This window comes from Scyliorhinus canicula, chromosome 10 (assembly GCF_902713615.1).
Source record: "Scyliorhinus canicula chromosome 10, sScyCan1.1, whole genome shotgun sequence".
In the NCBI taxonomy this organism is placed as follows: Eukaryota; Metazoa; Chordata; class Chondrichthyes; order Carcharhiniformes; family Scyliorhinidae; genus Scyliorhinus; species Scyliorhinus canicula.
Genome location: NC_052155.1, coordinates 40,513,285 through 40,574,232, shown reverse-complemented (window position 1 = coordinate 40,574,232; position 60,948 = coordinate 40,513,285). Strand labels below are relative to the sequence as shown.

The following is a 60,948-nucleotide window of genomic DNA, read 5'->3' as shown; positions in this document are numbered from 1 at the left end:
GGCATGCTGGAGAGAGAGGGACAGTCAGTATGGATGGTGTTCCTCCCTCAGCTTGTTTCCCAGCAAGACTGCCTTCAAAACCAACAGGCTCACCGCTTAAGTTTCTTTTCTTCTTTCTCCCATTTGATTTCCAGCAAGTTACCAACTTTTGCCTTTTCAGACTTTGCCCATCAATTAGAGATTGCAGTTCAAATCAAACAACCAGATCTTCCTCGAATACCATAAAGGTCATGTGATTTCTTGGAAGCAGCCCGCTTGTTGACAGTTCCAAGGTAAACTTATGACCCTCTTTAAAAATAAATCCCAGGTTAACATTCAAGTGTACATATCCTGGTATGTCCTTTCATTTTGCAAAGAAAAGTTCAGTCTTATGAGATATGATTCTAACAGCGTGTTAGGAGAAGTCTGCTGAGGAGTCAGGAACATTCTGACAGGTAAATGTTAATTGTTTTGACAACTTCAATTGTCACAATTAGATGCTATATTGTAATGTAAATATATTTTAACTGCAGTAACTCATTGTAGGGTTCTGTCTTGAAAAGGTGAGTTGACCATTACATTTAGATTTATTGTCACATCTACCGAGGTACAGTGAAAGGCATTGTTCTGCATACAGTCATTCCAGGCAGATTGTTCTGTACGTGAGAAACATAGGACAGAAGGTAAATATACAATATAAATACATAGTCATCTGGTGAAACGTACAGAGTATAGTGCTACAACAGGAGAGAAGATGCAGAGAGAGATCAGTTTAGTCCATACGAGGATCATTCAGGAGTCTGGTAACAGCTGGGAAGGAGCTGTTTTTGAATCTGTCAGTGCATGTTCTCAGACTTTTGCATTGCGTGCCCGATGGAAGAGATTGAAAGGGAGAATATAGATTGTGCTGCCCGCTTTCCCAAGGCAGAGAGAGGTGTAGACAGTGTCAATGGATAGGAGGCAGGTTTGTGTGATGGACTCGGCTGTGTTCACTACTCTCTGAAGTTTCTTGCTGCCTTGGGTCAAGCAGTAGCTGTACCAGGCTATGATACAGCCAGATAGGATGCTTTCTATGGTGCATCTGTAAAAACTGGTAAGAGTCAATGTGGACATGCCAAATTTCCTTAGTTTCCTGAGGAAGTATAGGCGCTGTTGTGCTTTCTTGGTCATACCGTTGACGTGGATGGACGAGGACAGATTGTTGGTGATGTGTACACCTAGGAATTTGAAGTTCGTGAATCTGTGTCCGAGAGTGGCAGTCTTCGGGGAGTCAGAACAGCCAGATCTCTTTTTGGGAAGGAGGGCCAATGCCCTTGCTTTTGCATCTCTAATCACCGCCGGAGAATCCTGCTCAGCTGGCGGTCAGCAGCACCACCCAAAGCTGCACACTAGTTGGCCGACCTATCGGAATTTCTCAAGATGGGAAAAATTAAATTCACCATCCAAGGGTCAGAAGAGGGCTTCCACAGAACATGGGAGCCATTCACCCAGTTGTTCCAAGACCTGTTTGTAGCCAACAGCCAGTAAGCCAGACGAAGGGAGAGGGAAGCCACGGTACAACAACAAATGCAAACAAAAGGGTTGGAGAGGGGGAGGAATAAAGAGTCTTGGAGCCCAACCATGCCCAGCAAGCAACATAATACACGGCATCATGCCAACCAAACAGAAACGGGACATAAGAACTGATGAGGGAAGAGGGCAAGCCAGAAGATCAGAAGGGAGGAGGGTCAGGAAGAAAAGGGGGAGAGGGAAGCAGGGAACCCAATCAAAATGAACGGCTACTGGAGAAAGCAAAACAAGAAAAAAGATGGCACCAGAGAGAGGCGACTTCTTGCAAGCTGTGCCCAGCATACCCTCTAATTCTATCTTTTACTCTCATTCTATGCTTCTAAAACTTCATCCTAACTCTTTTAAACTCTCTAACAATGTTCTAATTGAATTACTTCCAGATTTAGTGATCTTTAGGACCCTGGAGACACCTGAAACTGACGACCTGAAATCGACCTAGACCAGCCGACCACGTGTGAGCAGCTGCCGGAGCTGCAGTCCCAGGCCTGGGGATTCCCCTACAGCGGCTGCCAGAGACCAGGAAAACGCCCGAGAAGCCAGAGCCTTCACTCTACAAGCTCCCAGAGACCTGAAAAACACCACAGAAGCCAGGCCCTCCTCTCTACTTACCAGACCAGCCTTACAGCAGCTGCAGCCCTTCCCCACCCCGCCTCCAGCTTCCAACCCCATTGACCCAGAGAGCTGCGACCCCCCTGCAGGCCCCAAGCTCTTCCTGCACTCCCCCCACTACAGTTGCCCCACACTCCTAAAAATCAACTCCCCCAGTCGAACAAGCACTAATACTGCTCGTCTAAGTTTACTTGCAGGTCTCGAGATCCTCTGTCCACTGACGGAAGACCGCGATCTGGAAAGGGCCCTGTGGACCCCAACACACAGATCACATCGCTTCATCCGCAATCACGATCCCAGAGACGTCATCCACTCACCGGCCTTCACCCCATCCACACCAGAGCATGGTCTGGACATCCACCAACCTGTGATGACAAACGCAGCCCGACAGCGACACAGAATGCTCGACCACGCAAACCCACCTATCGACGCAGGAACTGCAAGCAAGACAACAAATCCTCTATCCGCACACTGACCAGAGTGAATAACCTCATTGGACACAACTATACCCTTAACACCGCATACTCTCACTGTCTCCCACGCTCCAAAAGAAGCCGTCACTCCAGGAAGCGTGGAAAACGTGCAGGCCTGCAGGTGAGAGTGAAACAATGTGGCCCCAAAGCTCCTCTGCCTAACTTACTCCGAGCTAAGGTCCAATCTCTAGAAAACAAGCTAGACAAACTTAAAGCCAGACTCACTTTTCAAAGAGAACTGAGGGACTGCTGTGTGCTCTGCTTTACGGAGACATGGCTCACTCCTGCTTCACCGGACTGTGCCCTACAACCAGAGGGCTTCTCAATCCACCGAATAGACCATACGGCGGCCTCAGGCAAGGCAAGGGGAGGTGGGATGTGCCTCCTAATCACCACCTCCTGGTGCCTAGATACAGCAACACGGGCGAGTTTCTGCTCCCCGGACCTAGAATACCTGACGCTAAAATGCCGCTCCTACTACCTTCCGCGTGAGTTCAGCTCCGTTATCCTGACGGCAGTTTACATCCCACCCCATGCGAATGTGAAAATTGCACTGGACGAAATATTCACCCCCACAAATAGTCTTGAAACGAAACTCCCCGGGGCCTTGTTCTCTGTAGTTGGGGACTTCAATCAGGCCAAGCTCAAGAGGGTACAACCAAGTTACCACCAACACATCACCTGTTCCACCAGAGGCCCAAACATCCTGGACCACTGCTACACAAATATCAAACATGCCTCCTGCTCTATCACCCACCCACACTTTGGCAAATCTGACCACAAGGCTCTGCTCCTGCTCCCGGCCTATAAGCAAAAACTGAAGTGGGAGAATCCGTCAAAGAAAGTCATGCATTATTGGTCTGAGGAATCGGTGATCTCCTACGGGACTGCTTAGAGTCAGTGGACTGGTCAGTATTCAAAAACTCTGCGACCAGCCTGAACGAGCACGCCACTACAGTAACTGACTTCATCAGTAAGTGTGTAGAAGACTGTGTGTCAAGGAAGCAAATCCGTGTGTTTCCCAACCGGAAACCCTGGATGAACAGGGATATCCACTGTTTGCTGAAGTCTAGGTCTGAGGCGTTCAAGTCAGGCGACCCTGACCTCTAGAAGAAAGCCAGATATGATCTAAAGAAATCCATCAAAGATGCCAAAAGACAGTACTGGACCAAGCTCGAGTCCCAGGCTAGCCACACGGATCCCTGCCATCTATGGCAAAGTCTGCAAGACATAACGGGCTACAGATGAAGGCATGTAAAATCATTGGCTCCAACGCACCCCTCCCTGATGAGCTCAACACATTCTATGCCCGCTTTGAGCAAGTAGTCTGGGAGAGCGAGCCCTCCACCCCAGAAGCCGCCGAAGAACTTGTATCTGAGATCACCACTGCAGAAGCCAGAGCAGCCTTCCCGAAGGTCAACCCACGGAAAGCCACTGGCCCGGATGGGCTCTCAGGTCTTGCGCGGATCAGCTGGTGGGGGTATTCGCAGGCATCTTCAACCTCTCTTTACGACAATCTGAGGTCTCTGTCTGCTTCAAGAAGACGACCATCATCCCTGTACCAAAAAACGTCAAGCAGCGTGCCTTAATGAGTATCGTCCAGTGGCTCTGACATCCATCATCATGAAGTGCTTCGAAAGGTTAGTCATGGCATGGATCAACTCCAGCCTCCCGGATTGCCTTGATTCACTACAGTTCGCCTACCGCTGGAACAGGTCCACAGCAGACGCCACCTCCATGGCCCTGCACTCTACCCTGGAACACCTAGATAACAAAGACACCTATGCTTGACTCCTATATATCGAGTACAGCTCAGCCTTCAATACCATCATTCCTACGAAACTCATCTCCAAACTCCATGGCCTTGGCCGCGGCTCCTCCCTCTGCGACTGGATCCTGAACTTTCTAACCCACAGGCCACAATCAGTAAAGATAGGCAACAACACCTCCTCCATGATTATCCTCAACACCGGTGCCCCACAAGGCTGTGTCCTCAGCCCCCTACTATACTCCTTATACACCTATGACTGTGTGGCCAAATTCCCCTCCAACTCGATTTTCAAATTTGCTGATGACACTACCACAGTGGGTTGGATTTCAAACAATGACGAGACAGAGTTCAGGAATGGGATAGAGAATCTGGTGAACTGGTGCGACTACAATAATCTCTCCCTCAATGTCAACAAAACGAAGGAGATTGTCATTGACTTCAGGAAGCATAGTGGAGAACATGTCCCTGTCTACATCAATGGGAAGGAAGTAGAAAGGGTCGAGAGCTTCAAGTTTTTAGGTGTACAGATCACCAACAGCCTGTCCTGGTCCCCCCATGCCGACACTATAGTTAAGAAAGCCCACTCTACTTTCTCAGAAGACTAAGGAAATTTGGCATGTCAGCTACGACCCTTATCAACCTCTACAAATGCCCCATAGAAAGTATTCTTTCTGGTTGTATCACAGCTTGGTATGGAGCCTGCTCTGCCCAATACCGCAGGAAACTACAAAAGGTCGTGAATGTAGCCCAGTCCATCACGCAAACCAGCCTCCCATCCATTGACTCTATCTATAATTCCCGCTGCCTCAGAAAGGCAGTCAGCATAATTAAGGACCCCACGCACCCCAGACATACTCTCTTCCACCTTCTTCCATCAGGAAAAAGATACCAAAGTTTGAGATCACGTACCAACCAACTCAGAGAACAGCTTCTTCCCTACTGCCATCAGAGTTTTGAATAGACCTATCTCGTATTAAGTTGATCTTTTCTCTACACCTTGCTATAACTGTAACATTATATTATGCAGTCTCTCCTTCCTTCCATATGTATGGTATTCATTGTTTGTACAGCATACAAGAAACAATACTTTTCACTGTATACTAATACATGTGACAATAAATCAAATCAAAGAAGATATAACTGTTGTAAATAGTGAAAAATAACTCATGTAAATAATGAAAAATGACCGATGTATATATTTATTTTTTGTTTACGCTTAATGGAAAACCCTTGATAAAAACATTTTAAAATAAAGTAATTTGAAGCTGTCAACCATCTCCATCTCGGCACCATTGATTCAGACATTGACGAATATTTAAATATTGAGATGTGCTAGACCACATTTTCTGTTGGATCAAGTGCTAAATACATTAAAGATTACAGGAAATGTGTTGGGAAACTTTCATGTCATGTTACAGACAGGGATTTAAATGTACAGACGACGTTGTTAACTTTGGAAACAAAACTGTCCTGCTGAAAAAATTTTTAAAACATCGAACCACCCTGTACTGCTCCATTGATTGACATGCAGCTTACTTTGAAATGGTAAATAAACCATCAGTAGCTGAGAGAAATACGATCATCTGTTATTTTATCTTCACTGGTCGCAATTGTTTATATTTCCAATAGTTTATTTTGATAGATGTCGCTGTTACTAATGTTTATCTGAGTTTCAAAATGTCCAGAGCCATTTATGTCAACAGGAGCTTGTATTCACAGTTTGGTTTAAAAGGATTATCTGTCTTTGATGTGTCATCCGCTAAGTTTGAAATTGTCCCCTGCACACCTGTGGAAGTGGATTTCATTTATTTGTTTTAACCTTGCTGTCTGTATGTAATATTACGGGTCTGAAATATATCTGTGATCCTCAAGTAAAAATATGTTAAAGGGTTGAGGGAATAAAATGAGAGCAGAACTCTGTATCTGTTAGTGCAGAGACAGCAAAGATGAGTGTGTAAAACCTTGTCGACTGAGACAAGAGACATTGGAATGTGAAAGAGCTGACTCAGGAGCATGAGAGGGAAGGAGATAAGGAAGTTGGACCTGATGGACAGATAGGATTAAAAAAACCGTTAACAGCAGCAAGTTATGTCATAGTCACCAGCCTACCTCCAGGATAATAATTCCATATAAGTACATGTTCTGGATCCCTGCCAAATCATTGGTGTATCTAGGAATTTAAGGGGACCACCTCTAAGCTGTGATTGTATAAAGAGACAGTCCATACTTTGGGACTTTGGCACTTCTCGGTGGTTCCCCGACTACTTAGAGATTTGTCCCGGCCGTGAATAAACGAATATTCGTTACTGACGTGTTCGAGTGTTTTACTTCTGGACTGACGGACGGCTATGTGAAAACGCAATTCACATTTGGTGGCAGCGGTCGGATCTCCAGAGGTGTCTGCGCTACCCAACCGGCGTAATCGACTGAGCTCGTTCAAAGTAGAGGACGAATTTGGCCCCCAACGTGAGTAAAAAAAAATTTTCCACCTTGGTATTCGCCTACTACTAGTTTGATCGTTGCTCAGCCTTGCCATTGGTTTGTCGAGAAGCCTCTGCGAGATCCAGGTCAGTCCAGCGAACTCGTTTTAAGGAGGGTAAGTGACCCTGCAGTTATCGTCACTAGGGGCGATCTGGGACTGCCGCCATGATTCCGGGCTGTGTGCTCCAGACTATTAGGTAATTCTCGGGCTGTGTTCTCTAGAAATTACAGGCGGGGTTCTCGGGACTGCTAGGAGACGATTCTGGGCTGTGTGCTCCAGACTATTAGGTAATTCTCGGGCAGTGTTCTCTAGACTACTAGGAAACGAGAGTGGAATTAGAATTCCAGCATGGGTAATACCGTAGATACTTGTGATGACCCGGGCAGTGCGCTCTGGACTCTCTGTGAACAATACCCCAAACACTCAAAGCAACTCCGACAATTGTCGGGGGCCCTCCATAAAAACCTAGGCAAGGATAAATGGCCTCTGGGGGGACCTAAAGACTTGGGTCCTGTCCTAGAGGCCCAACAGGTGATCTGGAAAAACAATCGCGGTTCCACCGCAAAGAAATTAATTGCTTTATGGAGGGAATACTGTCAGTCATTGAAAGATGCATCTACACTGGCTAGCTGGCAGGCTAATGCCTCGAAATTGGGCATTGGCCTCACCGAAGGGAATTGTTAAAACAGTAGAGGTCTTAAGAAAGGAATGTAAAGAACGAAAGCATGCTACTCCTACCCCGGCGCCGGTCAGCAATGCGAAGCAAGGTTGGGAGGACGGGGACGATGGGGATGAGGAACATCTGTTCAATTGCGGGAGACGTCGGAAGCCTCCACAGCCACCACAGCCACCGCCTCTACCACCCCTCCCTAATGCACCGATCCAATTTATTATACCCCTCCCAAGTCAGAATCCACCACCTTATGCACCACCGCCGCCCCAACCAGCATATAAACCCCCGGCCATGAATACAAGGTCGAGAACAAGGGGAGGAGGGGGACCATTCATGCAATTGGTCCAGTTAAAGGAACAAGTGGGAGAACAATTAGACAGTCTTTTCCAAAATCTGGATGAGGACGAGGATTTCCCTCCTCCTCTTCCACCAGCCCTCGACCATCCCTTACCCCCACCACGACAGATGCCAATAGAATAGAATAGAATAGAACAGTACAGCACAGAACAGGCCCTTCGGCCCTCGATGTTGTGCCGAGCAATGATCACCCTACTTAAACCCACGTAACCCGTACACCCGTAACCCAACAATCCCCCCATTAACCTTACACTACGGGCAATTTAGCATGGCCAATCCACCTAACCCGCACATCTTTGGACTGTGGGAGGAAACCGGAGCACCCGGAGGAAACCCACACACACACAGGGAGGACGTGCAGACTCCACACAGACAGTGACCCAGCCGGGAATCGAACCTGGGACCCTGGAGCTGTGAAGCATTGATGCTAACCACCATGCTACCGTGAGGCCCCCTCACCGAATGCGCCAGGTGCCAAATCCTACCTATGACCCTGTTGCTCCCGTGGGCAACCCTAATGCTGATCATACCATGAATATTTATGTCCCGTGGAAACCCAATGAGATTATGTCCATACTAGCTGGAATACCAAATCGAAAAGAGTCCCCTGCTGCCTTTGTTGACCAACTCCAATGTACAATTCGTGTATATGAGGCTGAAGCACGGGACTTATGGGCCTTGGTCCAGCAGGTCTTGCGCCCAGAAGAACACGTTCGCTTCTGCAATGTCTTACAACAGCAGAATCCTACTATTACCCTCCCTGTGTCTTTAGCGTCCCTTAACGTGCTCCACCAGGCGGACCGGCAACGCCAAGATGCAATTTTTGCTGCATTAAACACTACCATTCAAAAGCCTGTGGATATTACCAAAATACTTGAGACCAAACCCCGCAAGGATGAGGAAGCCGACACCTTTTTAGAGCGTTTTAATGAGTCCTACCGTAACCAGGCCGGAGACACTAACTACCGTGCTGGCAATAACAGCCCACAGTATTGTGCCATGCTCTTGAGCTGCTTGCCCACCTCCTTATCGGATGTCATCAAGACTAACAATATGGATTGGTCCGATAATAGTCCCACCCAAATGGCACGAGCTGTGAGGTACTACTGGAAAAACGGCTCACCTGAGGGTCCGTCTAAAGCAACCCCTAAAATTAAGACTGAGTATGTCCTTAGAAAAGACGTCCAGGAGGTACCAATACCCTCTTGGGCGCCTGATAACACAGGCCACCAGACGGAACCCCAATTCTGCGCCCCTGGTTGGGTGACCCCACAAGGTAAAGGATACACCTCCCATCCAAACGGGCCCCATGCACCGCCCTATGGCCCTCCGTATGCCCCTCCGGGAGCAGCGTCGGCCTATGCACCGCCCCCACCATATTCTTATGCCACACCCTACCAACACCCCTCTCATCCCCCACCACCCTATTGTCCACCGATGCCGCCCCAAGCAGCACCTACCCCCACACAACCACCACAACATGCAAGGCTCTGTTATAGTTGTGGTCAGCCAGGACATTACGCTCGTAACTGTTACTCAAACCCTAATCGCGGCAGAGGGGGTCGTGGAGGTGGAGGACGGGGCAGAGGAGCGCCCGCAGTGGCTGCTCCAGTCACTACTCCGTTCACTCAAAATAACCCCTTCCAACAATACTGATTGTCGATGTTGCCTTCTCGTTTAACCTCCCCTGACTCTGAGCCTGTTCTCTCTTTAACCATTTGTGGTCACTCCTATCCGTTTCTCATAGACACGGGGGCTACCATGTCTTCCGTACAGTCTCACCTCAACCTTCCCCTCTCATCAGAAACTCAACAACTATCTGGTTTCCAGGGACAGGTAGCTAGTTACCCCATTTCTTTCCCTGTGCCCGTTTCCTTCCACGGCTACACCCTCCAGCACCGATTTATTGTTACAACCGGACTAGATTGTAATCTACTGGCCCGAGACCTTCTCTGTGCCTTTGGAATACATCTTGAATGTGGGGATAACGGGATCACAGTCCATTCACCCAGCATACCATGCCAGTTAATCACTCATGTGCACCCGCAATGGTGGGCACTTCATTTGATGCCTGAGCGGTTGTTCCACGTCACGCTGGCCTACGATTCGACCGGAGCCGACGAGGGCCTGGTCGACTCTTACAGCCCTCATCTTGAACAAGAATTCTCAGTCACCCTTTTTGCTTCTGTGAGCGGGCCCCAAGGGACTGCGGAGGTGGCACAAGTGCCTACCTGGCTATGGCGCCAAGACGGGTACACCGCCCCGCACGTCACCCGCCATGTCCATTACCCCCACCATGCTAAGGATCTAGGGCCAATGGTCCGACAGGCATTGGACCAGTCTGACCCCTCTCTTCTGGAACCCCAACTCCTCCCTGGCGGTCTTACCATTACATACATGTCACAACCAGCTACATCCCAGTCCATTCTTTTACACCATCGCGCCCAGACCAATGCGACTGTATCTCCCCACGTATGGGCTGCGGATAAGTTTGATGTTGGTCTCGTCCCTACCCAGCCTATCACTATTCCTCTCCTCCCCGATGTTCAACTCCCCTCGATCCGACAATATCCCATTAAGGCTCAAGCTCGCCACTCCATCAATGCACTCATAGCTAAACTTCTCGACCAGGGCATCCTGGTTCCTTGTCAGTCTCCGTGCAATACCCCCATCCTAGCGGTGCCCAAACCTGGGAAACCGGATCAGTACCGCCTCGTCCAGGATTTACGTGCTATCAATTCTATTGTTCAGCCTCTCCACGCCCTTGTTCCTAACCCTGCGCATATTCTAGCCCAGGTTCCTGCAGATGCACTATTCTTCTCCCTTGTAGACCTCCAACATGCCTTTTTCGCTCTGCCACTCGATCAATCATGCCAATATCTTTTTGCATTCACTTATAATGGCCAACAGTATACTTGGACACGTTTGCCTCAAGGTTTTATTCACTCTCCCACTCTTTTCTCCCGCTGTCTCCAACACCAACTACAATCCCTCTCCTTCTCCCAAGGCTCCACTCTTGTTCAGTACGTCGACGATCTCTTGATCGTTAACCCTACTGAGGAGGGATGACGGGCCGATACTCAACTTTTACTCAATTTTCTGGCCTCCCTTGGTTACATTGTCTCTCCCTCGAAAGTTATGATTGCTCAACCTACTGTTAAGTTCCTTGGTGTTAGGATATCTGCCACCTCTCGTTCCTTAGATCCAGACCGGATCCGCCCTATCTGCGATTTCCCACCCCCAACGACTGCCAAGCAGCTCCGTCAGTGGCTGGGCATAGTCAATTATTGCCGTCAGTGGATCCCGAATATTACATTGGCTTCCCGCCTCCTTACCCCTTACACCAATGAACCCGATACTTTTTCCCTTTCCCCGGAAGCCGCACTGGCCTTTAATGTCTCAAGACGGCCCTCCTCCAGGCCCCTGCCCTTGGTCGACCCTTATACGATCGCCCTTTTCAGCTCTATTGCACAGTCCTTGCCGACTGCGCCACCGCTGTCCTGACCCAACGCCACGGCGACCGCTGTCGCCCGGTCGCATACTCCTCCTCTAAACTCGATCCGGTAGCCCTTGGCTATCCTATCTGTACCCAAATTCTTGCAGCTATCTACAACAGCCTGCAATCGGCTGCTAATATTACCCTCCAACAAGATATCACTGTCTATAGTTCCCATTCTGTTACAGCTCTTTTGGGGCAGCTACAAACCCAACATCTCACGATGGCTCGTCAGAATAAATATGAGATTGCTCTCCTTAATAACCCGAAAGTCCAGTTTGCCCACTGCACCACTATCAACCCTGCTAACTTTTTGACGTATCCTCCCACGGTCATGCTCGACCCAACTCATGACTGCCTACAACTGTTGCGAGAGGTCTCCTCGGTCCGAGATGACCTCTCCGACATACCCACCCCGGGTTCAGATTGTTCCTTTTTCACCGATGGTAGTTCTTCCATCGGCGAAAGGGGGGATAGACAATCTGGCTATGCAATCATCGATCAAAACGGTGACGTAGTGGAAGCAGCAGCATTTGAAGTTCCCTTTTCTGCCCAACAAGCAGAATTGTTTGCATTAATACGAGCATGCATATTGGCGAAGGGAAGGAAGGTTAATATTTATACAGATTCCCGATACGCCTTCGGGGTAGTACATGATTTCGGGCAATTATGGAAAAACAGAGGATTTCTAACCTCTGCTGGTACACCCATCTCACACCAGCAGTTAGTAACCCAGTTATTGCAGGCCCTTATGCTCCCAGACAAGATAGCGGTGATAAAATGCGCAGCCCACACAAAAGGCACGGGACTGGTGGAAACGGGCAACAGGCAAGCGGACGAGAAGGCAAAAGAAATTTCTAAATCTGGCAAAATAATGGTGCCTAGAATGATGAGGCAGACTAAAACCCCCTCGGGAAAGTCCCCCTCGGAAAAACCAATGCCAACCATTGCTGACATAATCCAAATGCAGGAAGACGCTCCTGCAACTGCTGTAAATATGTGGAAGAACTTAGGATGTATATATGATAACGAAAATAAGCTGTGGGTCACCCCGGTAGGACAAACATGTATGCCCGATGCATTGGCAGCCTGGGTGACCGAATGTGTACACTTTGCAACTCACTGTGGCGCTTGTGCCACAGGGGACATATTGTTAAAAAGCTGGTGGCACCCACGACTGCAAGAGATGGCCCAACAAATTAGCAGTCGGTGCCTAATCTGTCAACAGCACAACCCCGGTAAGGCCGTCCCCTGTGATCCTGGCACAACCCCCTTACCTGAGGGTCCATTTGAGACCCTACAAATGGATTACATTGAGTTGGAAAGATGTCAATGCTATAAATATGTGTTAGTCATTGTGGACACTTTTAGCAAATGGATCGAGGCCTACCCGACTACGGATAACAAGGCCTCGACAGTAGTTAAGGTGTTGATGCGAGAAATTGTTCCGCGATTTGGAATCCCAGCCCGGCTGAGCTCTGACAATGGTCCCCACTTCATAGGTCAAATCAATAAGGAATTCTGTGCTCTGCTAGGAATAAAGCAACAGTTTCATTGTGCCTACAGACCACAAGCCGCTGGAGTGGTGGAAAGGGCTAATCAGATTCTAAAGACTAAACTTGCTAAACTACAAGCAGACACTGGGGCCACTTGGCTCAAACTGGGGCTGGTTTAGCTCACAAGGCTAAATCGCTGGCTTATAAAGCAGACCAAGCAGGCCAGCAGCACGGTTCGATTCCCGTACCAGCCTCCCCGGACAGGCGCCGGAATGTGGCGACTAGGGGCTTTTCACAGTAACTTCATTGAAGCCTACTCGTGACAATAAGCGATTTTCATTCATTTTCATTCATTTCAAACTCCTGCCTTTAGCACTCTTCCAACTACGTGCCACTCCCGCAGGAAAAACTCGCCTAAGCCCAGCGGAAATACTATATGGAAGACCCTTTCGAACGCCCTGGGACAGCAGTGTTCCACGGAATGTTCAATTTCATTACATGACTACCGAGATGGCTAATTATATATTAGCACTAACTAGAATTTTGAAAGGATTACATTCCCGGGTCCGTGCCACCCAGGAAGAGATCCTGCCCATTACCCATGACATCTCTATCAACCCTGGGGATTATGTCCTAATCCGAAATTGGACACGTAAAGGTTTGGAACCTCGATGGGATGGTCCTCTACAGGTTCTACTCACTACCCCCACTGCAGTAAAAGTGGAGGGGCGAAACGCATGGGTACATATGCACCATTGTAAGTTAATTAAGTATCCATGATGTTTTAAACTTTTCCTTTAAGTCTTAGGGACACGGACACCAGGATGAAGTTCCTCCTCGTCGCCACAATACTCGCCACTCTACTCTCCTTCACTGCATTCAGAGGGGGGAGATATCTACCTGGGGGCCGACGTCTACCTCTGTGCTGAGAAGAGACCTCACGATATGGAACGACGCCAGATCTCCGATGGATCACCACTCCTGGCCGCACCTGCACGACCATCGACGACCAGCAGCCTCGATTCCTGACTATGCAAATGTCTCTGATCTACGATCGCCACGTTTGCCGGTGGAACTACCGGTGCACCAAGAAAATCAGGCTGCAAGGCCCTGACCGAAGGACTATTCTCACCCACCCGCCTTCCAGGAGGAAGCGGGCAACGCACCATGTAACTGCAAATTCATTTCTGTTTATGTCTTATGTTTATGCTAAGAAAGTGAATGTCTCCTCTTGTTGGGTATGTACACATGTCCCCACCCATGCCCATGGAGGCGTTCCCTTGGTGCCTGTTCCTTTTTCATTAGAGCAGACGGCTGAATGGGTTATAATCCAGAACAGGACAGTATCTAATCACCTTGCCTTACCAACCAGGTTCTCCCAGTCCTCCTCTGTTAACCACAGGAAAGCAGCCCAGGACTGGCGAAGCGCCGGTTACCAGTTACGTGATTTTACTGGTTGGCGACAGCCACCCTACTCATCAGATCACACACCCCCGTTCTTTCATATTCAGAACCCCCAGACCGGATCAGTCTGCTTACTCCGGGAAGTAAAAACCCCCGGAACTCACGTGTTAGGATCTAGTTCATGTAACTACACTCTTGGTTTTTCCAATTGGAAAGGCTTCGCCCTCATTAATAACATTGCTAACCATACGGGGGTCCTGATTGGACTCAAATATGGACCTCCTCGATGGTAACTAGCCTCACACCCTATAATGGCACCTACTTTATTTGTGGCCGTAAGGCCTACCCCTGGCTCCCCACTAATTGGGCAGGGTCTAGCTACCTGGGTTTCGTTGTTCCGGGCATTACGCACTATCCACAACTCGGACATCATCCCCTCCATCGGGCCCAGAGATCAATACCACCATGGGAGGTGGTGACTTCCCTCTTCTGGCCCCAGATAGGCGCCATCTGGTCCCTCAAGAAGTACGAGCTCCTCCGCGACATAGTGGAACAGGTTGCAAACGACACCGCGGAGGGACTTAGTGAACTCAGTGCAGAGTTAGTAGCCATACGAACGGTAGCCCTACAGAATCGCATGGCCTTGGATTACTTACTGGCCAAGGAAGGGGGCACCTGTGCTGTCATAGGGACCGAATTCTGCACTTACATTCCTGACAGTTCAGAGAATATCACGCAGTTGGTGACCCATATCAGAGATGGAGTGCAGCGCCTGCGACCCACCAGTAATGATGACTGGTGGAACTGGATGTGGTCCAGTTCTTGGGCCACTTACCTGTTCCACGGGCTTATTATCTTCGTTGCCCTCTGTTTGTTGCTCTGTATCATAGCTACCGGTGTGAAATGCCTGTGCAACCGCTTAGGTGCTGTTGCATTACCACAAATGCTTCAGAAATCCGCCCCAGACGAAAAGGAAAAATTGGTTCAACCTGCCCCCGACCTACATGAGGAGATGGCGTCCCGCCAGAACCCAGTAGAGAAGGAATTCCTCCGCCTCGCTCACATTTCCACCTAACATATCTTGAGTGTTATATGATCATGGAATGATCAGAGGGGGGGAATGTGGAAGTGGATTTCATTTATTTGTTTTAACCTTGCTGTCTGTATGTAATATTAAGGGTCTGAAATATATCTGTGATCCTCAAGTAAAAATATGTTAAAGGGTTGAGGGAATGAAATGAGAGCAGAACTCTGTATCTGTTAATACAGAGACAGCAAAGATGAGTGTGTAAAACCTTGTCGACTGAGACAAGAGACATTGGAATGTGAAAGAGCTGACTCAGGAGCATGAGAGGGAAGGAGATAAGGAAGTTGGACCTGATGGACAGATAGGATAAAAAAAACCGTTAACAGCAGCAAGTTATGTCATAGTCACCAGCCTACCTCCAGGATAATAATTCCATATAAGTACATGTTCTGGATCCCTGCCAAATCATTGGTGTATCTAGGAATTTAAGGGGACCACCTCTAAGCTGTGATTGTATAAAGAGACAGTCCTTACTCTGGGACTTTGGCACTTCTCGAAGGTGGTTCCCTGACTACTTAGAGATTTGTCCCGGCCGTGAATAAACGAATATTCGTTACTGACCTGCTCGAGTGTTTTACTTCTGGACTGACGGACGGCTATGTGAAAGCGCAATTCACACACCCAGATATAAATCACCCCAATACCGACCCCTGGGGAACACAACTACAAACATTTCTCTGGCCTGAAATATATCCATTGTAATATTCAGCCAATTTTGCACCCATGTTGCTCCTGTCCCTTTTATTCCATGAGTTATACTTTTTCTCTTAAGTTTGTTGTGTGGCACTGTGTCAAATGTCTTCTGCAAGTCCATGTACACCATATCAACAGCATTGCCCATTATGATCCTTTCTGGTGTCTCCTGAAAAAAAGTTAGTTAAACATGATTTCCCTTTTAGAATCCATGCTGACTCTTCCTAATCAACCCACATTTTTCCATGTGACTACTAATTTTATCCCGAATAATTGTTTCTGGAAGCTTGCCCACCACTGATGTTAAACTGATTGGTCTATATTGCTGGAGCTACCCTTATAACCTTTTTTAGCAAAGGCGTAATATTTGCAATTCTCCAGTCCTTTGGCACCTCCCCTGAGTCGAAAGGAGACTGCAAGATTATGGCCAATGCCTCTGCAATTTCCATTCTCACTTCCTTAAATATACTTGGATGCATCACATCCGGTCCCTTGTCAACTTTAAATATCAACAGTCTATTCAAATATGATGTGAGATAAAGCTTTTTCACACAACCAGTGGTTCAGGTCCGGAATGCACTACTTGGAACTGTAGTGCTGGCAGGTTCAATCGAGGCATTCAAGGCATTAAATGATTATTTGAATAGTAACAATGTGCAGGGGAAAAGCGGAAAAGGTAGATGAATGGCACCAAGTCATGATGCTCATTTGGAGAACCGGTACAGACATGATGGGCCAAACGGCCCTGCTTTGCACCATAACAATTCTGTGGTTCTGCGATGTCATAGGGAAATAAGTGTTCATTTTTACAACAGATTGACCACTTAAGGGTATTTAAGTTATTTGGAATGATTTTTACGAATGAGAGGGATTTTCGGTATGATGTGTGTTTGAATGTCAGCTCTATTAGATTGTTAGATTTTTAAAATTCCATTCCAAACAAATCCTGAGGCATGCCTATCGTGGATACTGTGTGAGTGACTATGGAGGATGCATGGGGAGGATGGAGTTATAAGTGGTCATGGGGGTATGAGGAAACATGGGGAATATGAGGCGGCATAGAAGGAGAAAGCAAAGTATGAGGGGGCATGAAGGGAATGAGGCGCCTTGGAGAGACAAGGAGAGTCGTAGGGAATTTTAAGGGGCAAAGAGGGGCTATAGACAGCTTAAGGAGGCATGGAGAGTGTGGGTTTGAGGGGCTGAGGGGTGAGGTTTAGGGGATATAAGAAAGATGTTAAGAACTGAGTTGCTGTCCCGGAGAAGAAAGACTGGCCTTCTAACCACTCCACCTCTGCATCAGCACTCCTCTACACCTTACAAAGCCTAATCCTCACCTCCCATGAATCTGAGAAGCAAACATATGGTGGAAATAACGCTCAGAGGCAGACTTGTGTTTCGAGAGGTGGGAACAGACACAACCTTTGATTCCCGAGCCTGATACAAAACTCTGGGCCTTATGTTTATAAATATTTTAATGTTCCTTTTTTGTGTTACTCTCTAATCTTTTTCCATACACTCTTTGTTCTGCACTTTCTATATTCTGCTTGATTGTTTACTGTATTATGTACCTGACATTTATCATGCCAATTATGTGGCTATCAAGTGAGCTCCAGCTTTTGATGCACTTTTCTCTTTCATAGGAAGGCATCATGCCTGTTCCCAAACTATCCCCTTCTTGAAAGCATTCCACTGCTCGTTTACTGTATTTCCTGCTAATCTTTGTTCCCAATCCATGTCCATTTTCAACACAATGAAGTTGGGTATATTCACCGTTGGTAATTCTTTATCTTTCGTCATAACTACTCTCAATCAGGAACAGTCAAAACAAAACTCTCAATTTTAATGACATTGGAACTGAGGCAATAAGGGATTGCTACTTAAAATGATTGAGACCGTGCTGTGTCTCCAGCAGTTTTAAGGTATAACGTATTGTAATAGAGATAAAAAACTACAAATACTGATAATTGTACAACATTTTAGCAAGAGACGTAGTTACGTAGAAAATAAGAGAGGGGTAGGCCATTCGGCCCTTCAAGCCTGTTCTGTCATTTATTGTGACAAGGGCTGATCATCCGACTCAGTAATCATTCTCACTTTCCTCCCATATTCTTTAATTCCTTTAGCCCCAAGAGCTATATCTAACTCCTTCTTGAAAATATCCTAAATGTTTTGGCATCAGCTGCTTTCTGTAATAGTGAATCCCACAGGCTCACCGCTCTCGAGGTAAAGAAATTCCTCCTTATCTCAGTTCTAAATGGTTTATCCCATATCCTTAGACTGTGACCCCTTATTCTGGCCTCCCCTGCCATCAGGGAGTCCATTTACAATTTTATAGGTATCTATGAGATCCCCCCTCTTTCTTCTAAACTCAGTCTCTCCTCATATGTTAGTGTTGCCATCCCGGGAATCTGGTAAACCTTCACTGCACTCCCTACATAGCAAGAACATCCTTCCTCAGATAAGGAGACTAAAACTACTCAATATCACCAAGGCCCTGTATAATTGCAAAAGACATCCCTACTCCTATACTCAAATCCTCTCACTATGAAGGCCAACATACCATTTTCCTTCTTTACTGCCTGCTGTACTTTCATGCTTACCTTCAGAGACTGGTGTACAAGAACTCACTGGTTTCACTGCACAATCTCCTCTCTCAATCTCTAGCCATTCAGATAATAATCTGGGGCTGGATTCTCTGACCCCCCACCGGGTCGGAGAATCGCCGGGGTGGCGGCGGCGTAAATCCTGCCCCAAACGTCTCCCGAAGTCTCCGGCACCAGAGATTCGGCGGGGGCGGGAATCGCGCCGCGCCTGTCAGCGGCCCCCCCCCCCCCCCGGTGATTCTCCGGCCCGCAATGGGCCGAAGTCCCGCTGCTGTTATGCCGGTCCCAGCGGTGGAAATCAAACCACCTACCTTACGACCAGGCGGCGCGAGCGGGCTCCGGGGTCCTGGGGGGGGCGCGAGGTGATCTGGCCCTGGAGGGTGCCCCCACGGTGGCCTGGCCCGTGATCGGGGCCCACCGATCGGCGGGTGGGCCTGCGCCGTGGGGGCACTCTTTTCCTTCTGCGTTAGCCATAGTCTTCACAATGGCGGACGTGGAAGTGACCCCCTCCCCAGCGCATGCGCGGGGATGACGTCAGCAGACGCTGACGCTCCGGCGTATGCGCGGACTTCCGCCGGCCGGCGAAGTCCCTTCGGCCCTGGCTGGCGTGGCGCCAAAGGCCTTTCCTGCCGGCTGGCGGGGCGCCAACCACTCCGGCGTGGGCCTAGCCCCTCAAGGTTAGGGCTTGGCCCCTAAAGGTGCGGAGAAATCCGCACCTTTGGGGCGGCCTGAAGCCGGAGTGGTTCAGGCCACTCTATCCTGCTGGGATCCTCCACCCCGCCAGGTAGGGGAGAATCCCGGCCCTGCCTTCTTGTTTTTGCTACCGAAGTGGATAACTTCACATTTATCCACATTATACTGCATCTGCCATGCGTTTACGCACTCACTCAGCTTGTCCAAATCACACTGAAGCATCTCTGCATCCTCCTCACAGTTCACCCTCCCACCAGTTTTGTATGATCTGCAAATTTGGAGATGTAACATTTAGTTCCCTCATCTAAATCATTAATGTATATTGTGAATAGCACTGATCCCTGCAGTACCCCACTAGTCAGCACCTGCCATTTGGAAAAAGTCCCGTTTGTTCCCTGTCTGCCAACTAGTTTTCATAGAATCATAGAATCCCTACAGTGCAGAGGGAGACCATTCGGCCCATCGAGTCTGCACTGACCATCTGAAAGAGCACCCTATCCTCACAACCCCATAACACCATCAGTGGACACTAAGGGGCAATTTAGAATGGTCAATCCATCTAACCTTCACTTCTTTGGACAGTGGGAGAAAACCGGGGCACCAGAAGAAAACCGCCCAAACACAGGGAGAAAGTGCAAACTCCACACAATCGCCCAAGCCCAGAATTGAACCCTGGTGTCTGACACTGTGAGGCAGCAGTGCTAATCACTATGCCATCATGCCACCCTAATTATCTGCACAAAGATAAATATGATCGTGTATGAAATCAGCAGAGATGGAATTATTGAATACTGTAACAGCAGCCTTAGCAGGCCCTTGAATTAACTGCTTTTGCAAGAGAAATGCTCAAGTTGATGTGATAAATTGCCATGGCGATGAAAACAAAACTCCAGTTTCATAGATGCTTTCAAAGGCATAACTTTTAATATTTCAATCAAAACTTCCAATTTTAAAGAAAAAATGTCTGACCAAGAAGTACTGTAAATAGTTATAGTGCCAGACTATGCAAATTTAATGTAAATTAGATCACTCCAACTTGTTTTGTTGTTGCAAAAGCCAGTTCTATTCAGCTCAGTACACTATTCCTAATCCGATGTGCTTTAATTTTACACGCTAATTTCACATTTGGGACTTTGTGAAAAGCCTTCTGGGGTGACATTAGCTACCATTCAATCTGTAGGAACTGCTCAGGAGTCTATAGAATCTTGGAAGATGACCACCAATGCATCCACTATTTTTCGGGCCACTTCCTTAAGTGCTTCCCTAAGTGGGCGGCACGGTGATACATTGGTTAGCACTGCTGCTTCACAGCTCCAGGGATACGGGTTCAATTCTGGCCTTGGGTGATAGTCTGTGGAGAGTTTGTACTTTCTCCCCGTGTCAGCACCGGTTTCCTCCAGGTGCACTGGTTTCCACCCACAGTCCAAAGATGAGCAGGTTAGGTGGATTGGTCATGATAAATTGCCCCTTAGTGTCCAAAATGTTAGGTGGGGTTACTGGGTTATGGGAATAGGGTGGATGTACGGGATTAAGTAGGGCACTCTTTCCAATAGCCAATTGGCTGAATGGCCCCTTCTGCACTGTAAATTCTATGCAAAATCTATGAATTTACACTATGATTTGTATTATTAGGCCATGGGGGTTTATCAGTCCTCAATCCCATCCATTTCTCTACAAATACTGATTATCTTCAGTACCTGCCTCTCACTAAACTCTATGTTCCCCAACATTTCTGATACCTGGGGTGGGATTCACTCAGCCCAAGCCGGGCCGGTGAATTGCCGGGCCGGGCGCGAATCGCGCGATGCCGCCTCGACGCCAGTACGCCCATTCTCCAGAGAGCGGAGAATTGGTGAGGTTGGCGTGGCGCTGGTCGGGGGCCGCTCTACAGGGCAATCCCGGCGATTCTCGGCCCGGGATGGGTCGTGCGGCCATACAAAAAACCCGAGTCCCGCCAGCGCTGTTCACACCTGGTCTTACCTGGCGGGACCTCAGTGTGAATGGATCCGGAGGCAGCCTGGTGGTGGGGAGGGGGGGGAGCTGGGGGAGGGGTGGGATCCGACCCTTGGCGGGGGGGGGGGGGGGGGGGGGGCTCCGCTGTGACCTGGCCCGCGTTCGGGGCCTACTGATCGGCTGGCACAACGCGTATACACAGACCCGTGGCACCCATCTGACACCGGGATCGGCAGCTGGAGCGGCGTGGGTCACTCCAGTACTATGCTAGCCCACTGTAGTGGTCAGAATCGCTGCTTCTGAGGCCATGTTCACCCCCCCCGTGGCGTTTACGACAGCGTCAACACTCAGGATCAGAGAATCCCGCCCCTTTTTGTGACCTCCTTTATGAAGACAAAACCAAAATATATGTTTAGTTGGTCAGCCATTTCTTTGTTCCCGGTTCGAAATTCTCCTGTTTCTGACTGTAAGGGACCTATATGTGACTTCACCAATCTTTTTCTCTTCCCATTTCTATAGAAGGTTTTACAGTCAGATTTTATGTTCCCTACAAATGTACTCTCAATTGTTGCAGTTCACTCTTTGAATGCGCTCTTTGAATGTTTGCCATTTCCTTTCCACTACCATCCCTTTGTATAAAGTTCTCCAACGCATCATAGACAACCTGCACCTCATGCCATCATAGTTACCTTTATTTTGATTCAGGACCCCAGCCTCAGAATCAATTACCTCACTCTCCACCTTGATGAAGAATGCTATCATATTATGGTCACTCATCCCCAAGGGGCCTCGCATAACTAGATTGCCAATTATTCCTTTCTTATTACACAGTACCCAGTCTCGACTGGTTTATTCTTTAATTGGTTCCTCAGCATATTAGTTCAGAAACCATCCCGTATACATTCCAGGAATTCCTCCTCTATAGCATTGTTATGAATTGAATTTTCCCAATCTATATGCAGATTAAAGTTGTGCATAATTACACCTGTTACTTGTCGCATGCATCTTGAATTTCCTGTTTAATGCCATCCCTAACATCACCATTACAGTTTGGGAGTCTATATACAACTCCCACTAATGTATTTTGCCCTTGGTGTTTCTCAGCTATTCACATACAGATTGCACATCGTCCGAGCTAACATCCTTCCTCACTAATTGCATTAATTTCCTTTTTAACCAGACAAGGAAACCCTATCGCCTTTTCCTTTTTGTCTGTCCTTCCTAAATACTAAATGTCCTTGGATGTTCAATTCCCATCCCTGGTCACCCTGCAGCCATATTGGAAGACCAGTATTGAACCCAATAACCTATAGCCATGAATGGAAAAAATCTGTTTGAGTTCTACTCCTACTCCTTGTTCACAAATGTGGATTCAGGTGGGGGTAGGAAAAGGCTTGGATGTGAAGCTATTAGCAGTCAAATAGATGACCAATACTTGCTGAGGCATTAAAAAAAGACACTCAGGTGCCAGTGGATGCTAACATCCACTGAATTGTGACCCAGCAACAAGACAATTACTTCAGGGAAGGAAGTGGGAAAATCGTGTAAACATCTTTGAAAACAATTGCATGACAACTTTACCAGATTATGCTTTCATTAAAGGTATTGGAACTGCCCGCATGTTGATCGGCATTCTGCACTACTTCCATTGGTTCAGAGTGTGGTTGTGAGAAAACGGGAAAATATGCCTTGCATGTAGTGAGATGACATGTTCAAGCACAGCCAATATTTCTAGTCCGTAAAGCAGAAACTTGTTACAACAAGCTAAATTCATTGTCTTCAAGGATCATGCACAAGGAATGTGCTACTGAACCCCATTCAGCAAAGCTTATACATCATACTTGGGCTCAGTTCCAGGTCAAGTCTATTCACACTATACATAAATGAGTTGGAGAGATTGGAGAGAATGTAATATTGTAAATTTGCTGTTTCCCTGCATTCTTCCCTTTTTGAATGTTACCTTTCCAAATGTTTATCCACACCCTTTCAAAAACTATTAAGGATTCTACGGGGGTGGAGGGGGCCAGGAATTTGTCAACGGTTGCCATTCTGAATGGCGTAACTGGAAGCACAAAACAAAAAAACAAAGAAAAGTACAGCACAGGAACAGGCCCTTCAGCCCTCCAAGCCCGTGTCGACCCCATGCTGTCCGTCTAAACTAAAAACTTCCACAATTTCTGGGTCCGTATCCCTCTATTCCCATCCCATTCATGTATTTGTCCAGATGCCCCTTAATTGCCTCTATTGTTCCTGCTTCCACCACCTCCTCCGGCAGCGGGTTCCAGGCACCTACTACCCTCTGTGTAAAAAGCTTGCCTCGTACATCTCCTCTAAACCTTGCCCCTCGCACCTTAAACGCCCCCTAGTAATTGACCCCTCTACACTGGGGAAAAGCCTCTGAGTATCCACTCTGTCTATGCCCCTCATCATTTTGTAGGTTGCCCCTCAACCTCTGTTGTTCCAGTGAAAACAAACCAAGTTCATTCAACTGCTCCTCATAGCTATTGCTCTCCATACCAGGCAACAGCCTGGTAAATCTCTTCTGCACCTTCTCTAAAGCCTCCACATCCTTCTGGTAGTGTGGCCTAACTAAGATTCTATACAGCTGCAACTTGACTTGTCAATTCTTAGACTCAATGCCCCGGCCAATGAAGGCAAGCATGCTGTATGCCTTCTTGACTACCTTCTTCACATGTGTTGCCCCTTTCAGTAACCTGTGGAGCTGTACACCTAGATCTCTCTGACTTTCAATATTCTTGAGCGTTCTACCATTCACTGTATATTCCCTACCTGCATTAGACCTTACAAAATGCATTACCTCACATTTGTCCGAATTAAACTCCAGCTGCCATCTCTCCGCCCGAATCACTAAACGATCTAAATCCTGCTGTATCCTCTGACAGTCCTCATCACTATCCGCAATTCCACCAACCTTTGTGTCGCCTGCAAACTTATTAATCAGACCAGATACATATTCCTCCAAATCACATATATACTACGAAGAGCATAAGTCCCAGCACTGATCCCTGCGGAACACCATTAGTCACAGCCCTCCAATCAGAAGAGCACCCTTCCATTGCTACTCTCTGCCTTCTATGACCTAGCCAGTTCTGTACCCACTTTGCCAGCTCACCCCCGATCCCGTGTGATTTCACCTTTTGTACCAGTCTACCATGAGGGACCTTGTCCAAGGCCTTACTGAAGTCCATATAGACAACATTCACTGCCCTACCTGCATCAATCATCTTTGTGACCACTTCGAAAAACTCTATCAAGTTAGTGAGACACGATCTCCCCTTCACAAAACCATCCTGTCTCTCACTAATATGTCCATTTGCTTCCAAATGGGAGCAGATCCTGTCTCGAAGAATTTTCTGCAGTAATTTCCCTACCACTGACTTAAGGCTCACCGGCCTGTAGTTCCCTGGATTATCCTTGCTATCCTTCTTCAATAAAGGAACAACATTGGCTATTCTCCAGTTCTCCGGGACATCACCTGAAGACAGTGAGGATCCAAAGAATTCTGTCAAGGCCTCAGCAATTTCCTCTCTAGCCTCCTTCAGTATTCTGGGGTAGATCCCATCAGGCCCTGGGGACTTATCTACCTTAATATTTTTCAAGACGCCCAACATCTCGTCTTTTTGGATCTCAATGTGACCCAGGCTATCTACACACCCTTCTCCAGACTCAACATGAAAATCGCTTATTGTCACGAGTAGGCTTCAATGAAGTTACTGTGAAAAGCCCCTAGTCGCCACATTCCGGCACCTGTTCGGGGAAGCTGTTATGGGAATCGAACCGTGCTGCTGGCCTGCCTTGGTCTGCTTTAAAAGCCAGCGATTTAGCCCAGTGTGCTAAACAGCCCCTCCACCAACATCCACCAATTCCTTCTCTTTGGTGAATACTGATGCAAAGTATTTATTTAGTACCTCGCCCATTTCCTCTGGCTCCACACATAGATTCCCTTGCCTATCCTTCAGTGGGCCAACCCTTTCCCTGGCTACCCTCTTGCTTTTTATGTCTGTGTAAAAAGCCTTAGGATTTTCCTTAACCCGATTTGCCAATTACTTTTCGTGACCCCTTCGAGCCCTCCTGACTCCTTGCTTAAATTCCTTCCTACTTTCCTTATATTCCACACATGCTTCGACTGTTCCCAGCATTCTAGACCTGACAAATGCCTCCTTTTTCTTTTTGACGAGGCCTACAATATCTCTTGTTATCCAAGGTTCCCGAAATTTGCCTATTTATCCTTCTTCTGCACAGGAACATGCTGGTCCTAATTTCCTTTCAACTGACATTTGAAAGCCTCCCACATGTCAAATGTTGATTTACCCTCAAACATCCTCTCCCAATCTAGGTTCTTCAGTTCCCGCCGAATATTGTTATAATTAGCCTTCCCCCAATTTAGCACATTCACCCTAGGACCACTCTTATCCTTGTTGAGCAGCACTTTAAAACTTACTGCATTGTGGTCACTGTTCCCGAAATGCTCCCCGACTGAAACTTCCACCACCTGGCCGGGCTCATTCCCCAATACCAGGTCCAGTACAGCCCCTTCCCTAGTTGGAAAGTCTACATATTGTTTTAAGAAGCCCTCCTGGATGCTCCTTACAAACTCTGCCCCGTCTAAGCCCGAGCACTAAGTGAGTCCCAGTCAATATTGGGGAAGTTGAAGTCTCCCATCAGAACAACCCTGGCGTTTTTACTCGTTTCCAAAATCTGTCCACCTATCTGCTCCTCTATCTCCCACTGGTTGTTGGGAGGCCTGTAGTAAACCCCCAACATTGTTTTTCCTCATCTCTACCCATATAGCCTCGCTGCCCTCTGTGGTGTCCTCCCGTAGTACAGAGGTGATATTCTCCCTAACCAGTAGAGCAACTCCGCCACCCCTTTTACATCCCCCTCTATCCTGCCTGAAACATCTAAATCCTGGAACGTTTAGCTGCCAATTCTGTCCTTCCCTCAACCAGGTCTCTGTAATGGCAACAACATCATAGTTCCAAGTACTAATCCAAGCTCTAAGTTCATCTCCCTTACCCGTATTACTTCTTGCATTAAAACATATGCACTTCAGGCCACCAGACCTGCTGTTTTTAGCAACATCTCCCTGTCTGCTCTTCCTCAGGGCCATACTGGCCCTATTCCCTAGTTCTCCCTCAATTGTTTCACCTTCTGACCTATTGCTCCGGTACCCACCCTCCTGCCACACTATTTTAAACCCTCCCGTGTGACTAGCAAACCTCGCGGCCAGGATATTTACGCCTCTCCAGTTCAGATGCAACCCGTCCTTCTTATACAGGTCGCACCTGTCCCGGAAGAGCTCCCAGTGGTCCAGATAACGGAAACCCTCCCTCCTACACCAGCTGTTTAGCCACATGTTTAGCTGCTCTATCTTCCTATTTCTAGCCTCACTGGCACGTGGCACAGGGAGTAATCCCGAGATTACAACCCCAGACATTCTCTTTTAACTTTCTGTCTAGCTCCCTGAACTCCTGCTGCAGGACCTGATGCCCTTTCCTGCCTATGTCGTTCGTACCAATATGTATAATGACCTCTGCCTGTTTGCCCTCCCCCTTCAGGATGCCCGCTACCCGTTCGGAGACATCCTGGCCCCTGGCACCAGGGAGGCAACATACCATCCTGGAGTCTCTTTCACGTCCACAGAAGTGCCTATCTGTGCCCCTGACTATAGAGTCCCTTTTGACTATTGCTCTTCTGCGCTTTGACCCTCCCTGCTGAACATCAGAGCCAGCCGTGGTGCCACTGCTCTGGCTGTTGCTGTTTTCCCCTGATACGCTATCCCCCCCGACAGTATCAAAAGGGGTATTCGAGAGGGGGACAACCACAGGGGATTCCTGCACTGACTGCCTGCCCCTTCTGGCGGTCACCCATTTCTCTGCCTGCACCTTGGGTGTGACCACATTTATATAACTGCTATCTATGACGCTTTCCGCCACCTGCATGCTCCGAAGTGCATCCAACTGCTGCTCCAACTGAACCATGCGGTCTGTGAGGAGCTCTAGTTGGGTGCACTTTCTGCAAATTAAGCCATCCGGGACGCTGGAAGTGTACACCATTTCAGCTCTATTGACAGGATTAGGGGAGTCAGGAGATGAGTTACTCACCGCAGAATTCCCAGTGTCTGACCTGTTTTTGTGGACACTGTGGCTACTCCAGTTCAATGGATGATTTAATAATGGCAATCCTATTGACTGTCAAGGGGAGTTGGTTCGATTCTCTGTTGTTTACCTGGTCATTGCCTGCAACTTGTATGGCGCAAGTGTCACTTGCATACATCCACATATTGGTCTGTCAGTCCTGTTTTGCGTCCAGGCATATTTATGCATGCTCTAGCATCAATTCCCATGTGGCACTAAGGTTGACCAAACATTCAGTCTTCTGACACTGACATACACATATACATTATTGACTACTGAAGATGTTGACCACTGAAGATGTGACACTGGTACACACCCTGGCAGATCAGAGCAGGTAATTGACCCATTTTCTGAACTGGAGCCAGGGTTAGGGCATTGCACCACAGTTACTCATCTCTTCTGCCACCCCCTTGAAGCCATCTTGGTCTGGCAGGAGGGCCTCTGATGACATTAAGAGGTAAGAGACCCTCCACTTTTTCCTGATAGCTTGGAGGAGAATCTGCAAGGAGATATTGCTTTACCAGGCCTGGTCTGGCACAGTGGGCAGACATTGGATCTGGATTAAAGTCAGAAGAATGTCACACATTGGAGAACCCTGGCAATGTTGCACAACCTCCCTGTTTGAGGAGGAGGCAAATTTAGAAGCCCACCCATAGTGCAGCATTATCAGCAACCATTTTCACCAATCAAAAGCACCGGTTCCCATGCATGCTGCCGGCACTTTAACGTTTAAATATAATCATGTGGGAAATGGCAAAATGAGAGAGCAGAAGCGGCCCACACTTCCGGTTACACATTGGGAACAGCACACTGTTGCCAAAACTGTGCCCCCACCCAAGTTACCCCCTCTTGCAGTATCTGGACCAATTAAGTAGCTGGGCAAGTAGTTATTTAGCGCTCCTCAAATTAGGGTGTCTACCTGCATGCCAGAGCTGACAGCAAGCTATTCAACATGGCAAGACTGCGCACCAACACCAAAATGCATAACCTCCAAGTCTGTGAATTGCTGTTTGTTGATGACACCATGCTTGCATCTCATACTGATGTTCACTTGCAGCAGTTTGAAGGTTGGTTCTTCCAGGTCTGCAAGGAGTTTGAACTGACAATCAACAATAGGAAGACCAAAGTTGGGACCTCTGGTGCGGTATGTATTGGAATGATCGCATATGAGGTGGCTCCTGCTGGAGAGCGCTGTTTAAGCTCTTTTCGCCTGACCTGCGATGGAAATCTGTGTTGAAATTCGTTGAGATTGATGGGTTAAGTGTGCCACAGTCTCAGAATCTACTACCTCACAGTAAGGGGATGCATAATAGGTACAAAACTAGGTAACAGAAGAAGAAAGAAGCAAAAGTGAAAGCATCAGGTGCCTTGGTGGAGTTGAAAATGGTGGAGGTGATAGCGTACCAGGGGCCACCCCACTAACCGTTCAAATCTTAGCGGTGGAGTTGCAGAAATTGGGCCAAGAGGTCACGGGAGACCACGAGAAGGTGATTGAGGCGGTGATTTCCTTGACTCAAAGGATCCTGGCGAAGGTGGACAAGGTGGTGAAGCAGCAGGGTGCAGAGCTGCAGGAGGTGGGGGTCGTTCTATCGAAGCAGGGCAACAAGATTGCGTCTCTGGAGGTGAAGGTGGCAAGGGTGGTGGTCGACAACAAGAGTTTGAGGGCGAAGTTGGACGACCTGAAACATTGGTCAAGAAGTCAGAATCTGAGGGTGGTTGGGTTGCGGGAGGTCCCGACCCCGACCACGTTTATGGCGCAGTAGTTCTGGAAGATGGTGGGGGAGGGGGAATACAGCGGCACCTCTCGACTGGATCGAGCCCACAGGTCGTTGAGGCAGACGCCCAGTGCTGGTGAGCCACCTCGTGCTATTATTGTGTGATACTACAGCTATTAGATAAAGAAAGAGTTTTATGGTGGGTCAAGGATCATTGGGAGTGGAGACAGGAATTCCACAAGATGAGAATCTACCAGGATGTTGGAGCAGAGCTGGCCAGGAGGCAGGCAGCTTTCAATAAGGCCAAGGCAGCACTGTACCCTAATAAAGTTTGGCTTGGTATGGTTTACCCCATGTGCCTTCAGGTGGCCTATGAAAATAAGGACCACTACTTCGAGACTCCAGAGGACGTTTTGGCGTTTGTCAAAAAAATGGACTCGGATTAAAATAATTGTTGTGTATTTTGTACGGGTTGAGGGATGTTTATTCGAAGGTGGGTGGGGGTAGTTTGGTTTTTTGTTTGTTTGTTTTTTATTATCAATAGTTGAAGGCATGTTGATTGGGCAGTTGTGTAACTTTACATGTGGAATTGTATTGTGAGGTTGGTGGGATGGGTGTTGCTTAATGTTCATGTTACATTCTTCTGGAATTAATAAAGTCAGTTTTGGGCTGGGGTTTGGTTTGGTATTTTGAAATTTTGTGGTTATGAATGGTTCTCTGTTTGGGAGCCACCTCGCTAGCTAGAATAGTTTGTCAATGGAAGTGAAGTATGGGGTTATCTGCAGCACATAGTGGGGGTTTATTAGTTATGAGCTGAGGGGTTATGATTATTGGGTGGTTGGGGCTTGGTGGTGGGGCGGGGTGGTACTTGACGGCCTGGTTGGGGTTGCTTGGCTGTTTGAGTGTGGTGTTGGTGGTTGGTGGGAAGGGGGAATGGGATGGGTTAGTCTTCTGATGATGGCTGGGAACCTTTCTTTGTTCTATTGTGGTGGGGGATCTGGCAGCCATCTTGGGTGGGCCTGGTGTCAGCCCTCCTTGGTGGGTTGCTGAACTGCCTCATGAGGCGGGAATGGCTAATTCTGATAAGGGGTTGGGGGTGTGGCTAGACAACCCCCCATCCGGCTGGTAACATGGAATGTGAGGGGGTTGAGTGGCCTGGTAAAGAGATCTAGGGTTTGTACACACCTTAAGACTTTGAAGCCTGATGTGGTGCTGTTGCAGGAGGCCAATTTGCGGGTTGGAGATCAGATAAGATTACAGAAGGATTGGGTCGGGCAGGTGTCTCATTTGAAGTTTGATTGTAGAGCCCAGGAGCAGCGATCCTAATTAATATGAAGGTAGCCTTTTCGGCAGTGATGATTTTGATGGATCCAGATGGGAGGTACGTGGTGGTTAATGGGTTGTTAGATGGTCAATGTATATGCCCCAAATTGGGACGATGCAGCTTTTTATATTAGTAAGTTGTCTTTCTTCCCTGATTAGGATTCGCACCAGCTAATCATGGGAGGGGACTTTAACTGCGTATTGGATCCCCTCCTGGAAAGTCAATGCCTAAGGCATTGAAGCCTTCTGAGATGGCAAGGGGGAAGCAGATACTTGGAGATTTTTATACCGAGGGGAGTAGTATTTTTCGTTCTTCTCTCAGGTTCACCAGCTCTATTCCATGATTGACTTCTTTGTGTTAGGTAGGTCACTGCTGCCGGGGGTGATGGGGGCGGGGTACTTGGCGATAGTGATCACTGACCACGTTCTGCATTATGTGGACATGGTGGGTAGGACGGGCTCTGCTCAGTGCCCCCCAAATGGAGGTTTCATGCATTGCTGTTGACAGATAAGGGCTTCTGTGAGATGGTTTCCTACGCCATTGAGGAGTATCTGAGATTTAATAGGAGTGAAGAGATTTCACCTTCCACATTGTGGGAAGCATTGAAGGTGGCTGTTAGAGGGGAGATCATCTTTTAAGATGCACAAAGAGAAGAGTGAAACGGTGGAGAAGAAGAGGTTGGTAGATACTATCTTGGAGGTGGGCCGTCAGTATTCAGTCAGACACCGGAGTTACTGGCTGGAAAGAAAGAAGCTACAGCTGAAATTTGTGCTGCTGTCAATGGACAGGGCAGTGCGCCTACAGCGACTTTTGGGGGGGCTTTTTATGAGCATGGGGAAAAGGCTAGTCGCTTGTTGGCGCACCAGTTGAAATGACAAGTGGCCTCTCAGGAAATTGTGTAGGTTAGGGACACGGGGGGAAGAGTCGCCTCTGCCCCGTCCAAGTTTAATGAGGCGTTTGAGGTGCTTTATCAAAACCTTTACGAATCAGAGCCCTCAGATGATGGGTTGTCAATGTTAGAGTTTTTGGACGGTTTAGCTCTACCAGTGGTGGAACAGGAGAAAAGGGAGGAAGTGGAGGTTGCCCTGACTTTGCAGGAGGCTATGGAGGGTATGGGTCTGCTGCAATCGGGGAAGCACCAGGGCCGGGCAGGTTCCCAATTGAATTTCATAAGAAGTTTGCCGGATTGCTAGCCCAGTGCTGCTTAACATGTTTATGGATTCTATGACTCGGGAGATGTTGCTGGCCACATTGGCACAGGCATCAATCTTGTTGATCTTAAAGAAGGATAAGGATTCTATGACTCGGGAGATGTTGCTGGCCACATTGGCACAGGCATCAATCTTGTTGATCTTAAAGAAGGATAAGGATCATTCTAAGTGTGGGTTGTATCGTCCCATTTCATGACCGAACGCGGATGCAAAGTTGTTGGTGAAGGTCTTGGCTAGGTGTATGGAACCCTGCCTCCCAGGGATCATATAGGAGGAGCAGATGGGGTTTGTTAAAGGAAGACAGTTTTTGGCCAATGTTCAATGTTGAGTCGGAGGTGATTATCTCACGTGATGCAGAAAATGTATTTGATAGGGTGGAGTGGGGCTATTTGTTTGCGATCTTGGGAGATTTGGCTTTGGGACTAGATTTATATTTTGGACCTGGCTCTTGTATAGAGAGCCCCTACCGCAAGTGTTCATACAAACACTTTGGGTGGGATTCTCCGGTCCACCAACTGCATTTTCCGGCCCAACGTGCCCCCACCGGTAGCGGGATTCTCCGTTCCCACAGCCGACCAATGGGGTTCCCACCTCCTGCCTTTGGGAGACCAGCGGGCATGGGTGTGCAGCCAGTGGACCGGAGGATCCTGCCAACAGAGTACTCCGCTGTTTAAGTTTGAAATACTTCCAACTGAGAGGCACAAACAGGGTTGTCCACTGTCCCCGCTATTGTTTGCCTTGGCAATTGAGCCTCTGGCCATAGTGGAGGGGAACAGAGAGAGAGGAGAAGGTGCGTAGGGTGCCTTGCTATGCTGACAATCTGTTGCTGTATGTGGTGAACCCTCTCTCCAGTGCAGAGGAGATAATGAAGCTGCTTGAGTGGTTTGACTCCTTCTAGGCGTATAAATTGAACTTGGTTAAAAGTGAATGTTTTCTAGTGAATTTCCCAGGAGGGGGAGCCGATACAGGGAAGTGGCCTTTTCGCGTGGCCAGGTCCTGTTTTCGTTATCTGGGAGTCCAGGTGGCCCATGATTTGCCTCAGAAATTAAATTCCAGGGACCTGGTTAAAGTGGTGAAGGCTGACCTAAAGAAATGGGATAACCTTCCACTAACTTTAGTGGGGAGGGTTCAGTCGATCAAAATGAATATCTTCCCAAGATTTCTATTTTTGTTTCAGTGTCTTCCAATTTTCCTTCCAAAATCTTTCTTTGTGCGAGTCAGTGAGATGATTGTGTCTTTTATTTGGGCGGGCAGGACTCCACGAGTCCATTGGGGTTTTTTACAAAGGGATAGGCAGTCAGGGGGCCTAGCATTGCCCAACCTGTTACACTACTGTTAGGCGGTGAATATTGAAAAGGCGCAGAGGTGGTATAGGAGGATGGAGTCCATGTGCGAGCGGATGGTGAGGAATGACTGTAAAGACACCAGCTTGAGAGCATTAGTCATGGCTCCCCTGCTGTTTTCCCAGATGAAATGGGCTACCAATCCGATGGTGGTGGCCACCTTGAAAATATGGGGATAATTAGGTGGCATTTTAAACTGGGTGCCATGTCAGCGTTGACCCCAATTTGTGAAAACTATAGTTTTTTGCCGACGTTTTGGACTTTCCTTTGGGGTTTGAAGGAAAAAGAGGTTAGAGCAGTTTTTTGACTTGTTTGTAGATGGGAAGTTTGCTAATTTTGAATAGTGGCTGGAGAAGTACAAGCTTCCGAGTGTGAACCAGTTTTGCGACTATCAGGTGCGAAACTTTGTATGCAAGGAGGTAGCTTCCTTCCCTTTGGCCTCCCTGCCATCGGTGATGGACAGATTTCTCTTGGTGGTTGATGTAAGGGAGGGTATAGGAGGTCTATGGGTGGCTTGTGTTGACAGAGCATGTCCCATTGGATGAGATTAAGAGGAAGTAGGAGGAGGAGTTGGGCCGGGAGTTTGAGGGGGTGGTGTGGAGCGAGGCTCTATACAGAGTCAACTCTACCTCCTCATGCGCTAGGCTCAGCCTGATTCAATTTAAGGTGGTGTATGTGGTACATCTGACGAGAGCATGAATGAGTGGGTTTTTCTCAGATATAGAGGATAGGTGCGAACGATGCTCTAGAGGCCCGATTCATCATACGCACATGTTCTGGTCCTGTACTAAACTTTTGAGGTTCTGGGTTTCCTTATTCAGCACCATGTCAAGAATTCTTGGGGTTGATTTGGAACCATTCCCTTTGGGGGCTATTTTTGGGGACTTACCAGAATTTACCAAACAGGGGCGAAGGCTGAAGCTCAAGTCATCACTTGCTAATAGTCCGAAGGTGAGTTCTGTTTAGTTGGAAGTCTTTGGCCCTGTCCAGTGCCGCAGCTTGGTTAAGTGACCTGATAGAGTTTTCGTACATGGAAAAAAATCAAATATGTAATGAGAGGGTTGGCCGAAAGGTTCTACCTGAGGTGGCAACAGTTTATTTTCTATTTCAGAGAGTTGGTCACTATCAGATGTTAGTCTATCTTGATGCAGAAATTAGCCACAGGATTGCCAAGGCCACGGCTGTAATGTCAAAGTTGAGAATTTGAGTATGGGCCAACTGCAAAATATGTTTTATTCATTTTATTTTTATTTTATTCATTTATTTTATTCAATTTTTTTTACTAGTTCAGGAGGGGTTTTATTTGATAAAATTTTACTGGAAAAAAATGCAGAACTTTGGACAGATGGAGACTCCATACTTTCCGACACCGGAAGGCTTCACCTTCGTCCATCAGGTCCCATTGGAGGCGCGTGTACGAGGGCCAAAGGAACCCAAATCCATGTCCTCCATTTTTGTCAGCGGCAAACAACGTAAGAGAAAATGGTGGGTCACGCAGGTCAGCCAGTGTAGACCTCGAAGGTCGGCTGGCGTGGGTCGCAAAGGTCGGCTGGTGTGGGCCGCGAAGGCCGGCCGGCATTGCCCGCGAAGGTCGGCTGGCGTGGGTCGCAAAGGTCGGCCGATGTGGGTCGCAAAGGTCGGCCGATGTGGGCCGCGAAGGTTGGCCGGCATGGCCCGCGAAGGTCGGCCGGCGTGGGTCGCGAAGGTCGGCTGGCGTGGGTTGCGAAGGTCGTCCGGGTTGGGTCCGAAGGTTAGCCGGTTGGTAAAAATGGGTCCCCTGAATAAAAGTTTGAAAAACACTGCTTTACAGCACCCCCTCCCTTCCAGGACTACAACCAGTCACCCCCCAACCTCCCAGTGGCCCCTACTTACGTGCCCTGCACTCCCCCACCCTTCAATTCCCCCCTCCACCTTCCTTTCATGGGCATGGCCCCCCGGCCCCTGACCCTTGGCAGTGCCACCCTGGCACCTGGGTACCCTTGCACTGCCACCCTGGCACCTAGGTATTGCTTCTGACAGCTTGGTAGTGCCATCTGGGCACCTCAGCAGTGCCAGAGATGCAGTGCCAAGGTGCCAGCTGGGAAGTGTCAAGGTGCCCACATTCCAAGGGGAGGGCCAGGGGGCCATCCTGCACTGACGCTGAATACCCAGTGGCCTCCGATGTGCCATTCCACCTGGTCCAGGGTTGTGTGGACCAGTGTTGAACAGCGCCTGGCTACGGCTTCACTGGAGAGGCCGGAGAATCGAGGGAGGCCAGTGGATGCTGGGTAAGTTTGGCAAATTCGGTTTAAAATCGGCTTCGGCGCCAGCCATTAAGCCCGGCCCTTGGACATCGATGCCTCATGAGACTTGGGTGAATCCCACGAGGCGTGAAGACTGTCAGGAAGCCCGGGAGAGGGCTGTCCCGACATTCACCGGCCGCACCTTGCTGAAGGGAGAGCGCAAAGCGGCCGATGGATCGCGCCCTCTGCTTTTGATTCCCCTTGTAATTCCGCCCAAGGGATTTCATCCAGCCACAGGACACACCTTTAGCAACTGTAAGGGCCATTTCTAGTCACTCCCTATTTAATATTTCAAACCCGGAAAGATTTAAATTGATCCACATACACTCGCTGTCATTAAGTTTGACAACTGCAAGCCAAACAAGGAATTATAAGAATCCCGGCCACGAACCCTAATTTGTTACAGATGTCTGGTCAGCTCTCAATAGTGGCTAAGACAGTGGACCAGATGACCTAGACTTTTTAAAGTTTGAAGATGATGCCAAAATATTGATTCATTCCAGAAGTGATAATATAAAAAATAGGGCTTGGTTATTTTATAAACTTTATTAAAACAAAATAAAATAAATCAATATTTAAACTTTTACTTCAGCTCTAACACTAACATGCAGTTTCTTAACCTTAATACACTGGTCCCCATTAAACATCACTTTAAATAACCATGCAACTCTAATTCCACTTACACAGCCGGCCAACGCAATACTTGCATTTACAAAGCACTTTTTCTTTTGTTGGGACATTTGTTCAGAACCCTTTTCAAAGCCTGCCTCAGTGACAACTTTCATGATCTCTCCGGTTCATTTCCATAACCTTCTGCCACTAACTGTTCAGAACCATATTTATTCTTTCTCTCTCTCTCTCTCTAGCCTCTGCACAGCCGTTCAAGCAAATGTTCACTTACGTTTCCAGACTTGGCTGTTTGGCCACTCGCGTTTATACAAAAGAACAGAGCCACGCTATTAATATGCAACTAACCTTCCATTGACAAACAAACAGATCATCAGACTCTGTGATGGTCTAATGGCTGGTGAAACAAGGTTGTCCCAAATGAAATGGATCTTGAGTGGGTCATCCTGGCTGAACTGGGGCATCCTGTGCATTCTCCCTAACAAGCTTAAGTCTGAATGGGTCAAGGTAACTCAGGCTGTGGGTGTAGCCCTCTCACTCTTCTGCGAGTAGTCTTTTCTCTCAGTCTGTTCAACACCTAAGTTGCTGCTACATTATGGACCCCATTTCTGGAACAAACTTCCTAATATCTCTCTATTATGACAGAGTCAATGGAGCAGGGCATCTGGATAAGGAATTGTAGCTGAAAGAGGTTACAGAAATGGGAGACGGCAAGGCCATGGAGGTATAACAGATGAGAAGAGAATTTTAAATTTAATCAGTTGATGGCAGAGCTAGTACAGGTCAATGAGGGTGAGATAATGGATTTATTGCAGGACAAAATTAATCTGTCAGGCAGTATAATTGATCAGTTGCACATAAGAAACTGGCAAACAATTCATTGGAATAATGTCGTCTGGGAGACAAAAAAACAGAGAATCGGAGGAATATGGGGCGAAATTCTCCCAAAACGGGAGAAATCGTCAAACTGCCGTAAAACCCGGGCGGGTTTTACGGCATCGCGCCCCTTCCCGACGGGGGACCGATTCTGGTCCCCAGTCGGGGCTAGCAGCCCGACGTCGGAGGCTCCGACAAATCGGGCTTAACGAAAATCGTTAAGCCCGCTTGTCGGATATAGCGCCGGCTGACGCGTCATATGACGTCAGCCGCGCATGCGCAGGTGGGAAGACTACACCCGCGCATGCGCGGGTGACGTCATCGCGTTTTTGCGCGAAACCCGCGCATGCGCGGTCCGGGTTGCCCCTCAGCCGCCCCGCGTATTGATACTGCGGGGCGGCGGAAGGACAAATAGTGCGCGGGCATCGGGCCCGCTGCCCGCGATCAGTGGGCACCGATCGCGGGCCCATGGCACCCTTGGCACGGCCGTGGTACTGCCGTGCCAATCGGTGCCATGGTTATTTTTTTCCAGGTGGTCACGACGTTTTTACGAACGGCAGGACCAGGTGTGTTTGCCGTTCGTAAAAAGGTCGTAAAGGGCTGGGACTTCGGCCCTTCTAACAGCTGTGAATCGCTGCCGGCCGTAAAAAAACGGCGGCAGCGATTCGTGTCGGGATTTCGGCGGGGGGGGGGGAGAATAGCGGGAGGGCGTCAAAAAAGTCGGGAAGGCCCTCCCGCTATTCTCCCACCCGTCGTGGGGGGGGGGAGAATTTCGCCCATGGGCTCAATAACGAGAACTTGCATTGATGCAGTACTTTTAAAGTAGCAAAACAACCCAAAGCACATTATAGGAATGTCAGTGAACAATATTTGACACTAAGCTACATAAAGAAATATTTAGATAGTTGACCAAAAGTTTGGCTCAAGAGAAACATTTTAAGGTTAGTCTTGAAGGAAGAGAGAGAGGTTTAGGAAGCAAATTCCAGACCTTAGAGCTGAAATATACTGAAATCCTGGCAAGCAGTGAGGGAGTGATGAAAGTCAGGATGCGCAAAGAGCCAGAAATGGTGGAATGCGAAGATTTCAGAGGATTGTTACCTTGGAGGAAGTTTTCGGTCGGGAGGCCATCTTGGATCAGACTACCTCGTCAAGCATTACTTGATTTATTTTGTCTCTACTTGAGCGTTACAGTCTGGCTCTTAGCCCTTTGCCTTGTTTTCCCAATTTAAAAAAATCAACCTAATGTGTCATAAATCATATGCCCCAAGATATAGTGAACAGAAGAAAAGTCTTAAAATGCAGAACTAAATTCCTTATGTGGCTCATTTCAGCTACCGCGTCCCCTGAAGCTTTTTCGCAACTGCAAGTTGATTATGAATCTCTGGCCAAGATTATTTTTAGTCATTGAGTTTCACATGATGAATTCAAGTATGCGCAATTGCTGTATTTAGGTTCCCTCTCTGAGGGTACAACTTTTTTTTAAAACTGCGACAAATCACACAGCTCACATGTTGGCAATGCTACACCCAGCAATTGGGAAATAGTGTGAAGATGGGATTGGAATCCTGAAATTTTCTGCGTAATTCAGTCACAAATCAAAAATGCAGCCTTAATCATTGCAAAATGTTGGCTGCAAGCGAGTTCCAGAAGGTAAATATGCTGACCATATGCGAACAATTGTTTATGAAATCTCTATGTCTGAATGCAACCCTGTCCTTAATAATGGCCCCAAACCTAAGTAACAGGCTCTTATCAGCAAGTTTCCTATAATTGCAAGTGGTCAGTACATCTCTTCAAATTCCAACCAGGTTTTCAGGTACGTGCAGCAGAAAACCACATCATTTTTCTTGCACCTTATTGAAGCTCTGAATATTTTGGAAATAAATTCGGCCCCGTCGCGCCCGGCTTGGTGTCGGGATGAGGCTGCTGAATCTTGCGAGAGGCCTCTAGCGAGATTTGCCACGCTTGAAACACCTGGCGAGATTTTCTGTGACACGCTCATATGTGGGGCTGAATTCTCCGACCCCCCGCAGGGTCGGGGAATTGCCCGGGGCCTTTGTAAATTCCACCGTGGTCGGAATTCTCTGCCACCCGGGAATCGGCGGGGGCGGGAATCCCACCGCGCTGGTTGGCGGGCCCCCCGCGGTGATTCTAAGTCCCGCCACTGTCAGGCCTCTCCCGCCGATGTGGTTTAAACCACCTCTGGTGCCGGCGGGAGCAGGAGGCGGGAGCGGGCCCCGGGGTCCTGGGGGGGGCGTGGGGCGATCTGACCCCGGGGGGGGGGGGGGGGGGGGGGTGCCTCCACGGTGGCCTGGCCCACGATCAGGGCCCACTGATCGGCAGGCGGGCCTGTGCCGTGGGGGCACTCTTTTTCTTCCACCACTGCCACGGCCTCCACCATGGCGGAGGCGGAAGAGACCCCCTCCACCGCGCATGTGCCGGGGTGACGTCAGCGGCCGCTGACACGCCACCGCATGCGCGGACTCACGCCTACCGGCGAAGGCCTTTCGGCCAGCCCCGACGCCTGTCGGCGAGGCGCCAAAGGCCGTTGGCGCCAGTCGGCAGAGCGGGGTCACTCCGGCGCAGGCCTAGCCCCTAAAGGTGCGGAGAATTGTGCACCTTTGGGGAGGCCCGACGACGGAGTGATTCTCGCCACTCTGGTACTCCGGGACCCCCCCCCCCGCCCCGCCGGGTAGGGGAGAATCCCGGCCGTGGTCTCACCATTGCCCTATACAGCTGAAGGATAACTTTCATATTCCATTCTGCTCACAACAGTCAATAACATTCCATTAGCTTTCTTAATTACTTGCTGTACCTGTATACTAACCTTTTGTGATGCATGCACCAGGACAACCAGATCCCTTTGCATAAGCTTTGCAAACTCTAATCTAGACTGACCCTTCAATGCAGCAGTGAGGGATTTTTTTGCGTTTATGTAAGCTGATGTCTATATAAACATTTGCCTGCTTAGTTGGGCATAAAAGAATCCAGGGGCAGAATTTTCATTTTTTATATTGGGACCCAACACCGCACTGTGTAGGGAGCTGTCCCATTGGACTGACTTTTCCATGAATTGGTCAATTAGTGGCGAGAGTGTGGGCTTGCTGTCCAATTAAGGGTGATGAGTGGGTGTTTGAAGTTGGAATGCTCGCAGGAGATCCTCCAGTTTGGGAGGAGAAGCACCCGATAGTTCAGGTAAGAGACAAAGAGAGAGAGAGAGAGAGGCCCCTCCATATGAGGTCCCCTCTCAACAACTGACAATACTTTTCCATTAAAAGTTAGCCACAGTTCTGGGGCACAATTATAGAGAGAACCATGTCCTCTGTTTCTGATATTTGGCCCTAGAAGGCCATTAGCATAACCTTAATTGTCAATGTGCGAGCGAGAAAGTGTGTGCATGTGTGAAATTGTTTTTAAAATATTTGTTTGTGGGATATGGGCGTCGCTGGCTGGGCCAGCATTTATTGCCCATCCCTCAGGGCAATTAAGAATCACCACATAGCTGTGGATCTGCAGTCCTATGTAGGCCAAAACATGTAAGGATGACATATTTCCTCTGTGTGCGTATGTGTGTGTATGAGTGTGTGTGTGTGCATGAATATGTGCACATATGTGTGGGTGTATAAGTGAGTGGGCGAATGAGTGTGCATTTGCGTGTATGCATGAGCGCATGCGTATGTGTACATGCAAGTATGTGTGTGCACGTGCGCATATGTGCATGAGAATGAGTGTGGGTGTGTGTCTGTACGTGAGAGAATGAGAGTATGTGCACATGAGAGAATGAATGTGTATGCATGGTGTGTGTGTATGAGTGTGTGAGAGAATACGTGTGTGTGTATGTATGAGTGAATGGTGTGTGTACATAAGGGAATGTGTGCGCATTCATGAGGGAATGTGTGTGAATGAGACCGTGCGTACATGACGGAATTAGAGTGTGTACATAAGGGAAATGGTGTGTGTGTATGCGAGGGAATGTATGTGCATACATGAGGGTGTGTGTGTATATATGAGAGAATGAGAATGTGCGTACGTGAGGGAATGTGTGTGTATGTGAAAGAATGAGAGTGTGTCTGTGAGGGAATGTGTGTATATATGTGAGAGAATGAGAGTGTGCATACATGAGGGAATGTGTGTGTACGTGAAAGAATGTGAGTGTGCATACATGAGGGAATGTCTGTGGGTACATGAGAGAATGAGAGGGCATCACTGGTTAGGCCAGGATTTATTGCCCACCCCTAGTTACCCTTCAGGAGATGATGGTGAGCTGCCTTCTTGAACTGCTGCAGTCCCTGAGGTACACCCACAGTGCTGATAGAGATGGGGTTCCAGGATTATGACCCTGCGACAGTAAAGGAACGGCAAGATGTTTCCAAGTCAGGATGATGTGTGAGTTGCAGGGAAACTCCAGGTGACGGAGTTCTCGATATCTGCTGCTCTTGTCCTTCTAGATAGTCGTGGTCTTGGATTTGGAAGATGCTGCCTAAGGAACCGTGGCAAGTTATTGTAGTGCATCTGTAGCCATAAGCAGTGCATCTGGTGGGTACACGCGGCTGCCACTATTCATTGGTTGAATGTTGGTGGAAGGGGTAGCAATTAAGCGGGCTACTTTGTCTTGGATGTTGTCGAGCTTCTTGAGTGTTGTTGGAGCTGCATTTATCCAGGCAACACTCAATAAGTAATTCTGGATGGCAACCCATTCACCATCTTAAACATTCTCTCCTCCACCACCAATGCACAGTGGCAACAATGTGTATCATATGCATAATGCACTGCAGCAACTCATCAAACCTCCTTTGACAGCACCTTCAAAACCTGTTGCCTCTACCATCCAGAAGAACAATGGCAGCAGATGTATGGGAACACCACCACTTGCAAGATCCCCTCCAAGCCGCACGCCATCCTGTCTTGGAACCATATTGCCATTTCTTCACTGTCACTTGGTCAAATTCCTGCTCCTTTTTCCTAACAGCATCTCCACCATATAGGCTGCAGCGCTTCAGGAAGGTAACTCATCACCACCTTCTCAAGGGCAATTTGGAATGGACAGCAAATGCTAGCCTAGCCAGCAATGCCCATATCCCGTGAAAGAATAGAAAGCTCTGCACAGTTAATCAAAAAGATTTCACTCAAATGTTGTGAACTATTTTAAGCCCTTGGTTGTCCTAATGGTTCCAAAGGGAACTTCTTGTTTTCATAATAGTGGGCTGGAAAACTTGTTATGATTTCAAGTCTCTGCTCGCATACCAAAAGTATTCCGCTTCCTTGCCATAATATGGTGGTGGAAGGCTGTAATCAGTTTTTGGCTGCATTTTGAATACCTAAGGGATGTACACTCCAATCTGGCAGACTGATTCAGGAAAGGAAATCATTGGTTTTAGTTTGCTGTGAGATAATGTGGAAAGTGGAAACAAGAGACACAACAGTTAAATTGGCAGGGTTATATCACAGTTGTTTGTTCTTTCTATTTTTGAGCTCATCAGCTTAGAATGGAATATTTTCCTATTTCTTTTAACATTGTCACTTGCCATCTGATGATTGCCATGGGATCTTCTGATCCTTTGACTTGGATTATTGTGTGATTTCCAGAAACCTTTCTTTCTTCTCTCCTGGGAAAGATGTCCTCACGCTAGTGGTCCTCTGAATCATTATTCATCATGTGTAAGCTGCTGAACACCACGTGTTGGCACTGTGAAGGGTAGGCCTTTAGTATAATGTAGGAAACAAACTTGGGATCTTGAGATATAAATGGTCTAGTTTTGGTAGCAATGCTTTTTCGGTTTACAATGGCTTGCAACATTATTTGTTTAACTGAGGAGGTACATGGAAAATTGTAGGAATGACATAGATAGAATCCACAGTGCAGAAGGAAGCCATTCGGCCCATCGAGTCCGCACCGGTTCTTTGAAAGAGCACCCTACCCAAACCCACACCTCCACCCCATCCCCACAACCCAGCAACCCCTCCCAACACTAAGGGCAATTTTGGACACTGAGGGCAATTTATCATGGCCAATCCACCTAACCTACACATCTTTGGACTGTGGGAGGAAACCGGAGCAACCGGAGAAAACCCACGCACACACGGGGAGCACGTGCAGACTCCGCACAGACAGTGACCCAAGCCGGGTCTCTGGACTCTGGAGCTGTGAAGCAATTGCGCTAACCACTATACTACTGCGCTGACATAATAGATCTTTTCTCGACTTAATTTATTCTTTCAGAAGTGCACTTTCCAGTTTGTAAAACAGATTTTGCATTTACCTGAGGGCCAGTTTGGAACTAGCTCTTTTAATTCCCTGTCCTATTTTCCACTCTGTGTACTGTTAGGAAACGTAGCTGGTTTAAATTTTTGTTTAATATGAAGGTAAACTAAAGTTTTCATCCATTTCTTAGCACACAAGTACAGAAACACAAATTAAGTTTAAACCTAATTACCTTGTTTCTAATATGCACAATACCAATATAAAGGGCAGGATTCTCCATTGGCTGACGCCAAAATCGGGAAACGCGATTGGGCAGAGAATAGGTTCCGGCGCCAAAATTGGGGCTGCGCGCTGATGTGACGCCAAATCTCAATTCTCCGTCACCTGGACAGTGGCGTCAATTCGGTCTAGAACGCACGTACAGTAAACACCGTTTGCATATCATTAGCGGGCCTGACCCGGTATTCTCCGGGACCTCCGTGATTCTCTGCCGCCTATGGGTCGAGTTCCCGGCGGTTCAGTTCACTCGTGATTTTAACAATCACAAAACCGACATCGTGGCTACTGAGGGAGGGAGAGGGGGTGCGGAAAGTGTCCTACATCGCTATTGTTTGCTGACAGTTGTACTGCTGGCCAGGAGGCTTCTGCCAGGACCGAGGGGAGTAGCGGGGGTTGGCCAGGAGGTGTGATGTGGGGTTGGGGTGGATGGGCACAGAACAGCATTGCAGCAGCTGGCAAGGCAGCCATGCAGCTGCACACACTGCAAACAGCTCACCGTGAATTTAGGGCCATGGGTCGTATGGGTGTCCCCCCAGGCCACCCCTCTAGGTACCCTCTGGCCCCAGCCGACCCATCAGCTGTCTGGGCGTGCTCCAGCCCAACCATTGCTATTTTGTTGGCTGGGCTGTGTATGTGGGTAGTGTAATTTATATATGTGGCTGCAGCTTGTCAACCACCCTAGTGTCAATCATGGACCTGGTGAATACTGCACCATTGTTCATTGGAATCGATTGTGTTCCATGTGGCACTGGTGCTAGCCCCTCCACAGTCGCTGAATAAGTTCAGTGGCAGTTTTGCTGTCGTGGAAGTCCACGAATCCTGCCCTGATGTCTCAAGAATGGAGAATCCAGCCCAAATTATTTAAACCAGCTTGGAGGAAACCCATGCAGACATGGGAAGAACGTATAAACTCCACATAGACAGTAACCCAAGGCCAGAATTGAACCTAGGTCCCTGGTGCTGTGAGGCAACAGTGCTGACCACTGTGCCACGTGCCGCCTCATCATGGTCCTGTCCCTGCCACCTCTCGCCGATCACCACAGGGCTTGTCTGTGTGGGTGTGTGCTGGTTTCCTCTAGGTCGACGCCTGGTCCGGGTCATCTTTTAATGTGGGTATGTCATTAAAGGTAAGGTAACATCACCATCGTCCCAGATGACCAAAGGGTGCTTTTGCCTTTGAGGGGGAGAGGTGGCTGGTGGTGATTTAACCTGAGAATTACCACACCTCAGGCAAGGGGCAAGGTTGAGAAGGTGGGCCTTCATGAATAACCTCAGCCAGTACGGGGATTGAACCTGCACTGCTGGCCTTGCTCTGCATTACAAACCAGCTGTCTAGCCAAGTGAGTTAAACTGACCATTACACATCAGCAGACACACAGTCCTTGACAGAGGAAAGGTCCAGTTCCAATGGCAAGGGAACCTCGACGACGGAGGATATCCCTCCGATTCCAGCCTTCATCCGCCATCGCAACGGTTGATGCCATTTGAGTATCTTCCGCCTGATCTGCTGTTGGGAACTTGTTTTGTATTACGCTTTCACTGGTTCCTCCCCTCTGACTTTAATTTTATATAAATTTAGAGTATCCAATTCATTTTTTCCAATTAAGGGGCAATTTAGCATGGCCAATCCACCTGCCCTGCACATTGTTTGGGTTGTGGGAGCGAAACCCACGCAAACACGGGGAGAATGTGCAAACTCCACATGGACAGTGACCCAGGGCCAGGATCGAACTTGGGACCTCGATGCTGTGAGGCAGCAGTGCTAAAGTTTAATAGGTCCAAAAGCTATTTTTAAAAAATACATATTAAAAGTGTATTAGGAGAGTCTTAAGTGCTTGTCAACATTATTTTTTACATTCTTTAAAGAATGTAGTGATCTCTATATGTGCATGTACACAAGGGGTTAATGTGTAATCAGTAGCAACACATGATCACGAGAGGGCCGGACCAACAGAGGGATAAAAGGCAACCACTTTGGGTCTCTCTCTCTCTCTTGGGTGCACTGTCACCAGGGAAATAGCAGACTAGTACTGATGGCTAGTGGAGTTACGTATAGTTACCGTAGTTCGATCTTGTTAATCTTATCACTAGTATCAAAGTTAAAGTAAAGAACTCATGCAATTGTTGTTATAGTTACTCAATAAACCTTTCGTTACTACTGGATGCATTCGAGTCTTCTTCATCAATCAGAAGACCTCATCACTAACCAAGGTTTGAGTAGCACATGTTATCTACCACACAGGTAACAAAACAAAGAACTCTTAGGCCGCCAAAGCGACCACTCACAACACAGTTCTGGGGCTGTCCTTTAAGACCTGTGAATATCACTCACATCCTTCCAGGTACAATGTCTGGCAGAGATTAGTGAATTTGCTAACAAGCTCAGCCAATGCATCTCTGTGGTGGATGGGAGTCCAGACACATTAAAGACACCAAAAGCAAAATACTCTGGTTGCTGGAAATCTGACATAACCACATAAAATGCTGGAAATACTCAGCAGGTTTGGTATCGTCTGTGGAGAGAGATACAGTTTCTGATGAAAGGTCATGATCTGAAAAGCAAGTTAAATAGTGTGTTCCCGTTCTGACGGCAGGTTTTGCACCCAGAAATTAGCAACCTACCAAATTCCAATCCTGCCCATTGTCAATCCCTGATAAGTGCTAAGTGCCGTCAAATTACAGCAAAGGCGCAGAATAGACCTTCATCCTGCTCAATATGTGCTGAATGCCGGGACATCTGGTTTTGGAGGCTAGAGGTCGTGACCCAGTACAAGGTCATGATCAGCACTTTAAAGGGCCTCCGACATGAATGAGTGTCAGGTAATCCATCATCTGATCTTTCAGGAGCTGAAATTATGAGCAGTGAAGATTTTGACTTTTACAGTTGAACCAGGTAGGTCTACTTTAATTTGTGCATGTGTCTGCCAACCATCTAAAACATTGCAGTTGGCAAAATGTTAATAAACCAATAAGTCCAGCAGCTTCAGGCACTGAGGAGTTGAACGTTGATTTAATATTACCATGCATTGGAATGACTGCTCCATCAGATTGTTGGGTAAAAACTGTCCCCAGCTTCAGAGAGGCTGTCCATAGTGGTCATTGACTCCAGGAAGCGAGGTGTGATACACATTAATGGTGCCGAGGTGGAGATGGTGACAGCTTCAAATTCCTAGGTGTGCACATCACCAACAATCTGTCCTGGTTCACCCACCCCGCGCTACGAACAAGAAAGCACAACAGTGCCTGTACTTCCTCCGGAAACTAAGGAAATTTGGCATGTCCACATTGACTCTTTTCAATTTTTGTGGTCCTATCTGGCTGAATATGGTAACTGCTCGGCCCAAGACTGTAAGAAACTACAGAGAGTTGTGAACACAGGCCTGTCCATCACGCAAACCCGCCTCCCATCCATTGATTCTGTCAACACCTCCTGATGCCTGTGGAAAGCGGGCAGCATAATCAAAGACCCCTCCCACCCAGGTTATTCTCTCTTCCAACTTCTTCCATCGGACAGGAGATACAAAAGGCTGAGAACACGCATTAACAGATTCAAAAATAGCTTCTTCCCCGCTGTTACCAGACCCATGAATGACTGAACTGATCTCTCCATGCATCTCCTCTACTGTGTTGCCCTACACTCCATTTGCTTCACCCAATGTCTATGCCTATGTATTAACATTATGTATTTATCATATGTCCTATGCTTTTCATGTATTGAACTATCTGCCTGGACTGTACACAGAACAATACTTTTCACTGTACCTCGGTACACGTGACAATAAATCTATATCTAAATCTAAACTAATCTAGTGCTCTCCTCTATACAGTCAAGGGGAGGTGTAACAAGTTCATGCCAAGTGCAGGTAAGAGAAGGAAGTCAAGGCAGTCTCCTGCTGGAGATGGCCGAGGAGGTTGGTCGCGTGGATGTCGTGAAGAGGACCTGGTCACTGTGCCACAAAAGGTTCAATGATCTCATTAGGTCGACAAGGATGAGTATGGCATCAGAATGAGCCAGAATTAGTCCAGGTCTCGAAAGGATTGAAGTACGTATTCGAGATAATCTGTTCATCCAAAGGTGCGAGTTCCCACAAGTGCTCAGCTGTCAATTTAAATGGTAGGTAGTTGGCAGGGTGACGTTCTGACACCTGAACATAGGCTTCAGTTGGGCACGAGCTGATATGATAATGGGATTGACAATGACATGTGGTGGTTTGAGATTCTACATGACAATTCTGTGCAAAACCTTTTCAGGAGAAACAGACCCACAATGCCCATACAGGTAGTGGTGTAGCCCAGCTGGGTGTCCTGACTCGTTATGAGGGGCCGGTGCTGGCCCTGTTGGAGGCTGAGGAGTATAGTCAGTGGCAATTTGGAAGGAAGCCTGGCTCTGACGTCAGACTGGATGATAGGAGGAGATGATCAGTTTTTATTTCAAGGAGATTAGGAAATATGCAAGGATTTAACACATTGGAACCTTAACAATCACCATGATCACAAGCTTCACATTTTCGTTTTGGTCTCATGGTTTCTTTGGGGTACATTCATGCATGTCATGCCATGATAAGGTTAAGAGAGGTGATGCATCAATTAATTTGATATCTGATTATCCCCTTACTGATATCTGTCTGTCAAGGGAAAAGCCTCTTCAGTGCAGCCTTCCCAACCTCCCTCCTCTGAGAAGGGGGATCCCTTGGAAGGTGCAAAGTCACATCCCCTCTCTGCACAACACAGATATTGGCACCTCAGTGGAGTTTAGCACATCGGACAGAGATCATGCACACACTGGTGAGGACTCTTGACATGTAGCTATTGACACTCAGAGAGTGTGATGGAGAGATCCAGAGACTGATCTCCAATCGAATGATGAGCCTTTAGAGTCGTCCATGAGGCAGCAGATGCTGGATGCCCAGCGCAAAGTCCATGAAGGTTTGTCAGTTACAGCAGAGGGGTTGTGTGCTCTGGCATGGACTGTGGAGGTGCCCTTCCAGGCTATGAGTGCAGTGATCACCCATTGTTCAGAATGCCAATCTTCCCCCATCCAAAGACTGGCAATGTCCTGGAGGGGCAAACCGACTGGATTATAAACACGATTGTCGGGACGAGCTCTGACTTACACACCATTGCCTGGCTCTGAGCTCAGAGACATGGTTGCAAGGCGACAGGGAACTGGGAGCTTGGTCGCCCCTGAGCTCCTGAAACCTCTCCAGTTGGCATGAAGGACCAAACCGGTCCTGGCAGCGGATGAGCAGCTGTTACCCCCAGCTGGAAGTTCCTCTCAAGACACTTGTGAGGAGGGCAACATCTCTTTACATCAGCTAGACCTTGACCATTGCCGCAGTGACTGAAGACTCTCATGCGTCTCAGCAAGAGTCTTCTGGAGTAACTGGCTATTCAATGCTGAAGCCATGCAGAGGCTGCCTGCCAAAGTTGTCCAGAGCAAAGCCCCTACTGTGTAGCCATAAGCAAGGGCAAAACAATCTTCTGGAGCATTTCTAAATGTGTTTGTACACATTCACATTAGTCACAAATAGAGGCAAAAGAGTGACATCTCTCTAAGTATGTTGGTTTGCTTTGAAGGCTTCTGAATGAACTGAGAACTGAAATTCCCTCATGCTTATGTTCTCTTTGATAGTTGTGACTGTGACTAGTGGCTGAGGTGGAGGTAGGATATCAAAGGTTGAGGGAGGGCTGGAGGAATGTGTAATCTTGTGGGTAGATGGAGAAGGATTGCATGTTTGGGCTTCAGGACATGTTAATTGCAACTGCGAGATGGAGGGACATATTTCAAAAAACCTGGTTGGAGGATCTACAGAAACCATGGACATATCAAGACGTCCTTGCTGTCATGGTCATATCCCTGGTCAGAATAATTGTGTTCCCTGGCCTCATCCTTGTAATCATCCTCAGAGGATTGACCCCCTTCTAACCTGTTGCCACCTTCCAGATTATGTCCTCTTTGCATTACAATGTTGTGGAGGACAGAGCAAAGCATGACCATGAGGGACACCTGTGAGGGGGAGTATATTAAAGACATTCTCCGATTCCAAAAAAACAAAATATTCATACCATCATGTTCCAAATTAAGTCAATGCAATATCCTGATCTTTTGTCTTTTTGCATGTGTCAAACAATCAAGTATTTATTTCAGTAACAACTTGCCTTAGACTAATGTTTTTAATGCTTATTTCTTAGCCTGAGTTTTTCAAATAATAGCCCAGATTTTGTGGTCGGTGTCAAATTAATGAGGTTTGCTATTCAGTATGTATCAGTGTCCTTGTAGATGCCCAGAGATGTTTTGAGGCCGATTGTGTGACAACTTACGATCATCAAAAGTCCGAAAATGCACAGCATCCTTGGACGTGTCCGAATAGTAAACGATTGCATGTCCCTTCAACTATTCAGATTGAAGAATCCTTACTGTGTCATGTAGATCTAAACCAGAAAGTTTACATTAGAATATTAGCTCCTCACTCTGAACTTCACTAACAGGTCCTTTTTCCACATTCTAGTTCTTTCTCTTTGACTAGAAGGTCTTCGTGGAATTTCCTTGTGACCTCTTCCTGGCTTTGGGACATTTCTGTTCTTTAATTTAGGACCTGCTCTCTATAGTTCCCCTTTCTGATGGTTCCAGCAGATTCTTTGAAAGGCTGTTTACTCCTATTATGAACATCTGGTCAACTCTCAGCAGTGGCTAAGATATTGGACCAGCACCACAACCTTTTGAAGTTTTGATTCAGTGCGGAAAGATCGATTCGTTCTTGGACTGGATAATATAAGAAATAGGGCTTTGTTATTTTCATAAAACAAGATTTATTAAACCAAAAGAAAAACATTATTTAAACTTTTGAACTTCAACCCTAATAAACAGATTACATGTAGTTGCTTAACTTTAACACACAAATTCCCATTAAACAGCACTTTAAGTGAACATGCTACTCTCATTCCACTTATAAAGGCAGACAAAGGCAATACTTACGTGTTCAAAACAGCATTCTTTCTCTTTCTCTCTCTCTCTCTCTTTCTAATATAAACTCTGCCAAACCCCTCATACAAAGGTTCTCTCCTGGGCTTTCCCATCATCTTGATCTTGGCTGTTTGATTGCCCACCCCAGTTTACACAAAAGGACGGAGTCATGCTATTGAAATGCAGCTAAACTCCCATTGACGGACAAAGATTCCATCATACTCTGTATTGAGCTAATGGTTGGTCAGACAGAAGTGTCCTGAAGGAAAATGGATTTGGGGCATCCTGTGTATTCACACTAATAAGTTTAAGTCGACTGGAACAATGTAACTCGGCCAGGTGTGGGTGTGTCTCTCTGACTCCATGCTGGCAGTTTTTTCCTTTGCTTTGTTTAACCCCTAAAGTGCCTCAACATCTTGGATCTCATTTCTGTACACAACTTCCTAATATCTCCCTCTCATAACAGTTCTGGGTCACCTTCCTTCAATTGAACTGCAACTGTTTTTTTGTCGCTGTAGGTCCCCCTTTCTGGGCCACTGTTGTTGGGTAACAACACAATTTCTTTCTCTACTTTGTTTTTTGTTACTTCAAGGGTTGTAAAACTTCATTAAAATGCTGGTCTACAAAGAAACTTACTGGCAACATTTTAAAAGTGAAATTAAATCTTAAATTTCCTTAACACACTATAGAAATATAAAATAAACTTAAAACTTAAAGCCATATCTTATTCCTAACATCCGCAAATTAAAAAATACAAATATAACTAACTTAAAGCTATGGCCTTTTAATTTGTTTTTAATGTGCTATCACAGGTCAAGTGCAGCAACGTAGTCTTTTCATTTGGAGTCAGCTGTAAGCTAATAACTCGTATCTCAGCCTCAAAAGAAATTTTCCACCCACCACTTCCCTTTCAAAATCTGAAACTTCTCTTCTCACTTGGGGCGGCACGGTAGCACAGTGGTTAGCACTGTTGCTTCACAGCTCCAGGGTCCCAGGTTCGATTCCCGGCTTGGGTCACTGTCTGTGCGGAGTCTGCACCTTCTCCCCGTGTCTGCATGGGTTTCCTCCAGGTGCTCCGGTTTCCTCCCACAGTCCAAAGATGTGCGGGTTAGGTTGATTGGCCTTGCTAAATTGCTCTTAGTGTCCAAAAAGGTTAGGTGGAGTTACTGGGTCACAGGGATCAGGTGCAGGTGTGGGCTTAAGTAGGGTGCTCTTTCCAAGGGCTGTTGCAGACCCAATGGGTAGAAAGGCCTCCTTCTGCTATGTAAATTCTATGATTCTATCCTTATTTCTAAACACCAAAGATATGAACTATCTGTTTCAGATTCAGTTGCCAAAGAGAGAGATTACATTTTTAGCTAGGGAGTCATTGAATCCCTGCAGTGCAGAAAGAGGTCATTTGGCCCATCAAGTCTGCACCAATACTCTGAAAGAACACCCTACCAAGGCCAATGTATCCACCCTATTCTCGTAACCCCACCCAACCTTTGGGCATGAAGGGGCAATTTACCTAATCTGCACATTTTTGGACTGTGGGAGGAAACCAGAAAACCTGGAGGAAACCCACACAGGGAGAATGTGCAAGCTCCACACAGTCAGTCACCCAAGGTTGTAATTGAACTCGGGTCCCTGGCATTGTGAGACAGCAGTGCTAAACACTGTGCCACCATGCCACCCCACAGGGAATTGAATTTGTATGAAGATTGAAGATAATGGTCTTGGACGATATTCCATGGCCAATGGCTTCCCAATAGTTAATTGGAGGAAATTTCTGCTCATGCTGCGCTGAGTGTCAAACAAGCAAAGTGATCATTTAGAGACAAGGAGCAATCATGAGAGGTGGTGTGGTAGAGCTGGGTGTTGTTAGCGTACATGTAAAAACTGAGGCTGTGTTGTTTTGGATGATGTATCTGGGCATGTAGGGGAAAAATAGGTGGAAGCCAAAGATAGATCCTTGGAGCACATCAGAGGTAATGGTGTGGGAGCAAGGAGATATGCCATTGTTGGTCATTCTCTGTTATAATTAAATTGATAAGAATAAGACCGGATTAGTGCAGTCCCACCCAGCTGGACAACAGTTTAGATGGGTGGAGGAGGATTTTATGGTCAACCCTGTCTGTGGCCTTTGACAGGTTAGAATGAGTATAATGACTGTTGTCATAGTCACATTGGATGCCCCCTGGAAATTTAAAAAGAGCTGTTTCAGTACTGTGGCACAGTCGAATCTGATACTTCATTGTTATACTTATTGCAAAATCCAGGCCAATAATGAAACTGAACGGAAACCTTCAGAGAGAGGCTAACTAACTAGATTCTTTGAAGAGAAAAAGACAAGTCAGTATATTTTCATTAGTTGGCAAGGAAAAGATCATTCAGAGTTAATCAGTCACATCCCGTGAATAATTTACAATTTTCTGGTGAAGGTTGACGTTAGTAAAGTTTAACAACTTCTGTAAATGTACATCATGTTTAGATTATTGTCATTTGATTGTTTCACAAACCTGATTAGTTGGTTAATGCTGTGCCGATTTGGCATAGAACCTGAAAGCTATTCCGGGTGTCCTGTTATACATTGCCAATTCCTCTTGAGATGGGCAGAGGAATACCCCCCCACCCTGATACTATCTGGTAATGTAGCATCAATGAGAAGCTTTTGTTATTGTAAGAACTTATTGAATTGACGCCAGCCCTCTCTTGCTCTAGTCATATTGGCAAAAGAATAAACATTTAATCAGATCATATGACTTGGGCTATAAACAATATATTCGGTTACAGAATTCCTAACTTGAGCCTCCTCAACATAAAGAAAAGAAGACCTTTTGTTAAAACTCTTAATGATTCTAAACATGGGCCAGAACCTGCGTCATAAAAGAAATAAAACTTAAGTTATAATAGTCCCTTTCATGTCCTTCGGCGGCCACTCACAATTCACAGCCAAATAATTGTTTTTTTAGAAAAAAGGGAATTATTTAAGTAGCACATTTCATAATCTCGGTCAATTTAGAACTTCTGAAGTTCCTGTTACAAATCTGGGAACAGATCATCTGTTTTAGTGATGTTGGTTGAGGGTCAAATATTAGCCAGGATACTGGGAGGGGCTCCTGGTCGCATCTTTTCATAGTTCCGTGGGATTTTCTTTTACATCCATTGAAGTGAAGAACATAGAACATAGAACATAGAACATAGAACGATACAGCGCAGTACAGGCCCTTCGGCCCTCGATGTTGCACCGACATGGAAAAAATCTAAAGGCCATCTAACCTACACTATGCCCTTATCATCCATATGCTTATCCAATAAAATTTTAAATGCCCTCAATGTTGGCGTGTTCACTACTGTTGCAGGTAGGGCATTCCACGGCCTCACCACTCTGCGTAAAAAACCCACCTCTGACCTCTGTCCTATATCTATTACCCCTCAATTTAAGGCTATGTCCCCTCGTGCTAGCCACCTCCATCTGCGGGAGAAGGCTCTCGCTGTCCACCCTATCTAACCCTCTGATCATTTTGTATGCCTCTATTAAGTCACCTCTTAACCTTCTTCTCTCTAACGAAAACAACCTGAAGTCCATCAGCCTTTCCTCATAAGATTTTCCCTCCATACCAGGCAACATCCTGGTAAATCTCCTCTGCACCCGTTCCAAAGCTTCCACGTCGCAGGGCCACGGTTTAATGCAGGGATTTTTAACATATCTGTCCTTTGGAATATTTTTATCCGGTTCGCAGTTTGCAATGGCTACGATTGTTGTGTATCTAAATGGGACTTGAGTTTCCTGGGTACTCCTCATAAGACAGGAGAACTGTACGCATTAAATTTTATACTACAGTTTAGATGGGTCGAGGAGGATTTTGGTGCAATCACAATAAAGTGGACAATGAAATAACACACTGCACAAACAAACAACTTGGAATCGTACATTAGGAGACTTTTGACCTGTCAGCCCACTCATCTACACTTCCCAGGTGCGATTCTCCAGAAAAATCTCTAAATGTGACAGCGAGCAGGAATTGCCACGAGCTTCCCGGCGCTCGGCCTGGTGAGGCCGGCATCGCAATTCAACGTTAAATGGTCCACTTAAAGAAGCCTCATTGGCTTCTCGCCGCAAATGAAGGCTCACCAACTGATTGGTCGGGACAGTGTTCGCCAATCCCCCGCTAACAAGGTTGAGCAGCACTTAAGCTGCACTTGCTCAGCCATCCCCAGCCAGCTCGCAACAATGGTGCCGAGGAGACCAGCCTCAAAATTTGGGGACGCTGGGAGTCTGCTAGACGCAGGCCACGGAGGCCAGGAGAGATGTCCTGTTCCCCCCGAGGGTCCCAGAGAGTCAGCCACAGGGCAGCCAGTGCTGCCTGGGATGAGGTGGTGTCAGCAGTCAGCTCGGGCAGTGTGACCAGGAGGACTGGCCTCCAGTGTCTTAAGAAGGTCAATTGCCTACACTGGGCAGCACAAGTGAATAGAACATAGAACATAGAACAGTACAGCACAGAACAGGCCCTTCGGTCCTCGATGTTGTGCCGAGCAATGATCGCCCTACTCAAACCCACGTATCCACCCTATACCCGTAACCCAACAACCCCCCCCCCCCCCCCCCCCCCCCCCTTAACCTTACTTTTTAGGACACTACGGGCAATTTAGCATGGCCAATCCACCTAACCCGCACATCTTTGGACTGTGGGAGGAAACCGGAGCACTCGGAGGAAACCCACGCACACACGGGGAGGACGTGCAGACTCCGCACAGACAGTGACCCAGCTGGGAATCGAACCTGGGACCCTGGAGCTGTGAAGCATTTATGCTAACCACCATGCTACCGTGCTGCCCCCATGCTACCGTGCTGCCCAAATAGATACCAACGTCCCCACAAGGGTGCATCCACCCACAAACTCCCCATGCAGTCCCCAGCCCTCCCTCCACCCCACTCCCCCTTCAACCCCCCCAACCCTCCTTTCACACCCCCGCTCTAACCACTGTGAACTACGCGTGTGCCTAACGATCCCCTCTCTGTGTCTCCTCAGGAAAAGCTCTCCCACAGTCGTCGGGAGAGGGCCCAGACTGGCGGAGGGGTGCTGGACTTAAGAATCCTCACCTCCTTCGAGAAGCGTGCCCTGGAGTTGACTGGGGTGGCCATGGCCAGAACGGTCACACACACAGGGAGGCTGGTAGATGCCGTGGAGGTGAGGAACCAACTGGCCTGGAGGACTTGTCAAATGTGAGTTGTTATTGCCTTATTGACTGACCCATCCCTCCCACTGGCCACATGTCCATCCTCTTGCAGGTCCTCCAGCCGACAGCACCGGGCCATCCCGGGCGGCCCCCTCTCTTGACTCCCAGGAAAATACCCTGAGGAGAGTTCTGAGGATGCAACCGTTATAGTCGCAGCACAGCTGTCATCCTCACCCTCCACCAGCGCAGATATGCAAACCTTAGTGTGCCACGTGAGTGAACAGGCTTTGGGGGTGCAATCTGGTGAGCACCACACTTCTGATGATGCACATCAGGTGGAGGCAGGAAGCCTCAGGCGAAACAGCAGTCGGAGGGGCTGTTGGATCCCAGGACCCAGCTGGGTCCCAGCCTGATGCTGAGCCTGTGGTACAGAGGTACTCGGAGCTGATTGAGATGGTAGCATGCAGCTGGGAGATTCAGAGGGAGATGTCAGCTTCACTCCAGCAGATCCATAGCCGCTTGGAGGAGTCCCAGAGGCTATGGCGCAGAGATGGCACCGGCATTGCCTGGCACCGAGGCCAATACTCCTCGGATGGCGACTGTAGTGGAGAGCCTGGTGCACAGCGTTGGCACCATTAGTGAAGGTGTCCAAGGTGTCACGCAGTCGGTGACGGCAATGGCTGAGTGTCTCGGCAGATTGCCCGACTCGCTGGGGGATGTGACCCAGTACCACACTGACCTTGATGAGGTTCTGCAGGACATGTCCCGCTCTCAGATGTGCATGGCCAAGGTGCTGCTGAGCTTGTCCCAGTTGCAGATGGGCTTTGCCAAGGCGCTGCAGAGCGTGGTCCAGTCACCCAGTCACTATCGGGAGAGCGGGAGATTGCAAAACACTTTAAACACCTTTGTGTACAACCATTAGGGTGCCTCTGTCACTTTCTTCCATAAAGTGGGCCGACCTCCAAATCCTTGGTCCATCTCTCCAGGCATCTCCCTCTCCCCGTGCTACTCACCAACCTTCCAGCTATGGACATGTCCCTGCAGCTGTGTCCCATTCCCTGGGTGTTCAGATGTTGGCTGCTGTATGTGGGGTGTTGGCTCCCACAGTGTTCAAACGCAGTGTCCAGGCATCAAGGTGTGATTGGGATTCTAAACAATGCCTCCCACATGCTACACGGCCTGCCCACTCACGGAAATCTACTTGGGATGTGTGAAGTGCTCATTTAACCACAATTGCCATTTCCTATACCAATAGCTTTCAGCCGCATGGCCAGAGGCCTTGGCAGTCAGTGGGGGTTATGGGTGGTCGGTGGGCCAGATGGGTATGCACAACGGTTGCTCCTGGAATGGGTAAACAATTCAGGGGTTGGCATGGTAGTGCCGTGAATGGTTGCTCCCCCCCCCCCCCGGTTGCCTCTCCCGCCAGCCTCCTATTGCAGCCCATCCCCCGCTGAGTACAGGGGTGGCAAGCCCAGTGCTCCAGGCCTGTGAGCAAAGATGGCTACTCACCGCCTCGGTTCCCCACTTAAGGCCTTGCACCAGGTTCACGTTTTTCAAAAGGAGTACAAATTGGCGACAGCATGACCCCTTGCTGGGGAGGCCACTGAATGACGGGAGGCCTTTGGATATGGGGTGGCTCCCGTTAATTGTATGGAAATTAGGCTTAAGTGGTGATAATTGGTTTCTCACCACACTACAGCGAGATCCCGATTTTGTCTACGGGAACAGGCCGCTTGCATCACAAACTGTTTGGCGCCTGGCACAGTTCTCGTTTTTGGCTGCTCTCACTGTTCACTGGTCTCGTTTTGCTTGAGGGAGAGCATTACGAGGCAGGAAGATCGCACCCTCCTTATAGACATGCAAATTCTTTAATATGCATTTGTCTTTTGAAAATTGAATTTGAATCTGCTTCCACCAGCCTTACCAGTCATTGCATGCTTGGTTATAATAACATGCTGGATGAAACAATTCTCCCAATCTCGCCTCCAGTTCTTCTGCCAATTATGTTGTTCCGCCAACCCTCCTGAACTACTCCGCCAAAACCCACATAATTTTCAACACCTCATTAAACCTATCCTTAAACTTATCTACTTTAAGGAGAAAAACTCAAGCTTCTTTAATCCTTCCATGCAATTAAGTCCCTAATCTCTTGTATCATTCCAGTAAATCTCCTGTTGCCCTTCTCAAAACATTAGGGGCGGGATTAATCTGATCCTGCGCCGGGTCGGAGACTCGCCGGGGGGGGGGGGGGTTGAGAATCCCGCAAGCGCTACGACGCCGAGCTGCCGATTCTTCGAGTTTCCGCCGAGTTCAGCCGAGCCCGCCGCCATTGTTCGTGTGTGGTCCTAACTGGCGGGACCTTGGCGTTCTGGCTGAGGGGGTCTCATTTGGGAGGGAGGGGGACCTGACTCCGGGGGGGCCCTCCACGGTGGCCAGGCCCGCGATTGGGGGCGACCGAAAGGCGGGCGGGCTAATTCCAGGGGGCCCTGTGTTCCTGCACGCCGGGCCCCTGTAGGGCTCCGCCATGTTGCGTGGGGGGCGGCGCGGAGACGGCAACCCATGCGCATGTGCGGACCCGTGTCAGCCGTGCTGGAGTATGTATTGGCAGCTGGAGCTGCATAAAGTGCTCCAGTGCCGTGCTGGCTTCCTGTGGGTTGGGTGATCGCGGAACCTAGCTGCCAGGTGACGCCGTTGTAAAATGCTCCTGTGTTTACGACGGCGCCAAGAGTTAGCCCCATTATCGGAGAATCCCCCTCAAGGTGCTCAGAATTGGACACAATACTCTAGCAGAGGCTTAACAGTGATTTATAAATGTTTAACATAACTTACCAACTTTTTTAATGTGCTTCTATGTAAAAAGCCAAGAACTTTCTTTAACAGCTTTATCAAGTTGTTCCACAGGTCTCCTATTCTCTGGGAAAAGAAGTCCCACCGGCTGATTTTCCAGGACCGCGCTTGCCTGCCCCCCAGCTAACGAAGGGAACAGTACTTAAACTGACCCCACAGAGGTAACCCCACACATCATGCAGCCATGCCACCAAGAAGGCCGGGTCCAAGATTTGAGGATGCCACCCTGGCCCGCCTGCTGGATGTGGTTAGATCACGAGAGGCCGTTAGATAGGGAGTCATTCCCGTTAATGGTATGGAGATGGGCTTTAATTGGTGATTATTGGTTTCTCACCAGGCCATGGCGGAATCCTGATTTCACCAAAGGGAGCGGGCCAGTTAAATTGCGAACCAATTGGCGCCCAGCACCGGCTCCTGATTTTGGTCTCTCCTGCGATCTGACAGCTGTTTTGCACTCATGCGAGAATGCCACGAGGCTGGTAGATCGCACTCAGAATTTTTCCCATTACTGGGGAGCTGAATTTACACATAGGCATTACCCCACAACCCCCCAACTGAGGACACCTATTGATGGGGTCCCTTTTTGAGCCTCCCACGCCTTTCAAGGCCCCCACCCTTCACCCCCCCCAAACATCTGGAGGTCCCTATATCATATAATCATAGAATTCCGACAATGCAGAAGGAGGCCATTCAGCCCATCGAGTCTGTGCCTACCCACCTGTGGTAGTATGACTAGGGGTATTACGGTACCTTAGAAGCGAGCTGCTATTGGTGGAGAGGACTCGCTGCCCATTGGCCCGGGTAAGCCATGTGCCTCTCAGCCGATTGGCTGAGAGGTAGGTAGCTCCGCCTACAAGGCGGGATATAAGAACCCGTGCTTCCCGGCAGTCGGCCATTCTTCTGTACGTCTGCTGTCGGGCACACATCTTGTGCATTAAAGCCTTTTGTTTGGATCACATCTTTGTCTCGTGTCCAATTGATGGTGCATCACCTCCAAAAGAGTGCCCTACCTAGGCTCACTTCCCCACTCTATCTCTGTAACCCCGTAACCCTTCCTCACCATTGGCACTAAGGGGCAATTTAGCATGGCCAATTCGCTTTACCTGCACATCTTTGGACTGTGGGAGGAAACCGGAGCACCCAGAGGAATCCCAAGCAGACACATGGAGAACATGCAAATTTCACACAGACAGTGACCCAGCAGGGAATCGAACCCGGCCTACTACTGCTGTGTGCCATGTGCAAGCTAAGAAGTTGTCATGCATTGGCTGGGAATCAATCTCAGGCCTCCTGTGTGGCAGACGGCAATTCTGCTACCGACCCTCCGATGCAAACCACATGGGAAATGGTTAATTTTTTATCCCAATGCTTAAGAAACAGATGCAGCTGTGGTCAACACAGAGATGCATTGTAAGGAACAGAAAGAGCAATTAAAGACTGACCTTGCATTGGCCAGGAATCAAACGCAGCCCTCCCACATGGCACGTGAGAATTCTATCACTGAAACACCAATGCGGCTTTGAAGCTGCTGGACAAAAGTCCAGAAACCACATTAAGGTGAACTAGGTCTAAGAAACTCATGCCAGAATTACAAATGTTCAAAGGAGGAAAGTACCGTACCATTTTACATTCAATGGTAATAGATGTTTGTCAAGTCAAGACGTACATTGACCTTTATTTTCCATAGACCTTTTTCAACCATACTTAATGCATGTGGTTAAATTGTTGCCACTTTAGTCACACCTGTGAATAGTCAATGATTTCTATCCTGTGTTGTACAGAGTTCAGTCAGCTGCAACCTGTGGAATTGTACCTTATCATGTTTAGAAGACATAATTAAAGTCATAGAGTTTTACAGCACAAAAACAGGTCCCTTGACCCATTGTGTTGGGACGGCACAGTGGTTAGCACTGCAGTCTCACAGCAGCAGGATTCCAGCCTTGATTGAATGCCTGTGTAGAGTTTTACGGCACTAGGTAAAAGTCCAACAGGTTGGTTTTGAATCACTAGCTTTCGGAGCACAGCTCCTTCCTCAGGTGAATGAAGAGGTGTGTTCCAGATTCCCATCACCCTCTGCGTGAAAAAGCTTTTCCTCAAATCCCCTCTAAACGACATTCCCCTTACCTTAAATCACCTGCCCCCTGGTTATTGACCCCTCTACTAAGGGGAAAAGTTCTTTCCTATCTACCCTATGACCCTCATAGTTTTTTTATACGCCTCAATCAGTTCTCCCCTCAGCCTTCACTACAATAAGAAAAAAACCCAGCCTATTCATTCTCTCTTCATGCTGAAACACTCCACCCAGGCAACATCCTGGTGAATCTCCTCTGCACTCTTTCCCATGCACCCACGTCCTTCCTATAGTGTGATGTCCAGACTGCACAAAGTACTCCAGCTGTGGCCTTGTGAGCATTTTATACAGCTCCATCATAACTCCCTGATCTTATATTCTATGCCTCGACTAATAAAGGCAAGTATCCCATATGCCTTCTTAACTACCTTTTCTACCTGTCCTGATGTCTTCAGGGCTCTATGGATATGCACCTCAAGAATCCTCTGGTAATCTGTACTTCTTGGGGTCCTGCCATTCATTGTATATTCCCTTGGCTTGTTAGTCCT

At 47.9% G+C, this 60,948-nt stretch overlaps 1 protein-coding gene across 2 annotated transcripts; it reads left to right on the top strand.

The window, feature by feature from the left end:
- Positions 1–398: 398 nt before the first annotated feature.
- On the top strand, positions 399–15,452 carry LOC119972308 (endogenous retrovirus group PABLB member 1 Env polyprotein-like). 2 transcript variants are annotated; one of them, XM_038808803.1, is made up of 2 exons: positions 399–434; positions 13,708–15,452. In XM_038808803.1, the coding sequence occupies exon 2, from the start codon at positions 14,596–14,598 to the stop codon at positions 15,382–15,384; it is 789 nt and encodes a 262-aa protein (XP_038664731.1). In that variant the 5' UTR covers positions 399–434; positions 13,708–14,595; the 3' UTR covers positions 15,385–15,452. The 2 variants fall into 2 exon arrangements, with proteins under 2 accessions (XP_038664731.1, XP_038664732.1); XM_038808804.1 differs by lacking the exon at positions 399–434 and adding an exon at positions 6,848–6,867.
- Positions 15,453–60,948: the final 45,496 nt, after the last annotated feature.

Coding starts and splice junctions, on each gene's coding strand:
- LOC119972308 (XM_038808803.1), top strand. CDS start 14,596: ATGGTAACTAGCCTCACACCCTATAATGGCACCTACTTTATTTGTGGC.